Source organism: Rutidosis leptorrhynchoides, chromosome 1 (genome assembly GCF_046630445.1).
Source record: "Rutidosis leptorrhynchoides isolate AG116_Rl617_1_P2 chromosome 1, CSIRO_AGI_Rlap_v1, whole genome shotgun sequence".
Taxonomy (NCBI): Eukaryota; Viridiplantae; Streptophyta; class Magnoliopsida; order Asterales; family Asteraceae; genus Rutidosis; species Rutidosis leptorrhynchoides.
This window is the reverse complement of record NC_092333.1, coordinates 347279427-347351515: the sequence shown is the minus strand read 5'-3', so window position 1 is coordinate 347351515 and position 72089 is coordinate 347279427. Positions and strand designations below refer to the sequence as shown.

General features: G+C 34.9%; 2 protein-coding genes across 2 annotated transcripts; both read right to left on the bottom strand.

Moving 5' to 3' along the window:
* Positions 1 to 30530: 30530 nt before the first annotated feature.
* Positions 30531 to 31261, bottom strand: LOC139899832 (uncharacterized). Its single transcript, XM_071882665.1, has 3 exons — positions 30948 to 31261; positions 30632 to 30863; positions 30531 to 30542 (listed from the first exon to the last, which is right to left on the bottom strand). Exons 1-3 carry the CDS (start codon positions 31259 to 31261, stop codon positions 30531 to 30533), a joined length of 558 nt encoding a protein of 185 aa, XP_071738766.1.
* A 125-nt stretch (positions 31262 to 31386) lies between these two features.
* Positions 31387 to 33117, bottom strand: LOC139899825 (uncharacterized). Its single transcript, XM_071882657.1, has 2 exons — positions 31935 to 33117; positions 31387 to 31559 (listed from the first exon to the last, which is right to left on the bottom strand). Exons 1-2 carry the CDS (start codon positions 33115 to 33117, stop codon positions 31387 to 31389), a joined length of 1356 nt encoding a protein of 451 aa, XP_071738758.1.
* Between the last annotated feature and the right edge of the window lie 38972 nt (positions 33118 to 72089).

Sequence of the window (72089 nt, the reverse complement as noted above, 5' to 3'; positions counted from 1 at the left end):
TGAATTAACCGAGTAGTATCTACCCTTATTCAATTCATACATAATAGCTTAGTACGAAAAGATATATTATGGTTTCCAAAATTCATATATATAATATATAAATTCTTTGGAAATAATGAGTTAATACATCATAACTCGTTATTTCCATATACCCATTGATGATTGTGTTGTCGATATCGTCGGTGGTTATGTAGCTGGTGTAGCTTGTGGTGCTACAAGTGTTGCTGGTGTTGGTGATGCTGATGGTGATGCTGATGGTACTACCGGTGATGCCTGTATAACAAGTCTAGCTTTTAAATCACGCACCATTCTTGTCAGGGTTTCAACTCTTCTTTCTATCATTTCGGTCCACTCATCTGATTTATGGTTAAGGCTAGAGTAGATAATCTCTAAGACTTTAGAGATTACATAATCGCTGCAAAATGTTTCTCCAATGAAGTTATGAATCAATACTTAATCGGTTATTGTTGTTGGTACTCCTTGGTATCTACGGTGCGTATGACATTGATGCTCAAGGTACAGATTGTGATGTTGAATCATGGGATGTGGATGTTGTTGGTGGTGGTAATGGTACTGTTGGTGTTGATGATGGTGGTACTATTGATGCCGGTGATGCTGCTGGTGCTTGTAACCTTTGCACCATATTCTCTAAAGCCACTACTCGAGCACGAAGCTTGTTGACTTTTTTTATTACACCGGGATGATTGGTAGTTCGGACAAGATGGTGAATAAGATATAAAATTTGAGATAGTATATAATCGTGTCGAGATACTCTAAAAATGAGAGAGAAAATGGTGTCTCGAAAAGGTTCACCGGTAAGTGCTTCAGGTTCTTCGCCAAGAGGAAAATGTGGTGGATGAAAGGGATCACCTTCTTCTTGTCTCCAATGATTAAGTAGGCTACGAACTCATCCCCAATTCATCCAGAATAGATGATGGCTAATTAGTTGATCCATTACGGTCACTCTGCTTTCGGAGCTCGAGTGAAACTCCATATCGGAATCTGAGGGACTTGAACTAGTGGCGAGTTCCATTTCGTATAATTGAATAAAGGATTTTTCGATATGAAATGATTTTCGGCTATTGGATGGTATTCTATTTACATAGAATATCTATATATATAGAACAAAAGATTTCGTAGATTACGGAGGAATTTACGGAATATGTCAGGCAAAGTTTACAGTAACATATATGCTAAGATATGAATTAGCAGATACGCTAAGTATAAATTTTGTCTATACACTATTCATGCAATCAATGCAGTAAGATGTGTTTAGACTAAGAATGATAAGTATGTAATTTTCGACAAGAAATGATAAGAAAAACTTTTTGACATGCAGCTAAGGTCGAAGTCCAGACTTACTATGCATCTTAATAACTATCCGTTAGACACACTATTGCAAAACCTGGTTCGCTAAGATGTAAGACCCTGTTTCCTTTTGCTGTTATATGGGACACTGTCCAATTTGGGGGATGTCGTCCAGTAAATAAGAGTGGGACGCCGTCCAAGCTTTGGGACGCCGTCCAACAGAACTGACGAGCCAGCTGTGATAATTTGAGTTAATAAGGGGTATTTTGGTATTTTCACTTGAGGGTCGGTTTATGAGCCACAAAACTGATCTATTGGCTATCTTATCCTCATTTCACCTCTTTTCACTCACACACTTGCATCTAGAGAGAGAGAGAAAGGGTTTAGAGAGAGAGAGAGATTGATTTGGAGAAGAAGGGTGGGATTCTCACCAAAGCTCGGGTTTTAAAGTTGTTCATCTCGTTCACGGCTACATTGTGGTAGTATTGGTAAGTTCAAACTCCGAATTTCATTTGTTAGATTTGATATTCAAGTTAGGGTTTGAGCTTGCTTAGTTGTGAAACCCTTTTTGATGGTTTATGGTGACTAGTTATTGTGGTCACTTGGCGGGTTTTGGGTTGGTTGACGATTTAGCCATGATTAGGCTTTGATAATGGGTATAATCACTAGTGTTAGTGATTATGGAAGTGTCGGAAACCCATTTGAGGGTATTTGGTTTATTAATTTTGAAATGGGTCAAAATTAGGGTTTATGTGTCAATTTGGGCAAGACGAGTGTTTAACACTTGTGTTCGGGTTTAATTAGAATATTAGGACCATTCTCACTTGTGTTAGTGATTATTGGTTGGTTTGGACGCGGCTTGGTGCTTGGAAGTGCAATGGGTAGGAATTGCACTAAGGGTCAATTGGGTTGGTTTGTAAATCCACCCTAATTGTATTGTTTGTATTGTGATAATGGAATAGGTACTTTCCATTGGTGAGTTGCGGATTAATTCGGTTGCATTCATCAAAGATGACGAGGTGAGTGTTAATATCCTATGTGCATATGTATGTGTAGGATGGGTGCGGGTCTGGTGAAGTGGTTCTCGGTTATAGAGCTCACTTCGCATATAGGTGGATTCGATGGACTTGCGTATAGGTCCAATTGGCAAGGTTGTGCATTTTGATTGACCACCTTTGGCCAGGTGCACACTTTGTGTGTACGTTAACACATGTGCTTGTGATGTGGATTATATAACCCCAATGGCGAAGGGTTGATATTGTGTTGTGAATTGAATACCCCGATGACGTGGGTTTTGATGTGAGAAGTGAATCACGTGTGGATGCGGATTCACGATGACGCGTGTAGTTCGGTCATCTTATTGAGGTAGTGATCTCGTGTGGTTGCGGATTACTAAGGCTCATGTAGTTCGGCCAACCTCGATGTTGTTGTGTTATTGAAGATAGTAGTCTCGTGTGTAGTGACCCGAACTTTTCCATGTTTATATATATTAATTGAGATTGATATTTACATGATTAAATGTTTCCAACATGTTAAACAATCAAATTTGTTAAGACTTGATTAATTGAAATAGGTTTCATATAGACAATTGACCACCCAAGTTGACCGGTGATTCACGAACGTTAAAACTTGTAAAAACTATATGATGACATATATATGGTTATATATATAGTTAACATGATATTATGATAAGTAAACATATCATTAAGTATATTAACAATGAACTACATATGTAAAAACAAGACTACTAACTTAATGGTTTTGAAACGAGACATATATGTAACGATTATCGTTGTAACGACATTTAATGTATATATATCATATTAAGAGATATTCGTACATCATAATATCATGATAATATAATAATTTAAAATCTCTTTTGATACTATAAACATTGGGTTAACAACATTTAACAAGATCGTTAACCTAAAGGTTTCAAAACAACATTTACATGTAACGACTAACGATGACTTAACGACCCAGTTAAAATGTATATACATGTAGTGTTTTAATATGTATTCATACACTTTTGAAAGACTTCAAGACACTTATCAAAATACTTCTACTTAACAAAAATGCTTACAATTACATCCTCGTTCAGTTTCATCAACAATTCTACTCGTATGCACCCGTATTCGTACTCGTACAATACACAGCTTTTAGATGTATGTACTATTGGTATATACACTCCAATGATCAGCTCTTAGCAGCCCATGTGAGTCACCTAACACATGTGGGAACCATCATTTGGCAACTAGCATGAAATATCTCATAAAATTACAAAAATATGAGTAATCATTCATGACTTATTTACATGAAAACAAAATTACATATCCTTTATATCTAATCCATACACCAACGACCAAAAACACCTACAAACACTTTCATTCTTCAATTTTATTCATCTAATTGATCTCTCTCAAGTTCTATCTTCAAGTTCTAAGTGTTCTTCATAAATTCCAAAAGTACTAGTTTCATAAAATCAAGAATACTTTCAAGTTTGCTAGCTCACTTCCAATCTTGTAAGGTGATCATCCAACCTCAAGAAATCTTTGTTTCTTACAGTAGGTTATCATTCTAATACAAGGTAATAATCATATTCAAACTTTGGTTCAATTTCTATAACTATAACAATCTTATTTCAAGTGATGATCTTACTTGAACTTGTTTTCGTGTCATGATTCTGCTTCAAGAACTTCGAGCCATCCAAGGATCCATTGAAGCTAGATCCATTTTTCTCTTTTCCAGTAGGTTTATCCAAGGAACTTAAGGTAGTAATGATGTTCATAACATCATTCGATTCATACATATAAAGCTATCTTATTCGAAGGTTTAAACTTGTAATCACTAGAACATAGTTTAGTTAATTCTAAACTTGTTCGAAAACAAAAGTTAATCCTTCTAACTTGACTTTTAAAATCAACTAAACACATGTTCTATATCTATATGATATGCTAACTTAATGATTTAAAACCTGGAAACACGAAAAACACCGTAAAACCGGATTTACGCCGCCGTAGTAACACCGCGGGCTGTTTTGGGTTAGTTAATTAAAAACTATGATAAACTTTGATTTAAAAGTTGTTATTCTGAGAAAATGATTTTTATTATGAACATGAAACTATATCCAAAAATTATGTGTAAACTCAAAGTGGAAGTATGTTTTCTAAAATGGTCATCTAGACGTCGTTCTTTCGACTGAAATGACTACCTTTACAAAAACGACTTGTAACTTATTTTTCCGACCATAAACCTATACTTTTTCTGTTTAGATTCATAAAATAGAGTTCAATATGAAATCATAGCAATTTGATTCACTCAAAACGGATTTAAAATGAAGAAGTTATGGGTAAAACAAGATTGGATAATTTTTCTCATTTTAGCTACGTGAAAATTGGTAACAAATCTATTCCAACCATAACTTAATCAACTTGTATTGTATATTATGTAATCTTGAGATACCATAGACACGTATACAATGTTTCGACCTATCATGTCGACACATCTATATATATTTCGGAACAACCATAGACACTCTATATGTGAATGTTGGAGTTAGCTATACAGGGTTGAGGTTGATTCCAAAATATATATAGTTTGAGTTGTGATCAATACTGAGATACGTATACACTGGGTCGTGGATTGATTCAAGATAATATTTATCGATTTATTTCTGTACATCTAACTGTGGACAACTAGTTGTAGGTTACTAACGAGGACAGCTGACTTAATAAACGTAAAACATCAAAATATATTAAAAGTGTTGTAAATATATTTTGAACATACTTTGATATATATGTATATATTGTTATAGGTTCGTGAATCAACCAGTGGCCAAGTCTTACTTCCCGACGAAGTAAAAAAAAATCTGTGAAAGTGAGTTATAGTCCCACTTTTAAAATCTAATATTTTTGGGATGAGAATACATGCAGGTTTTATAAATGATTTACAAAATAGACACAAGTACGTGAAACTACATTCTATGGTTGAATTATCGAAATCGAATATGCCCCTTTTTATTAAGTCTGGTAATATAAGAATTAGGGAACAGACACCCTAATTGACGCGAATCCTAAAGATAGATCTATCGGGCCCAACAAGCCCCATCCAAAGTACCGGATGTTTTAGTACTTCGAAATTTATATCATATCCGAAGGGTGTCCCGGAATGATGGGGATATTCTTATATATGCATCTTGTTAATGTCGGTTACCAGGTGTTCACCATATGAATGATTTTTATCTCTATGTATGGGATGTGTATTGACATATGAAATCTTGTGGTCTATTATTATGATTTGATATATATAGGTTAAACCTATAACTCACCAACATTTTTGTTGACGTTTTAAGCATGTTTATTCTCAGGTGATTATTAAGAGCTTCCGCTGTTGCATACTAAAATAAGGACAAGATTTGGAGTCCATGCTTGTATGATATTGTGTAAAAACTGCATTCAAGAAACTTATTTTGTTGTAACATATTTGTATTGTAAACCATTATGTAATGGTCGTGTGTAAACAGGATATTTTAGATTATCATTATTTGATAATCTACGTAAAGCTTTTTAAACCTTTATTGATGAAATAAAGGTTATGGTTTGTTTTAAAATGAATGCAGTCTTTGAAAAACGTCTCATATAGAGGTCAAAACCTCGCAACGAAATCAATTAATATGGAACGTTTTTAATCAATAAGAACGGGACATTTCAGTTGGTATCAGAGCGTTGGTCTTAGAGAACCAGAATTTTGCATTAGTGTGTCTTATCGAGTTTGTTAGGATGCATTAGTGAGTCTGGACTTCGACCGTGTTTACTTGAAAAAAATGATTGCTTAACAAATTTTGTTGGAAACTATATATTTTTAACATGTGAATATTATGTGATATATTAATCTCTTAACGCGTTTGATATTATGTGATAGATGTCTACCTCTAGAACAAGTCCCATTGACTTACCTAATAATAATGAAGAGTCAAATGTAAATTGGAATGATTCATGGACTGATTCACAAGTTCCCGAAGAGGAACCGGAAGAAGAGTCGGAACCAGAAGAAGAATCAGAACCGGAAGAAGAATCGGAACCGGATGAAGAAATAGAACCGGTGGGGGAAATAATAAAACGGTTAAGTAAAAGAAAATCCTCAACCAACCGACCAAGGCTAATTATGGTCAATGGTGTTTTCGCCAAGGAAGCAAAATATTGGGAGGATTATCAATTCTCCGATGAATCGGATTCCGACGAGAATTTCGATGATGTTATAGAAATTATCCCAACTGAATTTAAAAAGGCAAAAGAAAATAATAAGGGAAAGGGCATAAAAATAGAGAAATCTAATTCCAACCCCGATGAACTTTATATGTATCGTCAACCCCCGAAGTCCTTAAGTTGTAACAATGACCCGGGAACCTCTAAACCACCAGGTTTTTCTAAACCAATGTGGAAAATAACGGCTCGTATTAGGGGAACATCATATATCCCTAGAAACTGGGCAAAACGAACCAAAACCGAAGAAGAAGAAACAAGCGAGTCGGAATAAGATAGTTGTATTCGTGTGGTGTAATATATGTAATATAGTGTGCTTATGCTTTATGATATATGTAAAAATTGCTTGTATTAATAAGTATCTTTTTTATGAATCTAACTCTTGTCTATTTTACAGTATAAAAACACAAAATGGATAGACAACCCAATATTTTAAGAGACCTACCCGGAGACATGATTGATGAAATCTTGTCTAGAGTTGGTCAGAATTCTTCGGCACAACTATTTAAGGCGAGATCAGTTTGTAAGACATTCGAAGAACGTTCCAAGAATGCCTTGGTTTATAAAAGGCTTTCGTTCGAAAGATGGGGTATATCACATTGGGAAATCCATAAGTTACGATGTGTTTACTTTGACGCATATGTTGCGGGGAACCCAAATGCTATTTTACGCAATGGGTTAAGAAATTATTTTGACTCAATATATCCGAATATTGGACTTCGTGATTTAGAAAAAGCGGCTAACATGCAACATAAAGAAGCATGTTATGCTTACGGATTAGTAATGTTCGCTTCTCACCAAAGTGAGAACAAGAACATCGGGCTACAACTATTAAACAAAACGTTCCCACAAGTGACGGAGTCGGTAATTGGGGTAAGAAATGAGGTTTTTAGATTGTTACGGGACTGTTGGACATTACGTAACCCTCATCCCTTTGACAACGTTACAACACGCTGTCTTATCAACGGCCATAATGGTTATGTTCCACAAGACCAAGGATGGGAAGTAGTCCTAGTAAAACCAGAATGCATGACTTGTTTCTGGACGTATGAATTACGTGTCTTTATTGCCTTTGCTGAACGACTTGTGTACTAGCTAGAATTATCTTCACAACTATCTTGTATCAAAGTTATTGTGTGCTATATTTCATGCTTTATGTAAAATAAGCGGTATTGTAAGTTTGTAAAATATTGTATAAAAGTTTGAACGCGAAATATTATTATAATCAGTTTTTCATATAGAATTGTAGTAGTTGAATTGTATATTAGCTACTAAGTATGAACTTAACGGGTACGTACTACCCGAATTTAAACTTATAAAACGCTAATATGAAGAAAAAGCTTTTATAAATGAGTTCATATTATGCTATGAAATACTATTAACTACTCTTAATATTCTGTATGATTAACTTGTTCCATTTGACAATTTTGAAGGAAATGGCACCGACTACTCGACACACCGTGAATATGAATGAAGAGGAATTCCGTACTTTTCTAGCTTCAAACATAGCTGCAGTACAGGCTGCGCTACATACCAACAATAACCTTGGATCTAGCAGTACAGGAAATCGTGTAGGTTGCACCTACAAAGAATTCACTGCCTGCAAACCTTTGGAATTTGATGGAACCGAAGGACCGATCGGATTGAAACGGTGGACCGAGAAGGTCGAATCGGTGTTTGCCATAAGTAAGTGTACTGAAGAGGACAAAGTAAAGTACGCTACGCATACCTTCACAGGTTCTGCGTTAACATGGTGGAATACCTATCTAGAGCAAGTGGGACAAGACGATGCGTACGCACTACCGTGGTCAGCATTCAAGCACTTGATGAACGAGAAATACCGTCCCAGAACCGAGGTCAATAAGCTCAAGACAGAACTTAGAGGGTTACGAACCCAAGGATTTGATATTACCACGTACGAAAGACGATTCACAGAATTGTGCCTATTGTGTCCTGGAGCATTCGAAGATGAGGAAGAGAAGATCGACGCGTTTGTGAAAGGATTACCGGAAAGAATCCAAGAAGATATAAGTTCACACGAGCCCGCCTCCATACAACAGGCATGTAGAATGGCTCACAAACTAGTGAACCAGATTGAAGAAAGAATTAAAGAACAGACTGCTGAAGAGGCCAATGTGAAGCAAGTCAAAAGAAAGTGGGAGGAAAACGGTGATAAGAATCACCAATACAACAACAACAACAACAACAATTACAACAATAATCGCAACAATTATCCCAACAATCGCAACATCAATCGCAACTACAACAAACGGCCCAACAACAACAACAACAACAACAACAACAACAACAACAGCAACTACAACAATCATCCTAACAACAATAATAACCGCAACAACAACAACAATCAGAAGCAGCTATGCCAAAGGTGTGAAAAGTATCACTCGGGGTTCTGCACCAAATTTTGCAACAAGTGTAAAAGAAATGGTCATAGCGCGGCGAAGTGTGAGGTCTACGGACCAGGGGTTAATAGAACGAAAGGAACAAATGGTGTCGGAACGAGTAATGGCGGAGCAAGTAGTGTCGGAGCAAGTTATGCCAATGTAGTTTGTTATAAATGTGGAAAACCGGGCCACATTATTAGAAATTGCCCGAACCAGGAGAACACGAATGGACAAGGCCGCGGAAGAGTTTTCAATATTAATGCGGCAGAGGCACAGGAAGACCCAGAGCTTGTTACGGGTACGTTTCTTATTGACAATAAATCTGCTTACGTTTTATTTGATTCGGGTACGGATAGAAGCTATATGAGTAGAGATTTTTGTGCTAAATTAAGTTGTCCATTGACGCCTTTGGATAGTAAATTTTTACTCGAATTAGCAAATGGTAAATTAATTTCAGCAGATAATATATGTCGGAATCGAGAAATTAAACTGGTTAGCGAAACATTTAAGATTGATTTGATACCAGTAGAGTTAGGGAGTTTTGATGTGATAATCGGTATGGACTGGTTGAAAGAAGTGAAAGCAGAGATCGTTTGTTACAAAAATGCAATTCGCATTATACGAGAAAAAGGAAAACCCTTAATGGTGTATGGAGAAAAGGGCAACACGAAGCTACATCTTATTAGTAATTTGAAGGCATAAAAACTAATAAGAAAAGGTTGCTATGCTGTTCTAGCACACGTCGAGAAAGTACAAACTGAAGAAAAGAGCATCAATGATGTTCCCATTGCAAAAGAATTTCCCGATGTATTTCCGAAAGAATTACCGGGATTACCCCCACATCGATCAGTTGAATTTCAAATAGATCTTGTACCAGGAGCTGCACCAATAGCTCGTGCTCCTTACAGACTCGCACCCAGCGAGATGAAAGAACTGCAAAGCCAATTACAAGAACTTTTAGAGCGTGGTTTCATTCGACCAAGCACATCACCGTGGGGAGCTCCTGTTTTGTTTGTCAAGAAGAAAGATGGTACATTCAGGTTGTGTATCTACTACCGAGAGTTGAACAAACTTACCATCAAGAATCGCTACCCACTGCCGAGAATCGACGACTTATTTGATCAACTACAAGGCTCGTCTGTTTATTCAAAGATTGACTTACGTTCCGGGTATCATCAAATGCGGGTGAAAGAAGATGATATTCCAAAGACTGCTTTCAGAACACGTTACGGTCATTACGAGTTTATGGTCATGCCGTTTGGTTTAACTAATGCACCAGCTGTGTTCATGGACCTTATGAACCGAGTGTGTGGACCATACCTTGACAAGTTTGTCATTGTTTTCATTGATGACATACTTATTTACTCAAAGAATGACCAAGAACACGGTGAACATTTGAGAAAGGTGTTAGAAGTATTAAGGAAGGAAGAATTGTACGCTAAGTTTTCAAAGTGTGCATTTTGGTTGGAAGAAGTTCAATTCCTCGGTCACATAGTGAACAAAGAAGTTATTAAGGTGGATCCGGCAAAGATAGAAACTGTTGAAAAGTGGGAAACCCCGAAAACTCCGAAACACATACGCCAGTTTTTAGGACTAGCTGGTTACTACAGAAGGTTCATCCAAGACTTTTCCAGAATAGCAAAACCCTTGACTGCATTAACGCATAAAGGGAAGAAATTTGAATGGAATGATGAACAAGAGAAAGCGTTTCAGTTATTGAAGAAAAAGCTAACTACGGCACCTATATTGTCATTACCTGAAGGGAATGATGATTTTGTGATTTATTGTGATGCATCAAAGCAAGGTCTCGGTTGTGTATTAATGCAACGAACGAAGGTGATTGCTTATGCGTCTAGACAATTGAAGATTCACGAACAAAATTATACGACGCATGATTTGGAATTAGGAGCGGTTGTTTTTGCATTAAAGACTTGGAGGCACTACTTATATGGGGTCAAAAGTATTATATATACCGACCACAAAAGTCTTCAACACATATTTAATCAGAAACAACTGAATATGAGGCAGCGTAGGTGGATTGAATTATTGAATGATTACGACTTTGAGATTCGTTACCACCCGGGGAAGGCAAATGTGGTAGCCGATGCCTTGAGTAGGAAGGACAGAGAACCCATTCGAGTAAAATCTATGAATATAATGATTCATAATAACCTTACTACTCAAATAAAGGAGGCACAACAAGGAGTTTTAAAAGAGGGAAATTTAAAGGATGAAATACCCAAGGGATCGGAGAAGCATCTTAATATTCGGGAAGACGGAACCCGGTATAGGGCTGAAAGGATTTGGGTACCAAAATTTGGAGATATGAGAGAAATGGTACTTAGAGAAGCTCATAAAACCAGATACTCAATACATCCTGGAACGGGGAAGATGTACAAGGATCTCAAGAAACATTTTTGGTGGCCGGGTATGAAAGCCGATGTTGCTAAATACGTAGGAGAATGTTTGACGTGTTCTAAGGTCAAAGCTGAGCATCAGAAACCATCAGGTCAACTTCAACAACCCGAAATCCCAGAATGGAAATGGGAAAACATTACCATGGATTTCATCACTAAATTGCCAAGGACTGCAAGTGGTTTTGATACTATTTGGGTAATAGTTGATCGTCTCACCAAATCAGCACACTTCCTGCCAATAAGAGCAGATAACAAGATGGAGAAGTTAGCACGACTGTATTTGAAGGAAGTCGTCTCCAGACATGGAATACCAATCTCTATTATCTCTGAAGGGATGGCAGATTTATTTCAAGATTCTGGCAGACATTACAGCAAGCATTAGGAACTCGTCTAGACATGAGTACTGCCTATCATCCACAAACTGATGGGCAGAGCGAAAGGACGATACAAACGCTTGAAGACATGCTACGAGCATGTGTTATTGATTTCGGAAACAGTTGGGATCGACATCTACCGTTAGCAGAATTTTCCTACAACAACAGCTACCATTCAAGCATTGAGATGGCGCCGTTTGAAGCACTTTATGGTAGAAAGTGCAGGTCTCCGATTTGTTGGAGTGAAGTGGGGGATAGACAGATTACGGGTCCGGAGATTATACAAGAAACTACCGAGAAGATCATCCAAATTCAACAACGGTTGAAAACCGCACAAAGTCGACAAAAGAGCTACGCTAACATTAAAAGAAAAGATATAGAATTTGAAATTGGAGAGATGGTCATGCTTAAAGTTGCACCTTGGAAAGGCGTTGTTCGATTTGGTAAACGAGGGAAATTAAATCCAAGGTATATTGGACCATTCAAGATTATTGATCGTGTCGGACCAGTAGCTTACCGACTTGAGTTACCTCAACAACTCGCGGCTGTACATAATACTTTCCATGTCTCGAATTTGAAGAAATGTTTTGCTAAAGAAGATCTCACTATTCCGTTAGATGAAATCCAAATCAACGAAAAACTTCAATTCATCGAAGAACCCGTCGAAATAATGGATCGTGAGGTTAAAAGACTTAAGCAAAACAAGATACCAATTGTTAAGGTTCGATGGAATGCTCGTAGAGGACCCGAGTTCACCTGGGAGTGTGAAGATCAGATGAAGAAGAAATACCCGCATCTATTTCCAGAAGATTCGTCAACACCTTCAACAGCCTAAAATTTCGGGACGAAATTTATTTAACGGGTAGGTACTGTAGTGACCCGAACTTTTACATGTTTATATATATTAATTGAGATTGATATTTACATGATTAAATGTTTCCAACATGTTAAACAATCAAATTTGTTAAGACTTGATTAATTGAAATAGGTTTCATATAGACAATTGACCACCCAAGTTGACCGGTGATTCACGAACGTTAAAACTTGTAAAAACTATATGATGACATATATATGGTTATATATATAGTTAACATGATATTATGATAAGTAAACATATCATTAAGTATATTAACAATGAACTACATATGTAAAAACAAGACTACTAACTTAATGGTTTTGAAACGAGACATATATGTAACGATTATCGTTGTAACGACATTTAATGTATATATATCATATTAAGAGATATTCGTACATCATAATATCATGATAATATAATAATTTAAAATCTCTTTTGATACTATAAACATTGGGTTAACAACATTTAACAAGATCGTTAACCTAAAGGTTTCAAAACAACATTTACATGTAACGACTAACGATGACTTAACGACTCAGTTAAAATGTATATACATGTAGTGTTTTAATATGTATTCATACACTTTTGAAAGACTTCAAGACACTTATCAAAATACTTCTACTTAACAAAAATGCTTACAATTACATCCTCGTTCAGTTTCATCAACAATTCTACTCGTATGCACCCGTATTCGTACTCGTACAATACACAGCTTTTAGATGTATGTACTATTGGTATATACACTCCAATGATCAGCTCTTAGCAGCCCATTTGAGTCACCTAACACATGTGGGAACCATCATTTGGCAACTAGCAAGAAATATCTCATAAAATTACAAAAATATGAGTAATCATTCATGACTTATTTACATGAAAACAAAATTACATATCCTTTATATCTAATCCATACACCAACGACCAAAAACACCTACAAACACTTTCATTCTTCAATTTTATTCATCTAATTGATCTCTCTCAAGTTCTATCTTCAAGTTCTAAGTGTTCTTCATAAATTCCAAAAGTACTAGTTTCATAAAATCAAGAATACTTTCAAGTTTGCTAGCTCACTTCCAATCTTGTAAGGTGATCATCCAACCTCAAGAAATCTTTGTTACTTACAGTAGGTTATCATTCTAATACAAGGTAATAATCATATTCAAACTTTGGTTCAATTTCTATAACTATAACAATCTTATTTCAAGTGATGATCTTACTTGAACTTGTTTTCGTGTCATGATTCTGCTTCAAGAACTTCGAGCCATCCAAGGATCCATTGAAGCTAGATCTATTTTTCTCTTTTCCAGTAGGTTTATCCAAGGAACTTAAGGTAGTAATGATGTTCATAACATCATTCGATTCATACATATAAAGCTATCTTATTCGAAGGTTTAAACTTGTAATCACTAGAACATAGTTTAGTTAATTCTAAACTTGTTCGCAAACAAAAGTTAATCCTTCTAACTTGACTTTTAAAATCAACTAAACACATGTTCTATATCTATATGTTATGCTAACTTAATGATTTAAAACCTGGAAACACGAAAAACACCGTAAAACCGGATTTACGCCGCCGTAGTAACACCGCGGGCTGTTTTGGGTTAGTTAATTAAAAACTATGATAAACTTTGATTTAAAAGTTGTTATTCTGAGAAAATGATTTTTATTATGAACATGAAACTATATCCAAAAATTATGTGTAAACTCAAAGTGGAAGTATGTTTTCTAAAATGGTCATCTAGACGTCGTTCTTTCGACTGAAATGACTACCTTTACAAAAACGACTTGTAACTTATTTTTCCGACTATAAACCTATACTTTTTCTGTTTAGATTCATAAAATAGAGTTCAATATGAAACTATAGCAATTTGATTCACTCAAAACGGATTTAAAATGAAGAAGTTATGGGTAAAACAAGATTGGATAATTTTTCTCATTTTAGCTACGTGAAAATTGGTAACAAATCTATTCCAACCATAACTTAATCAACTTGTATTGTATATTATGTAATCTTGAGATACCATAGACACGTATACAATGTTTCGACCTATCATGTCGACACATCTATATATATTTCGGAACAACCATAGACACTCTATATGTGAATGTTGGAGTTAGCTATACAGGGTTGAGGTTGATTCCAAAATATATATAGTTTGAGTTGTGATCAATACTGAGATACGTATACACTGGGTCGTGGATTGATTCAAGATAATATTTATCGATTTATTTCTGTACATCTAACTGTGGACAACTAGTTGTAGGTTACTAACGAGGACAGCTGACTTAATAAACGTAAAACATCAAAATATATTAAAAGTGTTGTAAATATATTTTGAACATACTTTGATATATATGTATATATTGTTATAGGTTCGTGAATCAACCAGTGGCCAAGTCTTACTTCCCGACGAAGTAAAAAAAAATCTGTGAAAGTGAGTTATAGTCCCACTTTTAAAATCTAATATTTTTGGGATGAGAATACATGCAGGTTTTATAAATGATTTACAAAATAGACACAAGTACGTGAAACTACATTCTATGGTTGAATTATCGAAATCGAATATGCCCCTTTTTATTAAGTCTGGTAATCTAAGAATTAGGGAACAGACACCCTAATTGACGCGAATCCTAAAGATAGATCTATCGGGCCCAACAAGCCCCATCCAAAGTACCGGATGTTTTAGTACTTCGAAATTTATATCATATCCGAAGGGTGTCCCGGAATGATGGGGATATTCTTATATATGCATCTTGTTAATGTCAGTTACCAGGTGTTCACCATATGAATGATTTTTATCTCTATGTATGGGATGTGTATTGAAATATGAAATCTTGTGGTCTATTATTATGATTTGATATATATTGGTTAAACCTATAACTCACCAACATTTTTGTTGACGTTTTAAGCATGTTTATTCTCAGGTGATTATTAAGAGCTTCCGCTGTTGCATACTAAAATAAGGACAAGATTTGGAGTCCATGCTTGTATGATATTGTGTAAAAACTGCATTCAAGAAACTTATTTTGTTGTAACATATTTGTATTGTAAACCATTATGTAATGGTCGTGTGTAAACAGGATATTTTAGATTATCATTATTTGATAATCTACGTAAAGCTTTTTAAACCTTTATTGATGAAATAAAGGTTATGGTTTGTTTTAAAATGAATGCAGTCTTTGAAAAACGTCTCATATAGAGGTCAAAACCTCGCAACGAAATCAATTAATATGGAACGTTTTTAATCAATAAGAACGGGACATTTCATCGTGTGGATGCGGATTTACTAAGGCTCGTGTGGTTCGGCCAATCTTCATTTTGGTATTTGGTAGTTGGTTTTGGTATTGGGTTAAGGGGTTAACCTTGGATGTTTATATATATATATATATATATATATATATATATATATATATATATATATATATATATATATATATATATATATATATATATATATATATATATATATATATATATATATATATATATATATATATATATATTATCGTATTGTTGTGATGTAGCTAACCCTCCGGGTGTAGCTTATTTGGCGTTGTTCACATCATCGTTGGTGAACTTATGTTTGTTGATGTCTATTAGCTTGTTGCTTACGGATCTTACGGTATGCTTAGATTAGCTTTCCTTTATGCTTGGAGGCTCCGGTATGTGCTATTTGATTATTTGTGTGGCATGTCTATTTTATGCATATATATGTATGTAGTATATTGTCACTCACTAAGCGTTAGCTTACCCTCTCGTTGTTTACATTTTTATAGATTTGCATTGATACGGTGGCTCGGATAAGCGTGGGAACTAGTGGACTCGCGTAGTTACTTTAGAAGATCTTGCTTTTGGATTGATTAGGATTGGGTAGTGTATCCCCAATCTCCATGCTCGGTCTTTGTTTATGTGGAAACTCACGTGGTCGAAAACTTGTACGAAAGTCATAAAACGGCCGATGTGGGCCCGGTGTCGTAAAACTCGGTTTTATCGTGGAAAACTCTTAGTTTTAATTATCATAACATATTGTGAAAGTGTTTTCGTGTGAAGTGTCGGGAAGCGGGTTTTTTTCTCGCGTGTAAATGTAAAACTGATCAGAATATTTTAGTTCATTTGGACGCCGTCCAAAAGGCTAGGACACCATCCAGTCCTTCAGAGCTGGACGCCGTCCAGATGCACAATGTCACAAAAACATTTTTGGCGTGTTTTTGGTCGGATAACTGGTTGGGTCGTTACAAGTGGTATCAGAGCATGGTCTAAGGGATTTAGGCGACTTAAGATAGGTGCCTAGACTTAGACTTATGTGTGTGCTTAATTGCTGCTGGACTTGTAGGTGAACGGGTCAGACGGGGACTTGGTTAGTGCCTTAGCGCGTAGGTGAACTAACTAGGATTGTGACTTGTGTTGTGATATTATTTCTTCCGTGTGTTTATGTAGCGTAGAATATTTGGTTGTGTTGTTATATCATCGAGCGAGTCGGTCGTTGTACTAACATGTTCATATGGCGTGTGTACGTAATAAGGACTTGCAAACCTTATTACGGGGGCAAATCGTGTCTGCAAGTGATGTACGACGAGTGCTTAGCAAGATGGGACGGTGTTGTGCGTGTTGTTTTATACGATCGTGGACTAATCGTTTTGCATTCCTTAGAATGAAGACGGAAGTGTAGTGACCCGAACTTTTCCATGTTTATATATATTAATTGAGATTGATATTTACATGACTAAATGTTTCTAACGTGTTAAGCAATCAAACTTGTTAAGACTTGATTAAATGAAATAAGTTTTATATATACAATTAATCACCCAAGTTGACCATTCACGAACGTTAAAAATTTGTAAAAACTACATGTTGTGGTATATATAGACATATATATATGGCTGACATGAGATTATGATGAGTAAGTATCTCACTAAGTATATTAACAATGTGTGATATACATAAGAAATGAGATTACTAAGTTAAGAAACTCGAAATGATATATATAACGATTATCATTATGATAACGTCTACTAAATACATATGTATCATATTAAGATATTGATACACTATATTTAACATGATAAAATGATATTTAAATATATCATTAAGTGTGTTAACAATGAACTACATATGTAAAAACAAGACTACTAACTCAAGAATTACGAAACGAGACTTATATGTAACGATTATCGTTGTAACGATATTTTAATGTATATATCATATTAAGAGATATTCATACATCATAATATCATGATAACATAATAATTTAACATCTCATTTGATATAATAAACATTGGGTTAACAACATTAATTGAGATAGTTAACTTAAAGGTTTCAAAACAACACTTACATGTAATGACTAACGAAGACTTACGACTCCATTAGAATGTATATACATGTTGTGTTTTGATATGTATTCTTACACTTTTGAAAGACTTCAAGACACATATCAAAGTACTTCTACTTAACAAAAATGTTTACAATTACATCCTCGTTCAGTTTCATCAACAATTCTACTCGTATGCACCCGTATTCGTACTCGTACAATACACAGCTTTTAGATGTATGTACTATTGGTGAGCAGCTCTTAGCAGCCCATGTGAGTCACCTAACATATGTGGGAACCATCATTTGGCAACTAGCATGAAATATCTCATAAAATTACAAAAATATTAGTAATCATTCATGACTTATTTACATGAAAACAAAATTACATATCCTTTATATCTAATCCATATACCAACGACCAAAAACACCTATAAACACTTTCATTCTTCAATTTTCTTCATCTAATTGATCTCTCTCAAGTTTCATCTTCAAGTTCTAAGTGTTCTTCATAAATTCCATAAGTATAGTTTCATAAAAATCAAGAATACTTCCAAGTTTGCAAGTCTACTTCCAAGCTTTCTAATTCATTCCAAGTAATCATCTAAGATCAAGGAACCTTTGTTATTTACAGTAGGTTATCTTTCTAATTCAAGGTAATATTCATATTCAAACTTTGATTCAATTTTTACAACTATAACAATCTTATTTCGAGTGAAAATCTTACTTGAACTGTTTTCGTGTCATGATTCTGCTTCAAGAACTTTTAAGCCATCCAAGGATCCTTTGAAGCTAGATCCATTTTTCTCATTTCTAGTAGTTTTATCCAGAAAACTTGAGGTAGTAATGATGTTCATAACATCATTCAATTCATACATATATAGCTATCTTATTCGAAGGATTAAACTTGTAATCACTAGAACATAGTTTAGTTAATTCTAAACTTGTTCGCAAAAAAAAGTTAATCCTTCTAACTTGACTTTTAAAATCAACTAAACACATATTCTATATCTATATTATATGCTAACTTAATGATTTAAAACCTGGAAACACGATGAACACCATAAAATCGGATATACGCCGTCGTAGTGAAACCGGGGGCTGTTTTGGTTTGGATAATTAAAAACTATGATAAACTTTGATTTAAAAGTTATTCTTCTGGGAAAATGATTTTTCATATTAACATGAAACTATATCCAAAAATCTTGGTGAAACTCAAAGTGAAAGTATGTTTTTCAAAATGGTCATCAAGATGTCATTCTTTCGACTGAAATGACTACCTCTTTAGTAATTGACATTTAACTTAAATTTCTGACTATAAACCTATACCTTTTCTGTTTAGATTCTTAAATTAGAGTTCAATATGAAACTATAGCAATTTGATTCACTCAAAACGGATTTAAAATGAAGAAGTTATGGGTAAAACAAGATTGGATATTTTTGATCTTTTTAGCTACGGGAAATGTTTAACAAATCTATACAAATCATATCCTAGCTAACTTATATTGTATTATACATGTATTCTAATATATTATGTAATCTTGGGATACCATAGACACGTATGCAAATGTTTTGACATATCATATCGACCCATGTATATATATTATTTGGAACAACCATAGACACTCTATATGCAGTAATGTTGGAGTTAGCTATACAGGGTTGAGGTTGATTCCAAAAATATATATACTTTGAGTTGTGATCTAGCCTAAGACGTGTATACACTGGGTCATGGATTGATTTAAGATAATATATATCGATTTATTTCTGTACATCTATCTGTGGACAACTAGTTGTAGGTTATTAACGAGGACAGCTGACTTAATACACTCAAATCTTTAAAACATAATAAAAATGGTTGTAATTATATTTTGATCATACTTTGATATATATGTACATATTTGTATAGGTTCGTGAATCGATCCGTGGCCAAGTCTTATTTCCGAGGAAGGAAATATCTGTGAAAGTGAGTTATAGTCCCACTTTTAAAATCTAATATTTTTAGGATGAGAATACATGCAGGTTTTATAAATGATTTACAAAATAGACACAAGTACGTGAAACTACATTCTATGGTTGAATTATCGAAATCGAATATGCCCCTTTTTATTAAGTCTGGTAATCTAAGAATTAGGGAACAGACACCCAAATTGACGCGAATCCTAAAGATAGATCTATTGGGCCTAACAAACCTCATCCAAAGTACCGGATGCTTTAGTACTTCGAAATTTATATCATATCTGAAGGGTGTCCCGAAATGATGGGGATATTCTTATATATGCATCTTGTTAATGTCGGTTACTAGGTGTTCACCATATGAATGATTTTTATCTCTATGTATGGGATGTGTATTGAAATATGAAATCTTGTGGTCTATTGTTACGATTTGATATATATAGGTTAAACCTATAACTCACCAACATTTTTGTTGACGTTTAAAGCATGTTTATTCTCAGGTGAATACTAAGAGCTTCCGCAGTTGCATACTAAAATAAGGACAAGATTTGTAGTCCATGTTTGTATGATATTGTGTAAAAACTGCATTCAAGAAACATATGTCGATGTAATATATTTCTATTATAAACCATTATGTAATGGTCATGTGTAAACAGTATATTTTAGATCATCATTATTTGATAATCTACGTAATGCTTTTAAAACCTTTATTGATAAAATAAAGGTTATGGTTGTTTTAAAAATGAATGTAGTCTTTGAAAAACGTCTCATATAGAGGTCAAAACCTCGCAACGAAATCAATTAATATGGAACGTTTATAATCAATATGAACGGGACATTTCATTTGGTATTCGAGCATTGGTCTTAGAGAACCAAAAAATTTGCATTAGTGTGTCTTATCGAGTTTGTTAGGATGCATTAGTGAGTCTGGACTTCGACCGTGTTTTCTTTAAAAATGATTGCTTAACATTTTTGTTGGAAACTATATATTATTAACATGTAAATATTATTTGATATATTAATCTCTTAACATGTTTGATATTGTGTGATAGATGTCTACCTCTAACACAAATCCCATTAACTCAAATAATAATAACGAAGAGTCGAATATATATTGGCAAGATTCACAAGTTCCCGAAGAACCGGAAGAAGAGGAAACGGAACCTGAAGAAGAGGAACCGGAAGAAGATGAACCAGAAGAAGAGGAACCGGAAGAAGAAGAGGTTCCGGAGGGGGGAATAGTAGGAACCACAGAAAACCGGTCAAATAAAAGAAAATCCTCAACCAATGGACAAAAGTTAATAATGGTCAATGGTGTTTCCGCTAAGGAAGCAAAATATTGGGAAAATTACCAATTTTCTGATGAATTGGATCCTGATGAGGATTCCGATGATGTTATAGAAATTATCCCGACCTAATTTAATGAGGCAAAAGAAAATAATAAGGGAAAAGGCATCAAAATAGAGAAATCTGATTCCGACCCCGATGTACTTTATATGTACCGTCAACACCCGTATTTTCAATATCGTGACAATAACCCGGGAACCTCTAAACCACCAAGTTTTTCTAAACCAATGTGGAAAACGACGGCTCGTATTAGAGGAACATCATATATCCCTAGAAAATTAGGAAAAAGAACCAAGTCCGAAGAAGAAGAAACCAGTGATTCAGATTATAAGGGTGTGAGCATGTTGTGTAATAAATGTATTGTAGTGTGCTTGTACTTTTATGTTCTATGTAAAAATTGCTTGTATTGTTTGTTATTATGAATCTAATCCTTGTCTATTTTACAGTATAAAAACAAAATGGACGTTAAGGGTAGACACCCGAATATTTTAGAAGACCTACCAGAGGATATGATTGAGGAAATCTTGTCTAGAGTCGGTCAGAATTCATCAGCACATTTAGTTATTGCGAAATTAACTTGTCAAACATTTGAAAGACTTTCCAGAAATGCCTTAGTTTATAAAAGGCTTTCCTTTGATAGGTGGGGTATATCACATTGGGGAGACTTTAAGTTACGCCGTGTTTTCTTTAAAGCATTAAATGCGGGGAACCTAAATGTAATTTTACGCTACGGGTTAAGAACCTATTTTGACTCAACATATCCCAGCATAGGATTTTGTGAATTAGAAAGAGCTTCTAACATGCAACATAAAGAAGCATGTTATGCTTACGGGTTAGTGAGCTTCTTACCAAAGTGAGAAAAAGAACGTCGGATTGCAGCTTTTAAATAAAACTTTCCCACAAGTGATGGATTCAGTAGTTGGGGTGAGAAACAAGGTTTTTAGATTATTACGGGGCTGTTGGACATTACGAAACCCTCGTCCTTTTGACGACATTACAACATGCTGCCTAGCCAATGGTCATAACGGTTATTTTCCACAAGACCAAGGATGGAAAGTCGTCTTAGTAAAACCAGAATGCATGACTTGTTTCTGGACTTATGAATTACGTGTCTTTATTTCCTTTGCTGAACAACTTGCGTATTAACTAGATTTATCTTCAAAACTGTCCTGTATCATAGTGTACTATATTTCATGTTATATGTAATATAGCGAAGTTGTAAATTTGAAGAATATTTGTATGTGATATATTATTGTAATCAGTTTTTCAAATGGAATTGTAGTAGTTGAATTGTATATTAGCTACTAAGTATGAACTTAACGGGTAGGTAGTACCCGAATTTAAACTTATAAACGCTAATATGAAGAAAAAGCTTTTATAAATGAGTTCATATTATGCTACGAGATACTATTGACTACTCTTAATATTCTGTATGATTAACTTGTTTCATTTGACTATTTTGAAGGAAATGGCACCGACTACTCGACACACCTTGAATATGAGTGAAGAGGAATTTCGTGCCTTTCTTGCTTCAAACATAGCCACAGTACAGGCCGCGCTACATACCAACAATAACTTTGAATCTAGCAATACAGCTAACGGCGCAAGAAATCGTGTAGGATGCTCCTACAAGGAATTCACTGCCTGCAAACCTTCAGAATTTGATGGGACCGAAGGACCAATCGGATTGAAACGGTGGACCGAGAAAGTTGAATCGGTGTTTACCATAAGTAAGTGTGCTGAAGGAGACAAAGTGAAGTACGCTACGCATACCTTCATAGGTATTACGTTAACATGGTGGAATACCTATCTAGAGCAAGTGGGAGAAGATGCTGCTTACGCACTACCGTGGTCAGCATTCAAGCACTTGATGAACGAGAAGTACCGTCCCAGAATCGAGGTCAATAAGCTCAAGTCAGAACTTAGAGGGTTACAAACACAGGGATTCGATATTACTTCGTACGAAAGACGATTCACAGAATTGTGCCTATTGTGTCCGAGAGCGTTCGAAGATGAGGAAGAGAAGATCGACGCGTTTGTGAAAGGGTTACCGGAGAGAATCCAAGAAGATATAAGTTCACACGAGCCTGCCTCCATACAAAAGGCATGTAGAATGGCTCACAAACTAGTGAACTAGATTGAGGGAAGAATTAAAGAACAGGCGGCCGAAGAGGCCAACGTGAAGCTAGTCAAAAGAAAGTGGGAGGAAAACGGTGATAAGAGTCACCAATACAACAACAACTATCCCAACAATCGCAACATCAATCGCAACTACAACAAACGGCACAACAACAACAACAACTACAACAATCATCCCAACAACAATAACAACCGCAACAACAACAACAATCAGAAGCAGCTATGCCAAAGGTGTGAAAAGTATCACTCGGGGTTCTGCACCAAATTTTACAACAAGTGTAAAAGAAATGGTCATAGCGCGGCGAAGTGTGAGGTCTACGGACCAGGGGTTAACAGAACGAAAGGAACAAATGGTGTCAGAACGAGTAATGGCGGAGCAAGTAGTGTCAGAGCAAGTTATGCCAATGTAGTTTATTATAAATATGGAAAACCGGGCCACATTATTAGAAATTGCCCGAACCAGGAGAACACGAATGGACAAGGCCGCGGAAGAGTTTTCAATATTAATGCGGCAGAGGCACAGGAAGACCCGAAACTTGTTACGGGTACGTTTCTTATTGACAATAAATCTGCTTACGTTTTATTTGATTCGGGTGCAGATAGAAGCTATATGAGTAGAGATTTTTGTGCTAAATTAAGTTATCCATTGACACCGTTGGATAGTAAATTTTTACTCGAATTAGCAAACGGTAAATTAATTTCAGCAGATTATATATGCCGGAATCGAGAAATTAAACTGGGTAGCGAAATATTTAAGATTGATTTGATACCAGTAGAGTTACGGAGTTTTGATGTAATAGTTGGCATGGACTGGCCGAAGGGGATGAAAGCAGAGATCGTATATTACAAAAATGCAATTCGCATTGTACGAGAAGAAGGAGAACCCTTAATGGTGTACGGAGAAAAGGGCAACACGAAGCTACATCTTACTATTAATTTGAAGGCACAAAAACTAATAAGAAAAGGTTGCTATGCTGTTCTAGCACATGTCGAGAAAGTACAAATTGAAGAAAAGAGCATCAATGATGTTCCCGTCGCAAAAGAATTTCCCGATGTATTTTCGAAAGAATTACTGGGACTACCTCCACATCGATCTGTTGAATTTCAAATAGATCTTGTACCAGGAGCTGCACCAATAGCTTGTGCTCCTTACAGACTCGCACCCAGCGAGATGAAAGAACTGCAAAGCCAACTGCAAGAACTATTTGAATGTGGTTTCATTCGACCAAGCACATCACCATGGGGAGCTCCTGTTTTGTTTGTCAAGAAGAAGGATGGTACATTTAGGTTGTGTATTAACTACAGAGAGTTGAATAAACTTACCATCAAAAACCGTTATCCACTGCGCAGAATTGACGACTTATTTGATCAACTACAAGGCTCGTCGGTTTATTCAAAAATTGATTTACGTTCTGGATATCATCAAATGCGAGTAAAGGAGGATGATATTCCAAAAACTGCTTTTAGGACGCGTTATGGTCATTACGAGTTTATGGTTATGCCGTTTGGATTGACTAACACACCAGCTGTGTTCATGGACCTTATGAACTGAGTGTGTGGGCCATATCTTGACAAGTTTGTCATTGTTTTCATCGATGACATACTTATTTACTCAAAGAATGATCAAGAGCACGAAGAACATTTGAGAAAAGTGCTAGAAGTATCGAGGAAAGAAAAACTGTACGCTAAGTTTTCAAAGTGTGCATTTTGGTTGGAAGAAGTTCAATTCCTCGGTCACATAGTGAACAAAGAAGGTATCCAGGTGGACCCGGCAAAGATCGAAACCGTTGAAAAGTGGGAAACCCCAAAAACTCCGAAGCATATACGTCAATTTTTAGGATTGGCTGGTTACTACAGAAGATTCATCAAAGATTTCTCTAAAATAGCAAAACCCTTGACTGCATTAACGCATAAAGGGAAGAAATTTGAATGGAAGGATGAACAAGAGAAGGCGTTTAAGTTATTGAAGAAAAAGCTAACTACGGCACCTATATTGTCATTGCCTGAAGGGAATGATGATTTTGTGATTTATTGTGACACATCAAAGCAAGGTCTCGGTTGTGTATTAATGCAATGAACGAAGGTGAATGCTTATGCGTCTAGACAATTGAAGATTCACGAGCAAAATTATACGACTCACGATTTGGAATTGGGTGCTGTTGTTTTTGCATTAAAGACTTGGAGGCATTATTTATATGGGGTCAAAAGTATTATATATACCGACCACAAAAGTCTCCAACATATATTTAATCAGAAGCAACTGAATATGAGACAACGCAGGTGGATTGAACTGTTGAATGATTATGATTTTGAGATTCGATACCACCCGGGGAAGGCGAATGTGGTAGCTGACGCTTTGAGTAGAAAGGACAGAGAACCTATACGGGTAAAAGCTATGAATATAATTATGCGTACTAACCTTACTACTCAAATAAAAGAGGCGCAACAGGGGGTTGTAAAAGAAGGAAAGTTGAAGAATGAGATACCCAAAGGATCAGAGAAACATCTTAATATTCGGGAAGACGGAACCCGATATAGGGCTGATAGAATTTGGGTACCAAGGTTTGGAGATGTGAGAGAAATGGTACTTAAAGAAGCACATAAAACTAGATATTCAATACATCCTGGAGTGGGGAAGATGTATAAAGATCTCAAGAAACACTTTTGGTGGCCGAGTATGAAAGCCGATATTGCTAAATATGTAGGAGAATGTTTGACGTGTTCTAAGGTCAAAGCTGAACATCAGAAACCATCAGGTCTACTACAATAACCTGAAATCCCGGAATGGAAATGGGAAAACATTACCATGGATTTCATTACTAAATTTCCAAGGACTGCAAGTGGTTATGATACTATTTGGGTAATAGTTGATCGTCTCACCAAGTCAGCACACTTCCTGCCAATGAGAGAAGATGACAAAATGGAGAAGTTGGCGCGATTGTATTTGAAGGAGGTTGTCTCCAGACATGGAATACCCATCTCTATTATCTCTGATAGGAATGGTAGATTTGTTTCAAGGTTCTGGCAGACGTTGCAACAAGCATTGGGGACTTATCTAGACATGAGTACTGCCTATCATCCACAAACTAATGGGTAGAGCGAAAGAACGATACAAACGCTTGAAGATATGCTACGAGCATGTGTTATTGATTTCGGAAACAGTTGGGATCGACACCTACCGTTAGCAGAATTTTCCTACAATAACAGTTATCATTCTAGTATTGAGATGGCGCCGTTTGAGGCACTTTATGGTAGAAAGTGCAGGTCTCCGATTTGTTGGAATAAAGTGGGGGATAGAAAGATTACGGGTCCGGAGATAATACAAGAAACTACTGAGAAAATCATCCAAATTCAACAACGATTGAAAACCGCCCAGAGTCGACAAAAGAGCTACGCGGATAGTAAAAGAAAAGATATAGAGTTTGAAATTAGAGAAATGGTCATGCTTAAGGTTTCACCTTGGAAAGGCGTTGTTCGATTTGGTAAACGGGGGAAACTAAATCCAAGGTACATTGGACCATTCAAGATTATAGATCGTGTCGGACCAGTAGCTTACCAACTGGAGCTACCTCAACAACTCGCGGCTGTACATAACACTTTCCACGTCTAGAATTTGAAGAAATGTTTTGCTAAAGAAGATCTCACTATTCCGTTAGACGAAATCCAAATCAATGAAAAACTTCAATTCATTGAAGAACCCGTCGAAATAATGGATCGTGAGGTTAAGAGACTTAAGCAAAACAAGATACCAATTGTTAAGGTTCGATGGAATGCTCGTAGAGGACCCGAGTTCACCTGGGAGCATGAAGATCAGATGAAGAAGAAATACCCGCATCTATTTCCAAAAGATTCGTCAACACCTTCAACAGCTTAAAATTTCGGGACGAAATTTATTTAACGGGTAGGTACTGTAGTGACCCGAACTTTTCTATGTTTATATACATTAATTGAGATTGATATTTACATGACTAAATGTTTCCAACGTTTTAAGCAATCAAACTTTTTAAGACTTGATTAAATGAAATAAGTTTCATATAGACAATTGATCACCCAAGTTGACCGGCGATTCACGAACGTTACAAATTTGTAAAAACTACATGTTGTGGTATATATTGATATATATATATGGTTGACATGAGATTATGATTAGTAAGTATCTCACTAAGTATATTAACAATGTGTGATATATATAAGAAATGAGATTACTAAGTTAAGAAACTCGAAATGATATATATAACGATTATCGTTATGATAACGTCTACTAAATACATATGTATCATATTAAGATATTGATACACTATATTTAACATGATAAAATGATATTTAAATATATCATTAAGTGTGTTAACAATGAACTACATATGTAAAAACAAGACTACTAACTCAAGAATTACGAAACGAGACTTATATGTAACGATTATCGTTGTAACGATATTTTAATGTATATATCACATTAAGAGATATTCATACATCATAATATCATGATAAAATAATAATTTAACATCTCATTTGATATAATAAACATTGCGTTAATAACATTAATTGAGATCGTTAACTTAAAGGTTTCAAAACAACACTTACATGTAACGACTAACGAAGACTTAACGACTCCATTAGAATGTATATTCATGTTGTGTTTTGATATGTATTCTTACACTTTTGAAAGAATTCAAGACACATATCAAAGTACTTCTACTTAACAAAAATGCTTACAATTACATCCTCATTTAGTTTCATCAACAATTCTACTCGTATGCACCCGTATTCGTACTTGTACAATACACAGCTTTTAGATGTATGTACTATTGGTATATACACTCCAATGATCAGATCTTAGCAGCCCATGTGAGTCACCTAACATATGTAGGAACCATAATTTGGCAACTATCATAAAATATCTCATAAAATTACAAAAATATTAGTAATCATTCATGACTTATTTACATGAAAACAAAATTACATATCCTTTATATGTAATCCATATACCAACGACCAAAAACACCTACAAACACTTTAATTCTTCAATTTTCTTCATCTAATTGATCTCTCTCAAGTTCCATCTTCAAGTTCTAAGTGTTCTTCATAAATTCCATAAGTATAGTTTCATAAAAATCAAGAATACTTCCAAGTTTGCAAGTCTACTTCCAAGCTTTCTAATTCATTCCAAGTAATCATCAAAGATGAAGGAACCTTTGTTATTTATAGTAGGTTATCTTTCTAATTCAAGGTAATATTCATATTCAAACTTTGATTCAATTTCTACAACTATAACAATCTTATTTCGAGTGAAAATCTTACTTGAACTGTTTTCGTGTCATGATTCTGCTTCAAGAACTTTCAAGCCATCCAAGGATCCTTTGAAGCTAGATCCATTTTTCTCATTTCTAGTAGTTTTATCCAGAAAACTTGAGGTAGTAATGATGTTCATAACATCATTCGATTCATACATATAAAGCTATCTTATTCGAAGGTTTAAACTTGTAATCACTAGAACATAGTTTAGTTAATTCTAAATTTGTTCGCAAACAAAAGTTAATCCTTCTAACTTGAGTTTTAAAATCAACTAAACAAATGTTCTATATCTATATGATATGCTAACTTAATGATTTAAAACCTGAAAACACGATGAACACCATAAAATCGGATATACGCCGTCGTAGTGAAACTGGGGGCTGTTTTGGTTTGGATAATTAAAAACTATGATAAACTTTGATTTAAAAGTTGTTCTTCTGGGAAATTGATTTTTCATATGAACATGAAACTATATCCAAAAATCTTGGTTAAACTCAAAGTGAAAGTATGTTTTTCAAAATGGTCATCAAGATGTCGTTCTTTCGACGAAAATGACTACCTCTTTAGTAATTGACATGTAACTTATATTTCTGACAATAAACCTATACTTTTTCTGTTTCGATTCTTAAATTAGAGTTCAATATGAAACCATAGCAATTTGATTCACTCAAAACGGATTTAAAATGAAGAAGTTATGGGTAAAACAAGATTGGATATTTTTGATCTTTTTAGCTACGGGAAATGTTTAACAAATCTATACAAATCATATCCTAGCTAACTTATATTGTATTATACATATATTCTAATATATTATGTAATCTTAGGATACCATAGACACGTATGCAAATGTTTTGACATATCATATCGACCCATGTATATATATTATTTGGAACAACCATAGACACTCTATATGCAGTAATGTTGGAGTTAGCTATACAGGGTTGAGGTTGATTCCAAAAATATATATACTTTGAGTTGTGATCTCGCCTGAGACGTGTATACAATGGGTCATGGATTGATTCAAGATAATATATATCGATTTATTTCTGTACATCAAACTATGGACAACTAGTTGTAGGTTATTAACGAGGACAGCTGACTTAATACACTCAAATCTTTAAAACATAATAAAAATGGTTGTAATTATATTTTGATCATACTTTGATATATATGTACATATTTGTATAGGTTCGTGAATCGATCCGTGGCCAAGTCTTATTTCCAAGGAAGGAGATATCTGTGAATGTGAGTTATAGTCCCACTTTTAAAATCTAATATTTTTGGGATGAGAATACATGCAGGTTTTATAAATGATTTACAAAATAGACACAAGTACGTGAAACTACATTCTATGGTTGAATTATTGAAATTGAATATGCCCCTTTTTATTAAGTCTGGTAATCTAAGAATTAGGGAACAGACACCCTAATTGACGCGAATCCTAAAGATAGATCTATTGGGCCTAACAAACCCCATCCAAAGTACCGGATGCTTTAGTACTTTGAAATTTATATCATATTCGAAGGGTGTCCCGGAATGATGGGGATATTCTTATATATGCATCTTGTTAATGTCAGTTACCAGGTGTTCACCATATGAATAATTTTTATCTCTATTTATGGGATGTGAAGAAGAAGAGTAAGAGGGGTCACATGCAGAGGCGAAGCCAGGATTTGAGGATATGGGTGGCAGTTTACATAATAAATAAATATTACTAATAGAAATTGCATTCACGCATTGTAGCAATGTATTATTACAAAAAACTAAAAGTAACAATCGTTTAAATAAAAACATACGCGGTTTACTGACGCTCTCTCTATATAAGCGATTTCCATAATTAATCGTCAAGAAAATCACGCCGATCATTTTCTCATTGAGTAACCTATCAACAGTTATGAAATAGTAAAATTAAGTGTACAATTAAATATTTATAAAGTATATGCTAAAAGTAAGTTAAACTAAAAATAGTACCATGGGCATTTGAAGTCGAACACATCTAGGTTTCTTGAAAGCAAAATCATCAATTATCTCATATGTAGAAAAGGTTTCTACAATATCCCTCTCAATGTAAAGAATCAAACAGTTTTTAAGAAAATCGTCACCCATGGTGCTACGAAGTCTTGTTTTAACAATTTTCATTGAAGAGAAAGCTCGTTCACTTGTTGCAGTTGAAACCGAAAGAGTTAATATAAGTTGAATTAATCTATCAAGCAACGGATACAACTCCGACCTATTAGTTTCTTGTAAGCCTCTACATAACTCAGCAATAGTTCGAACCTTTTTTTACTCGAGATGATTAGGCACATCTAGCTCATAATGTTGTAGCTCAACTTTTAACAGAAGAACTTCTTGCTCTGTAAAGTCCGATGGATAAAAAGTTTTTGCTAATTTACAAATATCATCTTTAATGAAGGGCTTTCTTGGGTCCAAAGCAACATTGAGTTGAAGAAGTTCTGTCACTGACTCACTAAATCTAGAGTTCAACTCTTGCAACTGACTATCAATAGCACCAATGAACACATCAACTCGGTAATGATGTTCGACAGTCACATTGTCTTTTTTTGAACGAGATCGAATTATGTCTTTGTAATTCTTTGTCATTTTAGGAATTTTAATGTTATTAGATTCACAAAAAACAACAACTTTATCCAAACGTGACTGCCATCCTTGATCCCTTAAATTTTGAATCAATGTCTTTGTCGTGGAAACCAAAGTCAAATCGTTAACTATATCTTAAGATTTACGTTGAAAGCTTGACAAAGCTTATCAGTTTTTCTCATTATCTTCTTCATCAAATGCATAACAAACACAAAATCAAATGACAATAATTCTGTAAGAGCAAAAGAAGCATCACCTTTTTGAGAAGGAGTAGACCCATTAACAGCAATTTCACGTAGCACTACAACGGAAGGGCCATACAATTTTAACAAGCTACATATTGATCGGTAATGTGAACTCCATCTTGTATCTCTAGCTCTTTGCAAATTTTGGATTTGATTTGCTCCTTTCCCACTCTCAAGCTCTCCAATTTTAGCTAGATGTGCAATTTCACTAATCTGGGCATACTATAACTGATCATGATGCTAGGAAGAAGAATCAATGACATTAATAATAAAGTTTAGATTCTTAAAACATTTGTGCACTTCAACCACTTCTTTAGATGCCGCGACTAAAGCTAGCTGCAACTGATGAGCAAAATAATGTATATAATAAGCATAAGGGCATTCCTTCAGCATTAAAGCTTATAACCCGTTCCATTCTCCCCTCATGTTACTAGCTCCATCATATCCTTGGCCTCGAATATCTTGAACATCAAGCTTATGAAAAGATAAAGAAGACAAGATTTCATCTTTTAAAGTTATCGCACTTGTATCTTTTACATGAACCAAGTCTAAAAACCTCTCCTTAACGTACCCATCTCGGTGAACAAATCTCACAACAATTACCATTTGCTCCTTTTTAGATTCATCTCGACACTCATCAACTATTAAACAAAACTTTGCATTTCCAATTTCTTCACGAATCGATTTTTGAACATTTGTAGCAAAAATTTGTAAAATTTCTTTTTGCACATCTGGAGAAGTACATCTTGCATTTTGAGGATCATTTTCTAACACGACTTTCTCAACATCGTTGTTATAAGAGGCAACTAACTTTATCAATTCAAGGAAATTTCCTTGATTTTTTGAACCAGGTCGCTCATCATGACCTCTAAGAGCGCAAGCTTGCACTATAAGCCATTTAATCATCTCAATCGATGTTCTAACTCGAAGCCTATTATCAGCTATCTCTTGATTTGTTTGTTTCTCTATAACATTCTCTATATGACATAATTGATTTTTTAAATTTTCGTAACATCTCACATAATAATTATGAGCTGAAGCTGAAGTTTTACCTTCATGTTTGAGGAAAGAACAATCTTGGCCACAATTAACCTTTTTCCAATTTCTAAACCCTTTCTTGATGAATGTTTCAGAACCTGCTCTTCCAATAGGATTCTTATAAAATAAGTAACATGGAAATAAATATGCAGCATCAATTATCTCAGAATATTCTAACCACCAAAATTTACTAAACCAAGCTTGTTGAAAGCTTCTATTACCACTATTTGAGCTACTCAAACTTTGAACATACTTTGACTTACGCAGTTGATAAGGTCCATGTTTAACATATGCTCTTCTGATCTTGTCATGTTGGTTAATTGGATAATCCATGAAAGAAGGTCGCAAACATGGATCTCGAACCAATGAATCCAAATTTATATCCCCTAAATTTGATGTATCATTTTTTTTTTCAGTTTCAATTCTGGGAGATTCTTCCATAATGATTTCATCATCCACAATTGATTGTGGATTATTAGCACCATCTTCCATAACATTATTTGTTTCCGATTGCGATTGATTATTATCAACATTTGTTGGCTTGAAAAAGTCAAGCATTGTTCTTTTTGGACCCATGTTTAACCTAACATCATTAAATAAATTCATGATAAGCAATTCAATAATTTTAAAAGAATTAACGATTATAACTTTTTAACTCAAATCCATTAAAATTATTGGTAACAACTCTTGTCTCTAGATACTAATAAGCAATACTTATATTCTTATCCTTAAATTAGCATGCAACAGCGGAAGCTCTTAATAATCACCTGAGAATAAACATGCTTAAAAGTCAACAAAAATGTTGGTGAGTTATAGGTTTAACCTATATATTTATCAAATCGTAATAATAGACCAAAAGATTTCCATTTCCATTTTTCAATAACATGCGAACTACATAAAAACCATTCATATGTTGAACACCTGGTAACCGACATTAACGAAATGCATATAGAATATCCCCAAAACAGAAATCCATCTGTATTAATAACTCGAAGTACTAAAGCATACCATTTTCCAGTATGGGGGGAGTTAGTGCCTGTAGATCTACCTTTAGGATTCGCGTCAATTAGGGTGTCTGTTCCCTAATTCTTAGGTTACCAAGCTAAAAGGGTGATATTCGGTATTTATAATCTAACATAGAATGTAATTTCAAGTACTTGTCTTTATTTTGTAAAACATTTACAAAACTGCATGTATTCTCATCCCAAAATATTAGATAGTAAAAATGGAACTATAACTCACTTTCACAAATTATCACTTCGTCGGAAAATAACACTTGGCCACTGGTCGATTCACGAACCTCTAACAAATATGTATATATATCAAAGTATGATCGAAATATAATTATACCATATTTTATTATGTTTTAACGATTTAAGTTTGTTAAGTTGATAGTCCAACTTTTGTAGTCCACAAATAATTGTCCACAATTAGTAGTGAAGGTATTTTGTATGCCCGAGAGACATATTAAATTAATGTGGCTAATGTGTTATGATCCAAGTCAGGTCATACCCAATTACAAGCTTATCGACACTCTATATGTATTTAATCTCAACGATTGGATCGTTAAATAAATATGTGACACTTGAACTTTAGAAAATCGGTTTTCTAAAATATTATCACTTGAGATAAATTATTTGGATAATTTATATTTAATTATTTATAGGTTTAAATAATTATATTGTGTTATATTTTATAAAAAGTTTATAAAATATGCAAGTAACTTAATAAAATACTTGGTTTTATATATATATAACAAGTTTATATATATATATATATATATATATATATATATATATATATATATATATATATATATATATATATATATATATATATATTAAAACATTGTTATTATTATAAGAAGTGGGCAGTTTTTTGGGACTCCTAGGAGACATCCTATACTTACTTTTGTTACTTTCTATATACACACTTCCTTAAGTGCAAGACCATACTCTTCTACCAAGTAATCTTGACTCTTACATGCAACAAAACATTAAAAATTGCAAGTAAAACTCTCAAAAAACTGACCTGCTGGCCGTGGGTTGTTTAGAAGGAAAAGAGGGTTTTTAATTTGGTTTTGCAAGCTAGTTTCAAGTGTCACATAAATCCTAACCAATAGCAAGGGTGTTGGGTTAATAGCTTGGGGTATTTCTCCTTGAGGTTTCATCATTTTGAAGCTCCATTCTTCATCATCTTCATCATCATCTTGTACATTTGAAAACAACCCTCAACTAGCTTGAGGAGATATGAATCTTCTCCCCTTGTTCTTATATGTAAGCATATGTTCAAGACTTGATAACTATATGGAATTCATTCAAAATGGTTTAACATATTGTAACGACCCGGATTTTTCCGATCGTTTTATACTTATGAGATTAATATTTACATAAAATAAACCTTACCAACATGATAAGCAATCTAAACTGTTGAGACTTATGTTTTTGAAAAGAGTTTCACACAACGTTTGACCGTCCAATTTGACCGATGATATCACGAACTATATAACACACGATAATTATACGATTATGTATATGTACATATCTATAGATATTTAACATGATTTAAGGATGGTTTAACATTTCATTGTGAACTAACAACAATGAGTTATAAATATACTTTGAGACCACTAACTTAAGTTATCAAAACGATAACTATATGTAACATTCTTTGACATATATACTTACAATATATAATGTGTTGGTGATCTATGTCACCAATATGATTTAAGTGTAATGGGATTAATTTGTAACCAAAATAATCTTGATAAATATCGAACAAGTTTGGGGAAGTGTGGAGTGCACACTTGTTTGAACTTATCTTGATTATGACGGGGGTTCGGGGGCAGCGCCCCCGATAAGCGGGGTCCAAGGGGTGGCAACCGTATCATACCCAGCTTTTATACTTATTTACTATTGGTATATACCAACAATAAACTTCAATGATCAGCCACTAGACATGATGTTACATGTGGGAACCAGCCATTTAACCTCATGTGTGACTTTTGTGCAAGAAAATAAACTAAATCTCCTATATATCCATCCCATAATCATGCTATTTTAAACACACACACACATAAAATTTCATTTCCAATTTTATTTCAAGTTAATTCACTCCCTAATCTCTCTTCATTTACCTACTCAAGAACGTATCAATATAGTCATCCGATTTCAAGGAGATTACTTCCAATCTTTCAATCCCACTCCACCACTCTTTTGATTCCAAGATTTTTCTTACCTTTTCCAGTAGCTTTGTCCAAGTAACTTGAGGTAGTAACCTTATTCATAACCTTATTCGATTCATATTTATATAGCTATCTTATTTTGTGTTATAAAATTTTAACAACAAGAACATTGTTTGAGAGATTTCAAACTTGTTCGCAAACTAAATAGATCCTTCTAATTTGATTTTTAAAAACACTTCAAGACCTATAATATATCATATTATGACAAAATCGGATTAATCATATCTTGGCTAATTAACATAATATTTAATATATATTTACTTATGATTTTATTTTATATATTTCAGGACCACCCGTAAACAACACGAGAAGATTAATCATAAGACCTCATGATTGTACGCAACACGTCATTTGACAACACGGTACTTTATGTACCTAACACGTCATTTGACAACATGGTACCATGGGTCAAGATTAATTCTGATCAACACGAATACGATGGGGTCTTTATTTATTTTATTTAAGCAACTAATTGTGGACCACTAACATCGGACTGCTAACTACGGACTAAGAAAATATTAAAAGTATTAAAAGTATATATATATATATATATATATATATATATATATATATATATGTAACGATTACTTGAAAAGAAAATATGTTGATATATTATATATATGGTTAGGTTCGTGATATCTATCGGAGACCAAGTCGAGTTAAATACCTTCAAGACAAAAGTGAGTATATAGTCCCACTTTTAAACTCTAAATATTTCGGGATGAGAATACATGCATTTTATGATTTACGTTATGGACACAAGTGATTAAAAATATATATTCTACGTTGAGTTGTACCACTGGCATACTTCCCTGTAACTTGGTAACTACTATTTACATGAGGTATTGTAAACGCGAATCCTGTTGATAGATCTATCGGGCCTGACAACCCCAACCGGACTGGACGACCAGTATTCAACGGTTGCACAGTACTTCGTTTCGGTGACTACACTTGGTACGGTGTAGTAAGATTTCATAATAAAGGGAATATGCGACGTTGATTAAATGTTAAGTATGGTTATCAAGTGCTCAACAACTTAGAATATTTTTATTAAAATGTTTATATATGAAATCTTGTGGTCTATATTCATAACGCTTCCGGCATTAAACCTATATCTCACCAACTTTATGTTGACGTTTTAAGCATGTTTATTCTCAGGTGATAACTAAAAGCTTCCGCTGCAACATGTTGAATTTAAGCAAGATCTTGAGTATCCATATTTGTGTCAAAAATAAAACTGCATATCGGAGGATTTGTAATGTAAAATATGTTGGAGGTCGTATTGTTATTATCACATGTAAAGTTTGTAAGTCTAAGATTATCGCTAAACGATAATCATTATTAAGTTGTTTAAACCTTGTATTTGTAATAAAAGCTTTGGTTTGTATTGTAAAAACGAATGCAGTTTTTGAAAAATGTCGCATATAGAGGTCAATACCTCGCGATGAAATCATATGTTATTGTATTCGTCCTTATGGTTAAGGTCGGGTTATGACATGTGGTATCAGAGCGTTGGTCTTAGAGAACCAAAGAATTTGCATTAGTGTGTCTTATCGAGTTTGTTAGGATGCATTAGTGAGTCTGGACTTTGACTGTGTTTGATTTCGAAAACTATTGCTTATCCTTGTTGGTTAAAAATTAATATGTAAATATTATGTGGTATTAACGTCCTAGTTGTTATGTGATAGATGTCTGGCTTAAAACTTATTATCACATTCAACGACTCCGAACCAGACTCTTCAGATGGTGTTCCAGTCATTAATCTATCTGATGATGAAAACGATACCTTTGGGGAAGACTCACAAGTTCCGGATGAATCAATTGAAGAGGAACCGGAAAGTGATCCTGAGGAGGAAGAAATACAGGAAATTACGAAAGACAAGTTCAAACGAGGAAAGAAACGAAAGGCTACTGAAATGGAAAATCTAAATCCCGAGTCTAGAGAGGATGTTGTGGCACCAACTCCACCAAATACTTCCACACCTATTCCCGCTATTCCTATTAGTTCTATCCCGACATCCAGTTCTTCGGTTCCTCAGCCAAAACGCAGGGAGACAACCAGGATAACCTTTAAGCGATTTCTTTGAACACAAACGCTTTGGGTTAAATGATGCGCTGTTGTTTTAAACCATGGGATCATATAATGTTTTGTATAATATTACTAGTGTGGTTTGCTTAATGTTTGATGTAAGATAAGCATATGTAAAAGAGTGAAGTGTGAAATGCAATAATTTTCCATGGTTAAGTATTATTTGGGTGGTAGTAATTGATTTTCGTACTAAGCTATTAAGTATGAACTTTAACGGGTAGGTACTACCCTAGATATAATTATAAAACGCTAATAAGAAGAAAAGGCTTTTATAATAATAACTGGTTCATATTATTAATAAGCTATGATGTACTGTAAATACATACTACATCTATAATATTCCATGTGAATAATTATTTTTTTCATTCTTGTTGAAGATTATGGCGCGATTGAACCGAATGACGGAACAAGAAATCCAGGAACTCATCAATCAGCGAGTGAACGACAGAATGTTATGGGTCGAGGCTGCAAGAAGTGCTGCAGTTAACCCAAATCCTCGTGTGGGGTGCACTTACAAAACTTTTCAAGGTTGCAAGCCCTCATCATTCAGTGGAACAGAAGGACCGGTTGGTTTAACCCGGTGGATCGAAAAGATTGAGTCTGTGTTTAAAATCAGTGGTTGTATTGAGAAGGACATGACCAAGTATGCATCGTGCACCCTACAAGATAGTGCACTCACATGGTGGAAAAACTATGTGAAGGCCGTAGGAGGAGATGTAGCTTATGATACTCCTTGGGAAGAATTCAAAACAATGCTAATCAACGAATATTGTCCAAGGAATGAGGTTAGGAAGTTAGAAGCTGAATTACGAAGCCTGAAAGCTGTTGGTACTGAACTCACCACCTACAATCAGCGATTCATGGAATTAGCTTTGCTATGTCCCGAATTGTACCAACCGAAGAACGAAAGATTGAACTGTACAAAGACGGTTTGCCTAAAAAGGTCAAGGCAAATGTTACAGCATCCAAACCCAAGACTATTCATGAAGCTATCACCATGGCGAACGAGTTGATGGACCAGATTATTCTGGATAAGAACACCGATGTCAAGACATCGGGAAACAAAAGAAAGTGGGAAGGTAATCATCAACAATCCAACAAGAAACCACGCAAGGTGCGGGTAGCGGTTCGAACTCAGGTTACAAGGGACGAAATCCTTTATGTAACAGATGCCACAAACATCACTTTGGTTATTGTAATGTGGTGTGCAACAATTGTAATCGAAAAGGTCATCTTGCTGAAGATTGTAGGGTTCCCGCTACAAATACAAACGGTACCAAGACTCCTGCCACCAATGCAAATAGAACTGCCTTGGCCACTGTTACTTGTTATGGGTGTGGGAAACAGGGTCATTATAAGAGTCAGTACCCGAATCCAGAGAACAATAACGGATCTGCACGTGGAAGAGCATTTGTTATTAATGCTGGAGAGGCGTATGAAGACCCAGAGCTTGTTACGGGTACGTTTACCATTAATAACTTATCCGCATCTATTATATTTGATACTGGAGCCGATAGAAGTTACGTGTGTAGAGATTTTCACGCTAAATTGAATTGTTCATCATTACCTCTAGATGTTAAGTACATGATTGAGTTAGCTAATGGTAAACTAATTAAAGCCGATAAAATTTGCCGTGATTGTAAAATAAATTTAGCCGGAGAAACATTTAAGATTGATTTGATACCTGTAGAATTAGGAAGTTTTGATGTAATAGTCGGCATGGACTGGATGTCCAAAATAGGAGCTGAAGTTGTGTGCGCCAAGAAGGCAATTCGCATTCCTCGTAAGGATAGAACGCCATTATTGATTTATGGAGAGAAGGGTAACTCAAAGCTAAAACTCATTAGTTGTTTGAAAGCTCAAAAGTGCTTGAAGAAAGGGTGCTATGCTATCCTAGCACATGTTAATAAAGTCAAAACGAAGGAAAAAGTGAAGAGCATCAACGACGTGCCTGTGGCAAGAGATTTTCCTGAAGTATTTCCGGAAGAGTTACCGGGATTACCTCCATTTAGATCTGTAGAATTTCAAATAGATCTAGTACCAGGAGCTGCACCAGTGGCTCGTGCTCCATATACACTTGCACCATCTGAGATGAAAGAGTTACAAAGCCAGTTACAAGAATTACTGGAACGCGGTTTCATTCGACCGAGCACTTCACCGTGGGGAGCTCCGATTTTATTCGTCAAGAAGAAAGATGGATCTTTCCGAATGTGTATAGATTATCGTGAATTAAATAAGTTAACTATCAAGAATCGGTATCCACTACCGAGAATTGATGACTTATTTGATCAATTACAAGGATCATGTGTGTACTCGAAAATCGACTTAAGATCGGGCTATCATCAATTACGTGTCAAAGAAGAAGATATTCCGAAAACTGCTTTTCGGACACGCTACGGTCATTATGAATTTTTGGTCATGCCGTTTGGGTTGACTAATGCGCCAGCTGTATTCATGGACCTCATGAATCGAGTTTGTAGTCCGTATTTAGATAAGTTTGTTATCATTTTCATTGACGATATTCTTATCTATTCCAAGAGTGAGCAAGAGCATGAGCAACATTTAAGGTTGGTATTAGAATTGTTAAGAAAAGAACAGTTATACGCCAAATTTTCTAAGTGTGCATTTTGGTTGAAAGAAGTGCAATTTCTTGGCCACGTTGTTAGTAGCAAAGGAATTCAGGTTGATCCAGCTAAAATTGAGGCCATTGAAAAATGGGAGACTCCTAAGACACCAACGCAGATACGCCAATTTTTGGGTTTAGCCGGTTATTATAGAAGGTTTATTCAAGATTTTTCCCGAATAGCTAAACCATTGACAGCGTTAACACAAAAAGGGAAGAAGTACGAATGGACCGTTGAGCAGGAGAGTGCATTTCAATTACTCAAGAAGAAGTTGACCACGGCACCTATTTTATAGTTACCTGAAGGGAACGATGATTTTGAGATATATTGTGACGCTTCGCGACAAGGTTTTGGTTGCGTCCTTATGCAACGAAAGAAAGTTATTGCATACGCATCTCGACAATTGAAGATTCACGAGCGGAATTATACGACGCATGATCTAGAATTGGGGGCAGTAGTGTTTGCATTGAAGATATGGAGACACTATTTATATGGAGTTAAATGCACTGTGTTTACTGATCATAAAAGCCTTCAACATATTTTCGATCAGAAACAGCTGAACATGAGGCAACGTAGGTGGGTCGAGCTGATAAACGACTATGATTGTGAGATTCGCTATCATCCCGGGAAAGCGAATGTAGTAGCCGACGCTCTAAGCAGAAAGGAACGGGAACCAATTCGAGTACGAGCAATGAACATAAAAATTCGCATGAATCTCAACTCACAAATCAAGGAGGCTCAACGAGAAGCTCTTACTAAAGAAAACATAGGAAATGAAATAATGAAGAAGTATGAGAAGCAACTCGTTATGCGGGAAGACAGAATTCGATATTTTGCAAACCGTATTTGGGTACCGAAGTTAGGTGGATTAAGGAAGTTGATATTGAATGAGGCACATAAGACAAGATACTCGATACATCCCGGAGTTGGAAAGATGTATCAAGATCTTAAGACGCATTATTGGTGGCCTAATTTAAAGACAGATGTTACAACATATGTTGGGGAATGTTTAACTTGTTCCAAAGTCAAAGTAGAACATCAGAAGCCGTCAGGGTTACTTCAACAACCAGAAATCCCAGAATGGAAATGGGATGGTATTACCATGGATTTCATCACAAAGTTACCTAAGACTGCCTGGGGTTATGACACCATTTGGGTAATAGTTAATCGTCTCACCAAATCTGCACATTTCTTGCCTATAAAGGAAATGGATAGAATGGAGAAACAATTACGACTATACATAAAGGAAATTGTTTCAATGCATGGAATACCTATTTCCATTATATCCGATCGTGATAGTAGATTTACATCAAAGTTTTGGCAATCACTACAGGAGGCCCTGGGAACCCGTTTGGATATGAGCACCGCATACCATCCGCAAACTGACGGGCAGAGTGAAAGAACAATTCAGACTCTTGAAGACATGCTCAGGGCATGTGTGATCGATTTTGGAAATGGATGGGATAAATATCTACCATTAGTAGAATTCTCGTATAATAATAGTTATCATGCGAGCATTAAAGCTGCACCATTCGAAGCACTGTATGGAAGGAAGTGTAGATCCTCTATTGGTTGGAATGAAGTAGGAGATCAACAATTAATTGGTCCCGAGATCATCCATGAAACTACTGAGAAGATAGTGCAAATCAAGGAGAGATTGAAAACAGCCCGTAGTCGCCAAAAGAGCTACGCCGATGTCCGAAGGAAACCATTAGAGTTTCAGATCGGTGACATGGTTATGCTAAAGGTGTCACCTTGGAAAGGTGTAATACGTTTTGGAAAAAGGGGTAAACTGAACCCAAGGTATGTAGGCCCGTTCAAGATCATCGAACGCATCGGACCGGTAGCTTATCGACTCGAGTTACCACAACAACTCACCGGGGTACATAATTCATTTCACGTCTCAAACCTCAAGAAATGTCTTGCAAAGCAAGATCTCACCATTCCTCTTGAAGAAATCCAAGTCGATGAGAAACTACAATTCATAGAAGAACCAGTCGAAATCATGGACCGTGAAGTTAAACTGCTCAAGCAGAGCAACATACCAATCGTTAAGGTTCGTTGGAATGCTCGAAAGGGTCCCGAGTTTACTTGGGAACGAGAGGATCAGATGAAACAAAAGTATCCACATTTGTTTCCGGACAACGCAAAATAGGTACAACTTTAAAATTTCGGGACGAAATTTATTTAACGGGTAGGTACTGTAACGACCCGGATTTTTCCGATCATTTTATACTTATGAGATTAATATTTACATAAAATAAACCTTACCAACATGATAAGCAATCCAAACTGTTGAGACTTATGTTTTTGAAAAGAGTTTCACACAACGTTTGACCGTCTAATTTGACCGATGATATCACGAACTATATAACACACGATAATTATACAATTATGTATATGTACATATCTATAGATATTTAACATGATTTAAGGATGGTTTAACATTTCATTGTGAACTAACAACAATGAGTTATAAGTATACTTTGAGACCACTAACTTAAGTTATCAAAACGATAACTATATGTAACATTCTTTGACATATATACTTACAATATATAATGTGTTGGTGATCTATGTCACCAATATGATTTAAGTGTAATGGGATTAATTTGTAACCAAAATAATCTTGATAAATATCGAACAAGTTTGGGGAAGTGTGGAGTGCACACTTGTTTGAACTTATCTTGATTATGACGGGGGTTCGGGGGCAGCGCCCCCGATAAGCGGGGTCCAAGGGGTGGCAACCCCTGGCCCGGTTTGGCCCGGTTTGACCCAAAAATAAAAGCCCAGTTTTGAGCCTCTTTTACAGTTATAAACCCGTCCATATTTGAATTCTCGTTCCGATTCCTCAAAATTTCTACAAGTATATCTAGGGTATATGTAACCGTATCATACCCAGCTTCTATACGTATTTACTATTGGTATATACCAACAATAAACTTCAATGATCAGCCACTAGACATGATGTTACATGTGGGAACCAGCCATTTAACCTCATGTGTGACTTTTGTGCAAGAAAACAAACTAAATCTCCTATATATCCATCCCATAATCATGCTATTTTGCACACACACACACATACAATTTCATTTCCAATTTTCTTTCAAGTTAATTCACTCCCTAATCTCTCTTCATTTACCTACTCAAGAACGTATCAATATAGTCATCCGATTTCAAGGAGATTACTTCCAATCTTTCAATCCCACTCCACCACTCTTTTGATTCCAAGATTTTTCTTACCTTTTCCAGTAGCTTTGTCCAAGTAAATTGAGGTAGTAACCTTATTCATAACCTTATTCGATTCATATTTATATAGCTATCTTATTTTGTGTTATAAAATTTTAACAACAATAACATAGTTTGAGTGATTTCAAACTTGTTCGCAAACTAAATAGATCCTTCTAATTTGATTTTTAAAAACACTTCAAGACCTGTAATATATCATATTATGACAAAATCGGATTAATCATATCTTGGCTAATTAACATAATATTTAATATATATTTACTTATGATTTTATTTTATATATTTCAGGACCACACGTAAACAACACTAGAAGATTAATCATAAGACCTCATGATTGTACGCAACACATCATTTGACAACACGGTACTTTATGTACGCAACACGTCATTTGACAACATGGTACCATGGGTCAAGATTAATTCTGATCAACACGAATACGATGGGGTCTTTATTTATTTTATTTAAGCAACTAATTGTGGACCACTAACATCGGACTGCTAACTACGGACTAAGAAAATATTAAAAGTATTAAAAGTATATATATATATATATATATATATATATATATATATATATATATATATATATATATATATATATATATATATATATATGTAACGATTACTTGAAAAGAAAATATGTTGATATATTATATATATGGTTAGGTTCGTGATATCTATCGGAGACCAAGTCGAGTTAAATACCTTCAAGACAAAAGTGAGTATATAGTCCCACTTTTAAACTCTAAATATTTCGGGATGAGAATACATGCATTTTATGATTTACGTTATGGACACAAGTGATTAAAAATATATATTCTACGTTGAGTTGTACCACTGGCATACTTCCCTGTAACTTGGTAACTACTATTTACATGAGGTATTGTAAACGCGAATCCTGTTGATAGATCTATCGGGCCTGACAACCCCAACCGGACTGGACGACCAGTATTCAACGGTTGCACAGTACTTCGTTTCGGTGACTACACTTGGTACGGTGTAGTAAGATTTCATAATAAAGGGAATATGTGACGTTGATTAAATGTTAAGTATGGTTATCAAGTGCTCAACAACTTAGAATATTTTTATTAAAACGTTTATATATGAAATCTTGTGGTCTATATTCATAACGCTTCCGGCATTAAACCTATATCTCACCAACTTTATGTTGACGTTTTAAGCATGTTTATTCTCAGGTGATAACTAAAAGCTTCCGCTGCAACATGTTGAATTTAAGCAAGATCTTGAGTATCCATATTTGTGTCAAAAATAAAACTGCATATCGGAGGATTTGTAATGTAAAATATGTTGGAGGTCGTATTTTTATTATCACATGTAAAGTTTGTAAGTCTAAGATTATCGCTAAACGATAATCATTATTAAGTTGTTTAAACCTTGTATTTGTAATAAAAGCTTTGGTTTGTATTGTAAAAACGAATGCAGTTTTTGAAAAATGTCGCATATAGAGGTCAATACCTCGCGATGAAATCATATGTTATTGTATTCGTCCTTATGGTTAAGGTCGGGTTATGACACATATATACTTGGTTTTATTAACTTTCATGCTTCCGCTTTCTTTAACTATCATAAAATGGTTTTGTGGTTATGTTGACATATATTACTTGTTGTTATGTTGAATTCCATCAATGGTATCTAGAGCCGAAGTCTATGAAATATGCTTCTTATATATGGTCTTTAAAACCCATCAACTTTGCATTCTACTAACATGCATGATAGTAAAATGCAAGAATTAATGGATTTGGAAGGGTTGGTGTTTTTGGCCAAATTTGAGGGGTCCTAAAATGGGTTTTGGGCTATTCCATTTTGGTCACATTTGTTGTATGTTGTTGTTCACAATCTAGCCATGACCTTGTGTTTGAATGAATGCATGTTTGGTTGATTTGCTAATCTTTCAATATGATTGTAATATTCATTCAATTTGGTTTGTAATATTAATTATTCATTTGGTATGTAATATTAATTTTGGTTATGTAATTTATTTTATATTTGGTATGTAAAATAGATTAGGTTGTATTTTCATTTTTTAGAAAAATGTATTAGGATATATTTTGTAAAAATGAAGATGCAAGATGATGACTTGAAGAACACAAGAAGAAGCATTTGGATGCAAGATTAAGTGGGAGATTTAAAATCTCCTACTTTGTGTTATAACCCCTTAACCGGTGATATTTGTTTTCGGCTAAACAAATGTCCACCAAATTGGCTTGATTGTGAACATATTTGTTTTGCATGCATGGTTGTTTATTGTGTTTGTATGTTTGGTTGCTACAAATAAATCACAAGTTAACAACAAGCAAAATGACAATTTAATTGGTTAAATTAAACATTATTAACGACATGCAAAACGACAATTTAATTGGTTAAATTAAAAATGGCTAAAAGGACATTAATAAACGGTTATTAAGAACATGATAAGGATCATATATATAAAATGGTTTATATCAAGTAATTGGCTTAATTACAAGACATGAAAATGGTTTTTCATATGTACCATACACTAAATGCATGTTGATGTATGGCATAAAAGTTTTCTCAAACTAGAAATCATGAAAACTTAAAATCCCTTATTAACAAGGTAAACAAGTTAAACGCCATCCTTTTGTGTGACACTTAAAAATATTTAGGGAACTCATAATGGGATAAAGGTCACCTAACCGTTATGAGCAAACTAATATGATTAGGGTGAATTTCGCACACTTGTGGGATAAACGTCACCTAACCACTTGTATGTTGAATTTACACGTTTACACAAGTAGGACGACTTGATTTGGAAATCATGAACTTAGGGTAACCGAAGCATGAGGAACAAATAGGCGTTGATGGGATAAATATGTCATGCAAAAGGATTGCATGATCCCATAACTTAGAAGTTGCAAAAGGATTGCAATTGTCATATAATGACTACCTAGCTAAATCAAATGACGGGATAAAGGTCACCTAACCGAAATTTGGTTTACCGTTGGATTCTAAAAATTTAATAAATATCAATTGGATTTAAAGGGTATTGATTGTTAAATTAAAATTGATACTTAAACAAATTTGTTAAATTTTGTAGATGGCCGCCAATAACAACAACATTCCAAACGCACCAATCAACTTTAACAACCTATCGTTGAGGTCAATCCTCGAAAAGGAAAAACTCAACCATACGAACTTCATGGATTGGTTTCACAATCTAAGAATTGTCCTCAAACTAGAGGATAGGGCGTATGTGTTGGAAGACCCCATTCCCGATCAACCTGACGAGGATAATACGGAAGGCATGGCTTATTGGGAGAAATATTGCACCGATTCGGTGCAAGTTTCTTGCCTCATGCTTGGGACTATGATACCAGAACTCCAAAAGGATTTCGAGCATCATAGTGCATATGACAATGTCACACAATTGAAGGAGATGTTCCTTCAACAAGCTCGTGTCGAGCGCTTTGAAACGGTCCGAGCACTTCATGCATGTCGGATGGACGACTCCCAATCCATTTCATCTTATGTCCTTAAGATGAAAAGCCTAATTGATCGAGCAAACCGTCTAAACTGCAACGTGTCTAATGAATTAGCCACGGACCTTATTCTTAATTCCTTGTCAAAGAGGTTTGACACATTTGTAATGAATTACAATATGAATGGTTGGGATAAGAGCATTGGCGAATTACATGCCATGCTTAAGACGGCCGAAGCAAGCATGGGTAAAAGGGCTTCACCCATATTTATGATCAATGAAGGCGGGTCCAAAACCAATAACACTTCTAAGCCAAAGATGGCTAAGAGGAAAGGACCCGCCTACCAAGGCAAAGGCAAGGGAAAAGGGAAAATGGTTACCCCAAACAACAATAACAAGAAGCAAAAGATTGCCGGTAAAGCTAACCCCAAGGAAGATCCGTGCTTTGGTTGCGGTGAAATGGGTCACTGGAAACGCAACTTCCCGGTCTACCTAAAGGAGTTGAAAGAAAAGAGGGATGCAGAGCAAACCTCAGGTAATGTATATATGGTATACATTGAGCTTAGTATTACTTCTTCTAATACATGGGTATTAGACACAGGATGTGGAACTCATATTTGCAATTCTTTACAGGGGTTCAAAAGAAGTGATCAAGATACTGGAACAACAAGTCTCATCATGGGAAATGGAGCAAGGGTGCAAGTGAAAGCTCAAGGAGACTTTGTTTTAAAGCTACCAAGTGGTTTGGAGCTTATTTTGAAAAATGTTTTGTATGCACCCGATTTATCTCAAAACATTATTTCTGTATCCCGTTTGAAACAGTATGGTTTTAATCTTAATTTCATTAATGATGATATCCATGTTTCTTTTGATAATGTGTTCTATTTTAAGGCTTCGCCTTCTAATGGTATTTATGAATTGGTTCATGATGACACATCATACAATAGCTCAATATACCATGCAAACACCAAGAGTCTCAAAAGGGATTTGAGTGATTCCTACTTTTGGCATTGTCGCCTTGGTCACATAAACAAGAATCGAATGCATACACTTCAAAAGAATGGCCTTTTGAAATCAAATGAACTAGACTCGTTTGATGTATGTGAATCTTGTTTACAAGGCAAAATGACTAAAGCACCTTTCAAAGGGACCTATGAAAGGGCTAAAGACTTATTAGGATTAATACATTCGAATGTATGTGGATCGTTTAAGCCCATGACTAGGAAAGGTGAAAGATACTTCGTCACTTTCATTGATGACTTCAGTCGTTTCGGATATGTCTATTTATTAAGGCACAAGGACGAAACTTTTGAAGCATTCAAAGAATATCAAAAAGAAGTACAAAATTAACTCAATAATACAATTAAGGTACTTCGTACCGATAGAGGAGGTGAATACCTAAGCAATGCTTTCCAAGATCATCTTAAAGGTTGTGGGATTATCTCGCAACTTACTCCTCCTGGAACACCCCAACTTAATGGAGTTTCTGAAAGGAGGAACCGAACCCTAATGGATATGGTTCGATCTATGATTGCTAGAAGCTCGTTACCTCTATCATTTTGGGGTTATTGTCTATGCTCAACGGCTCGTATTTTAAATATGGCCCCAACCAAGAAAGTGGAACGAACTCCTCATGAGATGTGGTTTGGAAAACCTCCATCTCTATCATACTTAAAGGTATGGGGATGTGAAGCTTATCCTAAGCGTTACGTCCCTAATAAGTTGAATGCTCGATCCACGAAGTGTATCTTCATAGGATATCCCAAGGATGATTTGGGATACTATTTCTATGATCCAACCTAGCAAAATGTACTTGTTGCCCAAAAGGCTGAATTCCTTGAAACTAAGTTCCTAATGGAAGGAAATAGTGAAAGGAAGATAGATCTTGAAGAGGTTCAAGATCAAGTAGATGATACACAATTGGTTGACACTAGCACTCAATATGAAAATGTTAAGAGTGATCAAATGGATGATCAAAATACACAAGACATTCGTAGATCTGGTAGGATTAGTAATCCTCCTGAGAGATATGGGTTTCTCATGGATGGTTGTTATGTGGTTGATTTGGATGAACCAACAAACTACCAAGATGCTTTATCAAGGATTGATAAGGATAAATGGCAGGAAGCCATGAACGCTGAGATGCAATCCATGTATGACAATCAAGTTTGGGAACTTGTTGAACAACCTACTGGCTCAAGGCTAGTTGATTGTAAATGGCTTTTCAAAATGAAAACTGACATACATGGAAACTTGGATACATATAAAGCTAGACTAGTAGCAAAAGGCTTCACTCAAACTCAAAGGGGTTGACTATGATGAAACTTTTTCACCTGTGGCAATGCTAAAGTCTATTAGGATATTACTTGCCATTGCTGCTCATTATGATTATGAAATATGGCAAATGGATGTCAAGACCGCTTTCCTAAATGGACATCTTGAGGAAGATGTCTAAATGGTTTAGCCTGAAGGTTTTGTTGATCCGAAATATCCTAAAAAGGTATGCAAGTTAAAGAAGTCAATCTACGGATTGAAACAAGCATCTAGAATGTGGAATCATCATTTTAATGAGGAGGCCAAGAAATTTGGCTTCATTAAAAATGGTGATGAAGCTTGTGTATATAAGAAAGCTAGTGGGAGTACTATCATGTTCCTTGTACTATATGTGGATGATATATTGTTATTTGGAAATGATATTCCGGCAATGCAAGGTGTTAAAACTTGGCTAAGTAAATGCTTCTCCATTAAGGATCTTGGAGAAGCACAATACGTTTTAGGGATTGGGATCTACAGGGATAGATCCAAGAAACTAATAGGTTTGAATCAAAGTGCATACATTGAAAAGATCTTGAAAAGGTTCAAGTTGGAGAACTCTAAGAAAGGTTTGGTACCTATTCAAAGAGGAACGCTTCTCAGTTCATCTCAGTGCCCTAACACGAAAGATGAACAAGAGAGAATGAAGAAAGTCCCATACACATCTGCTATTGGGTCAATCATGTATGCAATGATATGCACTAGACCGGATGTGTCATGTGCTTTTAGCCTGACAAGTAGATACCAGAATAACCCAGGAAACAGTCATTGGATTGCCGTCAAAAGTATATTGAAATACCTTAGGAGGACTAAGGATATGTTTCTAATATATGGGTCTGGTGAGGAGGAACTCGCTGTAAAAGGTTACGTGGACGCGAGTTTCCAAACTGATCGAGATGATTCTCGGTCACAGTCCGGTTATGTCTTCACATTAAATTGAGGTGCGGTCTCTTGGAAGAGTTCAAAACAGGATGTTGTTGCATTATCCACTACAGAGTTGGAGTACATTGCCGCCTCATTGGTAGCTCAGGAATCTGCATGGATGAAGTAATTCATCGACGACTTAGGAGTAGTCCCTTCCATTCATGACCCTCTTGAGATCTTTTGTGACAACGAGGGTGTGATTGCTCAAATCAAGGAACCTCGTGCTCACCAAAAGACCCGTCACATTAAGTGGAGATTCAACTACATAAGGAATGAAGTTGAAAAGGGAAAGATATGTATTCGCAAAGTTCACACAGATCTTAACATAGCGGATCCTCTCACGAAGCTCTTACATGGAGCAAAACATGCAGGACATGTTTGTGCATTAGGGCTTCGATATTCTAGTGATTGGTCATAATCTGTTTTAAGTATTGTAACGGAACGAAATTGTTCAAACTCATAAATATAATTATGGCATTAATTTATTTTGAGTCAAGTTCCTATTTTGCATACTTAATCCATGAATAAGAAATTATTCTAAATTCCGTAGTCGATCACAATTGTGGGAACAAGTGTGAGGTTTAGACTATTATGAACTTGGATTGGTATACATTCACGGGATGAATGTGGGGCAAGGTTGCAACCAAGGTTCATAGATATTTGTGGGATACAAATATTGGAAGACCCGCCCTCAAGATTTACTAAATGGAGCCTTTGTGGTTGATCACATGTAATCTTGAGTAAAGGCGAATATCATTGTATCCTCTGACCTAAGATACATATTGGGTTCGGACATATACCAAGTACTGTGCCTTGATTCTTTCCTTCACTATTTTGAAATATGGTAGTTCATAAGGAGGAGCTTAGGTATAATGCAAGGTATATATTTAGGACGTATGTAGTCAAGATGGAATTTGTCCCTCTTATTCTTTGAGAGTCAGATGTCTAAGGCCTGATAAAGTTAAATCTAAAAGAGAGTGATCACTCTGTATCTCTTGGATTTAACATGACATCTAGGACAAAAGGATATAGTGAAAGATTCACCTATTCATATTCGAGATGGGAACTCGAAAGGGATGATGTTATTGAATGGCACAAAGTCATAATATATTGGGGGTGATGGATGGTCGTTAGGTGGTATTCGTCACTTGCATTAATTTCTTATGTTTCTCGTGTAAGTGGGAGATTGAAGGTATTTCGTATGCCCGAGAGACATATTAAATTAATGTGGCTAATGTGTTATGATCCAAGTCGGGTCATACCCAATAACAAGCTTACCGACACTCTATATGTATTTAATCTCAACGATTGGATCATTAAATAAATACGTGACACTTGAACTTTAGAAAATCGGTTTTCTAAAATATTATCACTTGAGATAAATTATTTGGATAATTTATATTTAATAATTTATAGGTTTAATTAATTATATTATGTTATATTTTATAAAAAGTTTATAAAATATGCAAGTAACTTAATAAAATACATGGTTATATATATATACATATATATATACATACATATATATACATACATATATATATATATATATATACATATATATATATATATATATATATATATATATATATATATATATATATATATATATATATATATATATATATATATATATATATATATATATATATATATATATATATATAACAAGTTTATATATATATATTAAAACATTGTTATTATTATAAGAAGTGGGCAGTTTTTTGGGACTCCTAGGAGACATCCCATGCTTACTTTTGTTACTTTCTATATACACACTTCTTTAAGTGCAAGACCATACTCTTCTACCAAGTAATCTTGACTCTGCTGGCCGTGGGCTGTTTAGAAGGAAAAGAGGGTTTTTAATTTGGTTTTGCAAGCTAGTTTCAAGTGTCACATAAATCCTAACCAATAGCAAGGGTGTTGGGTTAATAGCTTGGGGTATTTCTCCTTGAGGTTTCATCATTTTAAAGCTCCATTCTTCATCATCTTCATCATCATCTTGTACATTTGAAAACAACCCTCTACTAGCTTGAGGTGGTATGAATCTTCTCCCCTTGTTCTTATATGTAAGCATATGTTCAAGACTTGATAACTATATGGAATTCATTCAAAATGGTTTAACATATATACTTGGTTTTATAAACTTTCATGCTTCTGCTTTCTTTAACTATCATAAAATGGTTTTCTGATTATGTTGACATATAGAACTTGTTGTTATGTTGAATTCCATCAAGTAGTACAGAAATAAATCAATATATATTATCTCGAATCAATCCACGACCCAGTGCATACAAGTCTCAGACTTGATCACAACTCAAAGTATATATATTATTTTGGAATCAACCTCAACCCTGTATAGCTAACTCGACCATTACAGCATATAGAGTGTCTATGGTTGTTCCAAATAATATATATATATGACGTCAATATGATATGTCAAAACATTGCATACGTGTCTATGGTCTATCAAAGTTACATAATATGTTAGTGTACATGTATAATACAATATAAGTTAGTTAAGTTATGGTTAGTATAGATTTGTTACAAATTTCACGTAGCTACAACAAGAAAAATTATCCAATTTTGTTTTACCCATAACTTCTTCGTTTTAAATCCGTTTTGAGTGATTCAAGTTGCTATGGTTTCATAATGAATTGAAATTTATGAAACCAAACAGAAAAAAGTATAATTTTATTGTCAAAAATACAGGTTACAAGTCAATTTTGTAAGAGGTAGTCATTTCAGTCGAAAGAACGACGTCTTGATGACCATTTTGAAAAACATACTTTCACTTTGAGTTTAACCATGATTTTTGGATATAGTTTCATGTTCATAAGAAAAATAATTTTCCCAGAATATCAACTATTAAATCAAAGTTTATCATAGTTTTTAATTATATAACCCAAAACAGCCCCCGGTTTAACTACGACGGCGTATGTCCGGTTTTACGGTGTTCTTTGTGTTTCCAGGTTTTAAATAATTAAGTTATCATATCAAATAGCTATAGAACATGTGTTTAGTTCATTCTAAAAGCCAAGTTAGAAGGATTAACTTTGTTTGCGAACAAGTTTAGAATTAACTAAACTATGTTCTAGTGATTACAAGTTTAAATCTTCGAATAAGATAGTTATATATATATGAATCGAATGATGTTATGAACATCATTACTACCTTAAGTTTGGTAGGTAAACCTACTGGAAGTGACAAAAATTGATCTTGCTTCAAAGGATCTTGGATGGCTTGAAAGTTCTTGAAGTAGAATCATGACACGAAAACAAGTTCAAGTAAGATTTTTACTCGAATTAAGATAGTTTATAGTTATAGAAATCGAATCAAAGTTTGAATATGAATATTACCTTGAATTAGAATGATAACCTACTGTAAATAACAGAGGTTTCTTGATCTTAGATGATTACTTGGAATGGATTAGAAAGCTTGGAAGTAGACTTGTAAACTTGAAAGTATTCTTGATTTTATGAAACTAGAACTTACAGAATTTATGAAAAACACTTAGAACTTCAAGATAGAACTTGAGATAGATCAATTAGATAAAGAAAATTGAAGAATGAAAGTGTTTGTAGGTGTTTTTGGTCGTTGGTATATGGATTAGATATAAAGGATGTGTAAGTTTGTTTTCTTGTAAATAATTCATGAATGATTTATAATATTTTTTGTAATTTTGTGAGATATTTCATGATAGTTGAAAAATTATGGTTCCCACATGTTTAGGTGACTCACAAGGGCTGCTAAGAGCTGATCATTGAAGTGTATATACCAATAGTAAATACATCTAGAAGCTGTGTATTGTACGAGTATGAATACAGGTGCATACGAGTAGAATTGTTGATGAAAATGAATGAGGATGTAATTGTAAGCATTTTTGTTAAGTAGAAGTACTTTGGTATGTGTCTTGAAGTCTTTCAGAAGTGTACTAATACATCTAAATACACTACATGTATATACATTTTAACTGAGTCGTTAAGTCATCGTTAGTTGTTACATGTAAGTGTTGTTTTGAAACCTTTAAGTTAACGATCTTGTTAAATGTAATTAATTCTTTGTTATTATACTTAAATGAGATGTTAAATTGTTATGTTAACATGATAACATGGTGTATGAATATATCTTAACATCATATATATATATGTTAAAATACTATTACAACGATAATCGTTACATATATATATATATTGTTTTGAAATCCTTAAGTTAGTAGTCTCATCTTACTTGTATAGTTCATTGTTAATACACTCAATGATATACTTAATTATCATTTTATCATGTTAAATATAGTATATCAATATCTTAATACAATACATATGTATTTAGTAAGACGTTGTTATAACGATAATCGTTATGTATATCGTTTCGAGCTTCATAATTCAATATTCTCATTTTTTATGTATATCACACATTGTTAATATACTTAGTGAGATACTTACTTATCATAATCTCATGTTAACCATATATATGTCCATATATATATATATATATATATATATATATATATATATATATATATATATATATATATATATATATATATATATATATATATATATATATATATATATATATATATATATATATATATATATATATATATATATATATATATATATATATATATATATATATATCATCATGTCATTTTTACAAGTTTTAACGTTCGTGAATCGCCGATCAACTTGGGTGGTCAATTGTCTACATGAAACTCATTGCAAATAATCAAGTCTTAACAAGTTTGATTGCTTAACATGTTGGAAACATTTAATCATGAAAATATAGTTTTCATTTAATATATAATCATGGAATAATCATGGAAAAGTTCGGGTCACTACAGTTCCTACCCGTTAAATAAATTTCGTCCCAAAATTTCAAGCTGTTGGAAGTGTTGACGCATCTTATGGAAATAGGTGCGGGTATTTCTTCTTCATCTGATTGTCACGTTCCCAGGTGAACTTGGGTCCTCTACGAGCATTCCATCGAACCTTAACAATTGCTATCTTGTTTTGCTTAAGTCTTTTAACCTCACTATCCATTATCTCGACAGGTTCTTCAATGAATTGAAGTTTTTCATTGAGTTGAATTTCGTCTAAAGGAATAGTGAGATCTTCTTTGGCTAAGCATTTCTTCAGATTTGATACATGAAAAGTATTATGTACGCCTGTGAGTTGTTGAGGTAATTCAAGTCGGTAAGCTACTGGTCCGACACGATCTATAATCTTGAATGGTCCAATGTACCTTGGATTCAGTTTCCCCCATTTACCAAATCGAACAACACCTTTACAAGGTGATACCTTAAGCATGACCATGTCACCAATTTCAAATTCTATATCTTTTCTTTTACTGTCCGCGTAGCTCTTTTGTCGACTTTGGGCGGTTTTCAACCGTTGTTGAATTTGAATGATTTTCTCTGTAGTTTCTTGGAGAATTTCTGGACCCGTAATCTGTCTATCCCCCACTTCACTCCAAAAAATCGGAGACTTACACTTTCTACCATAAAGTGCCTCAAATGGCTCCATCTCAATACTCGAATGGTAACTGTTGTTGTAGGAAAATTCTACTAACGGTAGATGTCGATCCCAACTGTTTCCGAAATCAAGAACACATGCTCGCAGCATGTCTTTGAGTGTCTATATCATCCTTTCACTCTACCCATCAGTTTGTGGATGATAGGCAGTACTCATGTCTAGACAAGTCCCCAATGCTTGTTGTAACGTCTGCCAAAATCTTGAAACAAATCTGCCATCCCTATTAGTGATAATAGAGATTGGTATTCCATGTCTGGAGACAACTTTCTTCAAGTATAACCGCTCCAACTTCTCCATTTTATCATCTTCTCTCATTGGCAGAAAGTGTGCTGATTTGGTGAGACGATCGACAATTACCCAGATAGTATCATAACCACTTACAGTCCTTGGCAATTTAGTAATAAAATCCATGGTAATGTTTTCCCATTTCCATTTCGGGATTTCGGGTTGTTGAAGTATACCTGATGGTTTCTGATGTTCAGCTTTGACCTTAAAACACGTCAAACATTCTCCTACGTATGTAGCAATGTCGGCTTTCATACCCGGCCACCAAAAATGTTTCTTGAGATCTTTGTACATATTTCCCGCTCCGGGATGTATTGAGTATCTAGTTTTATGCGCTTCCCTAAGTACCAATTCTCTCACATCTCCAAACTTTGGTACCCAAATTCTTTCAGCTCTATACCGGGTTCCGTCTTCCCGAATATTAAGATGTTTCTCCGATCCTTTAGGTATTTCATTCTTCAAATTTCCCTCTTTCAAAACTCCTTGTTGCGCCTCCTTTATTTGAGTAGTAAGGTTAGTATGAATAATTATATTCATAGCTTTTAATCGCATAGGTTCTCTGTCCTTTCTACTCAAAGCGTCGGCTACCACATTCGCTTTCCCCGGATGGTAACGAATTTCAAAATCGTAATCGTTCAACAGTTCAATCTACCTGCGCTGCCTCATGTTCAGCTGTTTCTGATCAAATATGTGTTGGAGACTTTTGTGGTCGGTATATATGATACTTTTGATCCCATATAAGTAATGTCTCCAAGTCTTTAATGCAAAAACAACAGAGCCCAATTCCAAATCGTGAATCGTATAATTTTGCTTGTGAATTTTCAATTGTCTGGACGCATAGGCAATTACCTTCGTTCGTTGCATTAATACACAACCGAGGCCTTGCTTTGAGGCGTCACAATATATCACAAAATCATCATTCCCTTCAGGCAATGACAATATAGGTTCCATAGTTAACTTTTTCTTCAAAACTTGAAACGCTTTCTCTTGTTCATCCTTCCATTCAAATTTCTTCCCTTTATGCGTTAGTGCAGTCAAGGGTTTTACTATTTTGGAAAAATCTTCGATGAATCTTCTGTAGTAACCAGCCAATCCTAAAAATTGGCGTATCTGCGTCGGTGTTTTCGGGGTTTCCCATTTCTCAACGGTTTCAATCTTTGCCGGATCAACTTGAATACCTTCTTTGCTCACTACATGACCGAGGAAATGAACTTCTTTCAACCAAAATGCACACTTTGAAAATTTAGCGTACAGTTTCTCATTCCTCAACAATTCTAGCACTTTTCTTAAATGTTCTTCATGCTCTTGCTCATTCTTTGAGTAGATAATGATGTCATCGATGAAAACAATAACAAACTTGTCAAGATATGGTCCACACACTTGGTTCATGAGGTCCATGAACACAGCTGGTGCATTAGTCAACCCAAATAGCATAACCATAAACTCATAATGACTGTAACACGTTCTGAAAGTAGTCTTCGGAATATCATCCTCCTTCACCCGCATTTGATGATACCCAGAACGTAAATCAATCTTCGAATAAACTGACGAGCCTTGTAGTTGATCAAATAAGTCATCAATTCTTGGTAGTAGATAATGGTTCTTGATGGTAAGTTTGTTTAACTCTCGGTAGTCTATACACAATCTGAATGTACCATCTTTTTTCTTGACAAACAAAACAGGTGCTCCCCACGGTGATGTGCTTGGTCGAATGAAACCACGCTCTAAAAGTTCTTGTAATTGACTCTGGAGTTCCTTCATTTCGCTGGGTGCGAGTCTGTATGGAGCACGAGCTATTCGTGCAGCTCCCGGTACAAGATCTATTTAAAATTCAACGGATTGGTGTGGAGGTAGTCCCGGTAATTCTTTCGGAAATACATCGGGAAATTCTTTTGCGACGGGAACATCACTGATGTTCTTTTCTTCAGTTTTGACTTCCTTGTTGTGTGCTAGAATGACATAGCAACCTTTTCTTATTAGTTTTTGTGCCTTCAAACTACTAATAAGATTTAACTTCGCATTGCTCTTTTCTCCATACACCATAAAAGGTTTTCCTTTTTCGCGTACAATATGAATCGCATTTTTGTAACATATGATCTCTGCTTTCACCTCTTTCAACCAGTCCATGCCAATTATCACATCAAAACTCCCTAACTCTACTGGTATCAAATCAATCTTAAACGTTTCACTAACCAGTTTAATTTCTCTGTTCCGACATATTTTATCTGCTGTAATTAATTTACCGTTTGCTAATTCGAGTAAAAATTTATTATCCAAAGGCGTCATTGGGTAACTTAATTTAGCACAAAAATCTCTACTCATATAGCTTCTATCCACACCCGAATCAAATAAAACATAAGCATGTTTTTCATCAATAAGAAACGTACCCGTAACAAGCTCCGGGTCTTCCTGCGCTTCTGCCGCATTGATGTTGAAGACACTTCCATGACTTTGCCCATTTGTATTCCCCTGGTTTGGGCATTTACTCTTGACGTGGTCTGGTTTCCCACATCCATAACAAATAAAGGCGGCATTATTTGTCCCAACATTATTTGTTGCATTATTTTTGTTAATCGTCGGTCCGTAGACTTCACACTTCGTCGCGCTATGACCACTTCTTTTACACTTAGTACACGTTGTCGGGCAGAACCCAGTCGGATGATATCCTTCACACCTCTGGCAAGGCTTCCGCCTTTTGTTATTATTGTTGGGATGTTTGTTGTTGTGGTTGTTGTTGTTGTTGAATCGGTTGTTATAGTTGTTATTGAGGTTGTGATTTTTGTTGTTGCGGTTGACGTTACGGTTGTTGGGATAGTTGTTGCGATTGTGATTGTGATTGTTGTTGTTGTTGTATTGGTGACCCTTGTCACTGGTTTCTTCCCACTTTCTCTTAACTTGATTCGTGTTAGTCTCTTCGGCCGCCTGTTCTTTAATCCTTCCTTCAATCTGATTTATGAGTTTGTGAGCCATTCGACTTGCCTTTTTTATGGAGGCGGGTTCGTGCGAACTCACATCTTCTTGAATTCTTTCTGGTAACCCTTTTACAAATGCGTCGATCTTCTCTTCCTCATCTTCGAACTCTTTAGGACACAATAGGCACAATTCTGTGAATCGTCGCTTGTACGTGGTGATGTCGAAACCTTGCGTTCGTAATCCTCTAAGCTCTACCTTGATCTTATTGACCTCGTTTCTGGGACGATACTGCTCGTTCATCAAGTGCTTGAATGCTGACCACGGTAGTGTGTAAGCAGCATCTTGTCCCATCTGCTCGAGATAGGTGTTCCACTATGTTAACGCAGTACCTGTGAAGGTATGCGTAGCGTACTTTACTTTGTCTTCTTCAGTACATTTACTTATGGAAAACACCGATTCAACCTTTTTGGTCCACCATTTTAATCCGATTGGACCCTCGGTTCCATCGAATTACAAAGTTTACAGGCAGTGAATTCTTTGTAGGAGCATCCTACACGATTCCTTGTGGAATTAATTCCACTGCTAGATCCGGAATTATTGTTGTTATTTTGAATTGTGGCCTGCACTGCGGCTATGTTCGCAGCAAGAAAAGCACAGAAGTCTTCCTCGCTCATGTTTAAGTTCTGACGAGTCGTCGGTGCCATTTCCTTCAAAAATAGCCAAAAGGATTCAGTTAATCATATAGAATATTAAGAGTAGTCAATAGTATTTCGTAGCATAATATGAACTTATTTATAAAAGCTTTTTCTTCATATTAGCGTTTTATAAGTTTTAATTCGGGTAGTACCTACCCGTTAAGTTCATACTTAGTAGCTAACATACAATTCAACTACTACAATTCTATATGAAAAACTGATTACAATAAATTTCACGTTCAAACTTTTATACAATAATTTACAAATGTACAATACCGCTATTTTACATATAGCATGAAATATAGCACACAATAACTTTGATACAAGGCAATTGCGAAGACAATTCTAGTTTAACACAAGTCGTTCAGCGAAGGTAATAAAGATACGTAATTCATAGGTCCAGAAGCAAGTCATGCATTCGGGTTTTACTAATACTATTTCCCATCCTTGGTCTTGTGGAAAATAATTGTTATGGCCGTTGACTAGGTTGCATGTTGTAACGTCATCAAAAGAACGGGGGTTACGTAATGCCCAACAGCCTCATAACAATCTAAAAACATATTTTTCACTTCAACTACTGAATCCGTCACTTATGGGAATGTTTTATTTAGAAGTTGCAACCCGATGTTCTTTTTCTCAATTTGGTGAGAAGCGAACATCACTAACCCATAAACATAACATGCTTCTTTATGTTGCATGTTTGAAGCTCTTTCTAAAGAACGAAGTCCTATATTGGGATATGTGGAGTCAAAATAGGCTCTCAACCCGTAGCGGAAAGTTGCAGTAGGGTTTCCCGCACTTAATGCCTTAAAGAAAACACGGTGTAACTTAGGTTCTCCCCAATGTGATATACACCATCTAATAAAGGAAAGCCTTTTATAAACCAAGGCATGCCTGGAACGTATTTAAATGTCCTACAAACTAATTTGGCAGTAAATAATTGTGCCGATGAATTCTGACAGACTTTAGACAAGATTTCATCAATCATATCCCCTGGTAAGTCTTCTAAAATATTTGGTTGTCTATCCTTAACGTCCAATGTGTGTTTTTATACTGTAAAATAGACGAGGATTAGATTCATAAAAGATAATTAACACACAATAAAAGAAATTTTTACATATAACATAAAAGTACAAGCACACTTCAATACATATATTACACATCATGGTTACTACTCTTCATTCCGACTCACTTGTTTCATCTTCTTTAGACTCATTTTGTTTTGCTAATTTTCTAGGGATAGATGGTGCTCCTCTAATACGAGCTGTCCTTTTCACAAATGGTCTAGAAAAACCTGGTGGCTTAGATGTTCCCGGGTTATAGTGAAAGTTTAAGAAATACGGGTGTTTACGATATATCCCATCGGGATATTTCATGTTAACATAGAGTTCATCTATTTTGGACTCGAGTTTTTCTATTTTGATAGCTTTTCCTTTATTATTTTCTTTTGCCTTATTAAATTGAGCCGGAGTAATTTCTATAACATCATCGGAATCCTCGTCGGGATCCGATTCATCGGAAAATTGGTAATTTTCCCAATATTTTTCTTCCTCGGCGGAAACATCATTGACCAATTTTAACTTTGGTCCATTGGTTGAGGATTTTCTTTTATTTAACCATTTTTCTGTAGTTATTAATATTTCTTCCTCCGGAACCTCTTCTCCTTCCGGTTCCTCCTCTTTCGGTTCCTCCTCTTCGGGTTCCTCTTCTTCCGGTTCCTCTTCGGGAATTTGTGAATCTTCTCAAAATACATTCGGCTCTTCATTATTATTAGGTGAGTCGATGGGATTTGTTCTAGAGGTAGACATCTATCACACAATATCAAACACGTTAAGAGATTAATATATCACATAATATTTACATGTAAAATTATATAGTTTCCAACAAAAGTGTTAAGCAATCGTTTTTCAAGTAAATAAGGTCGAAGTCCAGACTCACTAATGTGTGACGACCCGAAAATTTTCGATCAAATTTAAACTTAATCTTTATATGTTTTCGACACGATAAGCAAAGTATGTAATGTTGAGTCTTAAAAAGTTTGAACTGTTTCATATATGCAATTAACCTTCGACTATTCCCGACGATTCACGAACAATTAATTGTAAATAAATAAAAAATATATATTTATATGTATATACATACATAGATATAATAAATTGAAATATAATTAGAAATATTATGTGATTTAATTATTAAAATTAAATATGAAAATAACTTACGTTATAATAAACTTGTTCTTAATATATATATATATATATATATATATATATATATATATATATATATCAATTCAACTAGTTATGTTAAATAGCTACTGGATCATTGTTAATTGGATTACAATTTGAATCATGATCTCAAACCAATTATCTCTACATGTTGGGCCATCAGAAATATCCAATATCAATTATGTCTGTAGATTATGTACAAGGAATATTCACAAGTTTTAATGTAAACAATAAAGGTGTTGGCTAGTCAAGAGTGTGGGGCTCCAATGATAGTCTCTAATAATTGTTTTTCTTCTTCACGAGAATATACATATATATATATATATATATATATATATATATATATATATATATATATATATATATATATATATATATATATATATATATATATATATATATATATATATATATATATATATATATTAGAGGACTGATGACTTATAGAGACCAGGATGTTTTGTTTCTTCACCTTATTCAATCATTTACTACACGTTTCTTTTATATATTAAATATCTTATTATTTTGTTTATTATTACTATTATATATGTCGACACAGAAACAAGTTAATTGATCCGACTGCGGTCCTATTCCTTCTTTTCCACTTGATTACGAATTATTATTATATTACTTTATATATTGATATTGATATGATCTGAAACTGAATTTGTAAGTATATACAGCTAGTACGCATCATGAAAGTCACTAAACAAAACCCACTATCTTTTGTTTACATTCATGTCTCTGTCTCCTTTTGTCTTCCTTACCCAACTAACATGTTATATGTAGTGACCCGAACTTTTCCATGTTTATATATATATTAAATGAAATTTTTATTTACATGATTAAGTGTTTCCAACATGTTAAGCAATCAAACTTGTTAAGACTTGATTAATTGAAATAGGTTTCATATAGACAATTGACCACCCAAGTTGACCGGTGATTCACGAACGTTAAAACTTGTAAAAACTATACGATGACATATATATGGTTATATATATAGTTAACATGATTTTATTATAAGTATTTATCTCATTAGGTATTTTAACAATGAGTTATATACATAAAAATGAGACTATTAATTTAAGAAACTCGAAAATGATATATATAACGATTATCGTTATAACAACGTCGTACTAGGTACATATGAATCATATTAAGATATTGATACACTTGGTTAATTATGTTAAATGATAAGTAAATATATTATTAAGTGTATTAACAATGAAATACATATGTAAAAATAAGACTACTAACTTAATGATTTCGAAACGAGACATATATGTAACGATTATCGTTGTAACGACATTTAACTGTATATACATCATACTAAGATATATTATATATCATAATATCATGATAATATAACAATTTAACATCTCATTTGTTATAATAAACAATGGGTTAACAACATTCAACAAGATCGTTAACCTAAAGGTTTCAAAACAACATTTACATGTAACGACTAACGATGACTTAACGACTCAGTTAAAATGTATATACATGTAGTGTTTTAATATGTATTCATACACTTTTGAAAGACTTCAAGACACTTATCAAAATACTTCTACTTACCAAAAATGCTTACAATTACATCCTCGTTCAGTTTCATCAACAATTCTACTCGTATGCACCCGTATTCGTACTCGTACAATACACAGCTTTTAGATGTATGTACTATTGGTATATACACTCCAATGATCAGATCTTAGCAGCCCATGTGAGTCACCTAACACATGTGGGAACCATCATTTGGCAACTAGCATGAAATATCTCATAAAATTACAAAAATATGAGTAATCATTCATGACTTATTTACATGAAAACAAAATTACATATCCTTTATATCTAATCCATACACCAACGACCAAAAACACCTACAAACACTTTCATTCTTCAATTTTCTTCATCTAATTGATCTCTATCAAGTTCTATCTTCAAGTTCTAAGTGTTCTTCATAAATTCCAAAAGTTCTAGTTTCATAAAATCAAGAATACTTCCAAGATTGCAAGTTTACTTCCAAGTTTTCTAAATCTATTCCAAATAATCATCCAAGATCAAGAAAACTTTGTTACTTATAGTAGGTTATCTTTCTAATACAAGGTAATAATCATATTCAAACTTTAATTCAATTTCTATAACTATAACAATCTTATTTTGAGTGAAAATCTTACTTGAAATTGTTTTCGTGTCATGATTCTGCTTCAAGAACTTTCAAGCCATCCAAGGATCCTTTGAAGCTAGATCTATTTTTATCATTTCCAGTAGGTTTATCCAAGGAACTTGAGGTAGTAATGATGTTCATAACATCATTCGATTCATACATATAAAGCTATCTTATTCGAAGGTTTAAACTTGTAATCACTAGAACATAGTTTAGTTAATTCTAAACTTGTTCGCAAATAAAAGTTAATCCTTCTAACTTGACTTTTAAAATCAACTAAACACATGTTCTATATCTATATGATATGCTAACTTAATGATTTAAAACCTGAAAACACGAAAAACACCGTAAAACCGGATTTACGCCGTCGTAGTAACACCGTGGGCTGTTTTGGGTTAGTTAATTAAAAACTATGATAAACTTTGATTTAAAAGTTGTTATTCTGAGAAAATGATTTTTATTATGAACATGAAACTATATCCAAAAATTATGGTTAAACTCAAAGTGGAAGTATGTTTTCTAAAATGGTCATCTAGACGTCGTTCTTTCGACTGAAATGACTACCTTTACAAAAACGACTTGTAACTTATTTTTCTGACAATAAACCTATACATTTTCTGTTTAGATTCATAAAATAGAGTTCAATATGAAACCATATCAATTTGATTCACTCAAAACGGATTTAAAATGAAGAAGTTATGGGTAAAACAAGATTGGATAATTTTTCTCATTTTAGCTAAGTGAAAATTGGTAACAAATCTATTCCAACCATAACTTAATCAACTTGTATTGTATATTATGTAATCTTGAGATACCATAGACACGTATACAATGTTTCGACCTATCATGTCGACACATCTATATATATTTCGGAACAACCATAGACACTCTATATGTGAATGTTAGAGTTAGCTATACAGGGTTGAGGTTGATTTCAAAATATATATAGTTTGAGTTGTGATCAATACTGAGATACGTATACACTGGGTCATGGATTGATTCAAGATAATATTTATCGATTTATTTCTGTACATCTAACTGTGGACAACTAGTTGTAGGTTACTAACGAGGACAACTGACTTAATAAACATAAAACATCAAAATATATTAAAAGTGTTGTAAATATATTTTGAACATACTTTGATATATATGTATATATTGTTATAGGTTCGTGAATCAACCAGTGGCCAAGTCTTACTTCCCGACGAAGTAAAAATCTGTGAAAGTGAGTTATAGTCCCACTTTTAAAATCTAATATTTTTGGGATGAAAATACATGCAGGTTTTATAAATGATTTACAAAATAGACACAGGTACGTGAAACTACATTCTATGGTTGAATTATCGAAATCGAATATGCCCCTTTTTATTAAGTCTGGTAATCTAAGAATTAGGGAACAGACACCCTAATTGACGCGAATCCTAAAGATAGATCTATTCGGCCTAACAAACCCCATCCAAAGTACCGGATGCTTTAGTACTTCGAAATTTATATCATATCCGAAGGGTGTCCCGGAATGATGGGGATATTCTTATATATGCATCTTGTTAATGTCGGTTACCAGGTGTTCACCATATGAATGATTTTTATCTCTATGTATGGGATGTGTATTGAAATATGAAATCTTGTGGTCTATTGTTATGATTTGATATATATAGGTTAAACCTATAACTCACCAACATTTTTGTTGACGTTTAAAGCATGTTTATTCTCAGGTGAATACTAAGAGCTTCCGTTGTTGCATACTAAAATAAGGACAAGATTTGGAGTCCATGTTTGTATGATATTGTGTAATAACTGCATTCAAGAAACTGATTCCGATGTAACATATTTGTATTGTAAACCATTATGTAATGGTCGTGTGTAAACATGATATTTTAGATTATCATTATTTGATAATCTACGTAAAGCTTTTTAAACCTTTATTTATGAAATAAAGATTATGGTTTGTTTTAAAAATGAATGCAGTCTTTGAAAAACGTCTCATATAGAGGTCAAAACCTCGCAACGAAATCAATTAATATGGAACGTTTTTAATCAATAAGAACAGGACATTTCAGTTGGTATCAGAGCTGGTATAACGCCGTCAATATGTGGCGGGTTAGTCATAAAGGAGGTTCTCACAGTGTTACCTGTGATGAAGCATTGGCTCTTACTCCTTGTGATCCCTCACGAGGGTTGGTAGTAGCCGTGTGGCAGGCCCTAAAATCAGTATCTGAGGTACACTCAGTGGTCACCAGGTGGTTAGCTGGGAAGGCACTGGGTGGGACGGTGGTTGTCCCCAACTGTATTTCAGTTGGTATCCGAGCGTTGGTCTTAGAGAACCAGAAAATTTGCATTAGTGTGTCTTATCGAGTTTGTTAGGATGAATTAGTGAGTCTGGACTTCGACCGTGTTTTCTTTAAAAATGATTGCTTAACATTTTTGTTGGAAACTATATATTATTAACATGTATATATTATGTGATATATTAATCTCTTAATATGTTTGATATTGTGTGATAGATGTCTACCTCTAGCACAAGTCCCATTGACTCACCTAATAATAACGAAGAGTCGAATATATATTGGACTGATTCACAAGTTCTCGAAGAGGAACCGGAAGAAGAATCAGAACCGGAAGAAGAATCAGAACCGGAAGAGGAGGAACCGGAGGAGGAAATAGAACCGGTGGGGGAAATAATAAAACGGTTAAGTAAAAGAAAATCCTCAACCAACCGACCAAGGTTAATTATGGTCAATGGTGTTTCCGCCAAGGAAGCAAAATATTGGGAGGATTACCAATTCTCTGATGAATCGGATTCCGACGAGAATTTCGATGATATTATAGAAATTACCCCAACTGAATTTAAAAAGGCAAAAGAAAATAATAAGAGAAAGGGCATAAAAATAGAGAAATCTAATTCCAACCCCGATGAACTTTATATGTATCGTCAACTCCCGAAGTCCTTAAGTTGTAACAATGACCCGGGAACCTCTAAACCACCAGGTTTTTCTAAACCGTTGTGGAAAACGACAGCTAGTATTAGGGGAACATCATATATCCCTAGAAACTTGGCAAAACGAACCAAAACCGAAGAAGAAGAAACGAGCGAGTCGGAATAAGATAGTTGTATTCGTGTGGTGTAATATATGTAATATAGTGTGCTTATGCTTTATGATATATGTAAAAATTGCTTGTATTAATAAGTATTTTTTTATGAATCTAACTCTTGTCTATTTTACAGTTTAAAAACACAAAATGGATAGACAACCCAATATTTTAAGAGACCTACCCGGAGACATGATTGATGAAATCTTGTCTAGAGTCGGTCAGAATTCTTCAGCACAACTATTTACGGCGAAATCAGTTTGTAAGACATTCGAAGAACGTTCCAAGAATGTCTTGGTTTATAAGAGACTTTCGTTTGAAAGATGGGGGATATCACATTGGGAAACCCATAAGTTACGATGTGTTTACTTTGACGCATATATTGCGGGGAACCCAAATGCTATTTTACGCAACGGGTTAAGAAATTATTTTGACTCAATGTATCCGAATATAGGACTTCATGATTTAGAAAAAGCGGCTAACATGCAACATAAAGAAGCATGCTATGCTTACGGGTTAGTAATGTTCGCTTCTCACCAAAGTGAGAAAAAGAACATCGGGCTACAGCTATTAAACAAAACGTTCCCACAAGTGACGGATTCGGTAATTGGGGTAAGAAATGAGGTTTTTAGGTTATTACGAGACGGTTGGTCTTTACGTAACCCTCGTCCCTTTGACGACGTTACAACACGCTATCTTATCAACGGCCATAACGGTTATGTTCCACAAGACCAAGGATGGGAAGTAGTCCTAGTAAAACCAGAATGCATGACTTGTTTCTGGACGTATGAATTACGAGTCTTTATTGCCTTTGCTGAACGACTTGTGTACTAGCTAGAATTATCTTCACAACTATCTTGTATCAAAGTTATTGTGTGCTATATTTCATGCTTTATGTAAAATAAGCGGTATTGTAAGTTTGTAAAATATTGTAAAAAAGTTTGAACGCGAAATATTATTATAATCAGTTTTTCATATAGAATTGTAGTAGTTGAATTGTATATTAGCTACTAAGTATGAACTTAACGGGTAGGTACTACCCGAATTTAAACTTATAAAACGCTAATATGAAGAAAAAGCTTTTATAAATGAGTTCATATTATGCTACGAAATACTATTAACTACTCTTAATATTCTGTATGATTAACTTGTTCCATTTGACTATTTTGAAGGAAATGGCACCGACTACTTGACATACCGTGAATATGAATGAAGAGGAATTCCGTACTTTTCTAGCTTCAAACATAGCCGCAGTACAGGCTGCGCTACATACCAACAATAACCTTGGATCTAGCAGTACAGGAAATCGTGTAGGATGCACCTACAAAGAATTCACTGCCTGCAAACCTTTGGAATTTGATGGAACCGAAGGACCGATCGGATTGAAACGGTGAACCGAGAAGGTCGAATCGGTGTTTGCCATAAGTAAGTGTACTGAAGAGGACAAAGTGAAGTACGCTACGCATACCTTCACAGGTTCTGCGTTAACATGGTGGAATACCTATCTAGAGCAAGTGGGACAAGATGATGCTTACGCACTACCGTGGTCAGCATTCAAGCACTTGATGAATGAGAAATACCGTCCCAGAACCGAGGTCAATAAGCTCAAGACAGAACTTAGAGGGTTACGAACCCAAGGATTTGATATTACCACGTACGAAAGACGATTCACAGAATTGTGCCTATTGTGTCCGGGAGCATTCGAAGATGAGGAAGAGAAGATCGACGCGTTTGTGAAAGGATTGCCGGAAATAATCCAAGAAGATATAAGTTCACACGAGCCCGCCTCCATACAACAGGCATGTAGAATGGCTCACAAACTAGTGAACCAGATTGAGGAAAGAATTAAAGAATAGACGGCTGAAGAGGCCAATGTGAAGCAAGTCAAAAGAAAGTGGGAGGAAAACGGTGATAAGAATCACCAATACAACAACAACAACAGCAATTACAATAATAATCGCAACAATTATCCCAACAATCGCAACATCAATCGCAACTATAACAAACGGCCCAACAACAACAACAACAACAACAACAACAACAACAACAACAACAACAACAACAACAACAACAACAACAACAACAACAACAACAAAAACAACAACAACAACAACAACAACAACAACAACAACAACAACAACAACAACAACAGCAACTACAACAATCGTCCCAACAACAATAACAATCACAACAACAACAACAATCAGAAGCAGCTATGCCAAAGGTGTGAAAAGTATCACTCGGGGTTCTACACCAAATTTTGCAACAAGTGTAAAAGAAATGGTCATAGCGCGGTGAAGTGTGAGGTCTACGGACCAGGGGTTAATAGAACGAAAGGAACAAATGGTGTCGGAACGAGTAATGGCGGAGCAAGTAGTGTCGAAGCAAGTTATGCCCATGTAGTTTGTTATAAATATGGAAAACCGGGCCACATTATTAGAAATTGCCCGAACCAGGAGAACACGAATGGACAAGGCCGCGAAAGAGTTTTCAATATTAATGCGGCAGAGGCACAGGAAGACCCGGAGCTTGTTACGGGTACGTTTCTTATTGACAATAAATCTTCTTACGTTTTATTTGATTCGGGTGCGGATAGAAGCTATATGAGTAGAGATTTTTGTGCTAAATTAAGTTGTCCATTGACGCCGTTGGATAGTAAATTTTTACTCGAATTAGCAAATGGTAAATTAATTTCAGCAGATAATATATGTCGGAATCGAGAAATTAAACTGGTTAGCGAAACATTTAAGATTGACTTGATACCAGTAGAGTTAGGGAGTTTTGATGTGATAATCGGTATGGACTGGTTGAAAGAAGTGAAAGCAGAGATCGTTTGTTACAAAAATGCAATTCGCATTATACGAGAAAAAGGAAAACCCTTAATGGTGTACGGAGAAAAGGACAACACGAAGCTACATCTTATTAGTAATTTGAAGGCACAAAAACTAATAAGAAAAGGTTGCTATGCTGTTCTAGCACACGTCGAGAAAGTACAAACTGAAGAAAAGAGCATCAATGATGTTCCCGTCGCAAAAGAATTTCCCGATGTATTTCCGAAAGAATTACCAGGATTACCCCCACATCGATCCGTTGAATTTCAAATAGATCTTGTACCAGGAGCTGCACCAATAGCTCGTGCTCCTTACAGACTCGCACCCAGCGAGATGAAAGAACTGCAAAGCTAATTACAAGAACTTTTAGAGCGTGATTTCATTCGACCAAGCACATCACCGTGGGGATCTCCTGTTTTGTTTGTCAAGAAGAAAGATGGTACATTCAGGTTGTGTATCGATTACCGAGAGTTGAACAAACTTACCATCAAGAACCACTACCCACTACCGAGAATCGATGACTTATTTGATCAACTACAAGGCTCGTCTGTTTATTCAAAGATTGACTTACATTTCGGGTATCATCAAATGCGGGTGAAAGAAGATGATATTCCAAAGACTGCTTTCAGAACACGTTACGGTCATTACGAGTTTATGGTCATGTCGTTTGGTTTAACTAATGCACCAGCTGTGTTCATGGACCTTATGAACCGAGTGTGTGGACCATACCTTGACAAGTTTGTCATTGTTTTCATTGATGACATACTTATTTACTCAAAGAATGACCAAGAACACGGTGAACATTTGAGAAAGGTGTTAGAAGTATTGAGGAAGGAAGAATTGTACGCTAAATTTTCAAAGTGTGCATTTTGGTTGGAAGAAGTTCAATTCCTCGGTCACATAGTGAACAAAAAAGGTATTAAGGTGGATCCGGCAAAGATAGAAACTGTTGAAAAGTGGGAAACCCCGAAAACTCCGAAACACATACGCCAGTTTTTAGGACTAGCTGGTTACTACAGAAGGTTCATCCAAGACTTTTCCAGAATAGCAAAACCCTTGACTGCATTAACGCATAAAGGGAAGAAATTTGAATGGAAGGATGAACAAGAGAAAGCGTTTCAGTTATTGAAGAAAAAGCTAACTACGGCACCTATATTGTCATTGCCTGAAGGGAATGATGATTTTGTGATTTATTGTGACGCATCAAAGCAAGGTCTCGGTTGTGTATTAATGCAACGAACGAAGGTGATTGCTTATGCGTCTAGACAATTGAAGATTCACGAGCAAAATTATACGACGCATGATTTGGAATTAGGCGCGGTTGTTTTTGCATTAAAGACTTGGAGGCACTTCTTATATGGGGTCAAAAGTATTATATATACCGACCACAAAAGTCTTCAACACATATTTAATCAGAAACAACTGAATATGAGGCAGCGTAGGTGGATTGAATTGTTGAATGATTACGACTTTGAGATTCGTTACCACCCGGGGAAGGCAAATGTGGTAGCCGACGCCTTGAGCAGGAAGGACAGAGAACCCATTCGAGTAAAATCTATGAATATAATGATTCAAAATAACCTTACTACTCAAATAAAGGAGGCGCAACAAGGAGTTTTAAAAGAGGGAAATTTAAAGGATGAAATACCCAAAGGATCGGAGAAGCATCTTAATATTCGGGAAGACGGAACCTGGTATAGGGCTGAAAGGATTTGGGTACCAAAATTTGGAGATATGAGAGAAATGGTACTTAGAGAAGCTCATAAAACCAGATACTCAATACATCCTGGAACGGGGAAGATGTACAAGGATCTCAAGAAACATTTTTGGTGGCCGAGTATGAAAGCCGATGTTGCTAAATACGTAGGAGAATGTTTGACGTGTTCTAAGGTCAAAGCTGAGCATTAGA

What these genes read in the sequence shown, in the direction of transcription:
- LOC139899832 (XM_071882665.1), bottom strand. Translation starts at nt 31,261, where the DNA reads ATGACAAAGAATTACAAAGACATAATTCGATCTCGTTCAAAAAAAGAC. An exon ending in GATGTGCCTAATCATCTCGA is followed by an intron (nt 30,864 to 30,947) that starts GTAAAAAAAGGT and finishes GTTGCTTGATAG; the next exon opens with ATTAATTCAACTTATATTAA.
- LOC139899825 (XM_071882657.1), bottom strand. Translation starts at nt 33,117, where the DNA reads ATGGGTCCAAAAAGAACAATGCTTGACTTTTTCAAGCCAACAAATGTT. An exon ending in CCAAGGATATGATGGAGCTA is followed by an intron (nt 31,560 to 31,934) that starts GTAACATGAGGG and finishes CTTCCGTTGTAG; the next exon opens with TGCTACGTGAAATTGCTGTT.